Source organism: Salmo salar, chromosome 01 (assembly GCF_965601325.2).
Source record: "Salmo salar chromosome 01, fSalSal1, whole genome shotgun sequence".
Classification (NCBI taxonomy): domain Eukaryota; kingdom Metazoa; phylum Chordata; class Actinopteri; order Salmoniformes; family Salmonidae; genus Salmo; species Salmo salar.
Window position 1 is genome coordinate 15,507,359 of NC_138291.1, and position 72,089 is coordinate 15,579,447.

A 72,089-nucleotide genomic window follows, 5' to 3' on the forward strand; every position below is an offset into this window, starting at 1 on the left:
GGGAGCAACAAAATGGAGTTGTGGTCAGATTTTCCGAAAGGAGGGCGGGGGAGGGCTTTGTATGCGTCCCGGAAGTTAGAATACCAATGATCCAGGGTTTTGCCAGCCCGGGTCACGCATTCGATATGCTGATAAAATTTAGGGAGGACTTGAGTTCCTGTATGTTGTTATGATCACAGCACATCTCGAAACTAAAACAGGAAGCGCCCGTGCTCAGGTCTGTTCAACGCTGGTCCGACCAATCGGATTCCACGCTTCAAGATTGCTTCGATCACGTGGACTGGGATATGTTCCGCATAGCGTCGGACAATAACATTGATGAATATGCTGATTCGGTGAGCGAGTTTATTAGCAAGTGCATCGGTGATGTTGTGCCCACAGCGTCTATTAAAACCTTCTCCCACCAGAAACCGTGGATTGACAGCAGCATTCGTGCAAAACTGAAAGCGCGAACCACTGCTTTTAATCAGGGCAAGGTGACCGGAAACATGACCGAATACAAACAGTGTAGCTATTCCCTCCGCAAGGCAATCAAACAAGCTAAGCATCAGTATAGAGACAAAGTAGAGTCGAAATTCAACGGCTCAGACACGAGAAGTATGTGGCAGGGTCTACAGTCAATCACGGACTACAAAAGGAAAACCAGCCCCGTCGCGGACCATGATGTCTTGCTCCCAGACAAACTAAACAACTTCTTTGCTCACTTTGAGGACAATACAGTGCCACTGACACGGCCCGCTACCAAAACCTGCGGGCTCTCCTTCACTGCAGCTAACATGAGTAAAACATTTAAATGTGTTAACCCTCGCAAGGCTGTCGACCCAGACGGCATCCCCAGCCACGTCCTCAGAGCATGCGCAGACCAGCTGGCTGGTGTGTTTACAGACATATTCAATCAATCCTTATCCCAGTCTGCTGTTCCCACATGCTTCAAGAGGGCCACCATTGTTCCTGTTCCCAAGAAAGCTAAGGTAACTGAGCTAAATGACTATTGCCCCGTAGCACTCACTTCTGTCATCATGAAGTGCATTGAGAGACTAGTCAAGGACCATATAACCTCCACCTTACCTGACACCATTGACCCACTCCAATTTGCTTACCGCCCCAATAGGTCCACAGATGACACAATCGCAATCACACTGCACACTGCCCTAACCCATCTGGAAAAGAGGAATACCTATGTAAGAATGCTGTTCATTGACTACAGCTCAGCATTTAACACCATAGTACCCTCCAAAATCGACCCCGCCCTGTGCAACTGGGTCCTGGACTTCCTGACGGGCCGTCCCCAGGTGGTGAGGGTAGGAAAGAACATCCTCACCCCGCTTATCCTCAACACTGGGGCCCCACAAGGGTGTGTTCTCAGCCCTCTCCTGTACTCCCTGTTCACCCATAACTGCGTGGCCATGCACACGTCCAACTCAATCATCAAGTTTGCAGACGACACTACAGTGGTAGGCTTGATTACCAACAACGATGAGACGGCCTACAGGGAGGAGGTGAGGGCCCTCTGAGTGTGGTGTCAGGAAAATAACCTCACACTAAATGTTAACAAAGCAAAGGAGATGATCATGGACTTCAGGAAACAGCAGAGGGAGCAGCCCCCTATCCACATCGACGGGACAGTAGTGGAGAAGGTGGAAAGTTTTAAGTTCCTCGGCGTACACATCACGGACAAACTGAAATGGTCCACCTACACAGACAGCGTGGTGAAGAAGGCGCAGCAGGAGGCTGAAGAAATTCAGCTTGTCACCAAAAACACTCACAAACTTTTACAGATGCACAATCGAGAGCATCCTGTCGGGTTGTATCACCGCCTGGTATGGAAACTGCTCCGCCCACAACCGTAAGGCTCTCCAGAGGGTAGTGAGGTCTGCACAACGGATCACCGGGGGCAAACTACCTGCCCTCCATGACACCTACACCACCCGATGTCACAGGGAGGCCAAAAAGATAATCAAGGCCAACAACCACCCGAGCCACTGCCTGTTCACCCTGCTATTATCCAGAAGGCGAGGTCAGTTCAGGTGCATCAAAGCGGGGACAGAGAGACTGAAAAACAGCTTCTATCTCAAGGTCATCAGACTGTTAAACAGCCATCACTAACATTGAGTGGCTGCTGCCAACATACTGACTCATCTCTAGCCAAAATGTATGTAATAAATGTATCACTAGCCACTTTATACAATGCCACTTTATATAATGTTTACATACCCTACATTACTCATCTCATATGTATATACTGTACTCTATACCATCTACTGCATCTTGCCTATGCCGTTCAGCCATCGCTCATTCATATATCTTCATGTACATATTCTTATTCATTCCTTTACACTTGTGTGTATAAGTTAGTTGTTGTGAAATTGTTAGATTGTCTGTTAGATATTACTGCATGGTCGGAACTAGAAGGACTGTCACGTCCTGGCCAGTATATAAGGTTAATTGTTTTGTAGTTTGGTCAGGGCGTGGCAGGGGGTATTTGTTTTATGTGGTTCGGGGTGGTGTGTTTTGTGTAAAGGGTGTTTGATTTAGTAATTCCGGGTTTTGGTTTATGTTTAGTATTCTATGGTTAGTCTAGGTTGTGTGTTTCTATGTTTGGTTGATTGGGGTTGGGACTCTCAGTTGAAGGCAGGTGTTGTCTATCTGCCTTTGATTGAGAGTTCCATATATTAGGGTGTGTTTGTATGTGTGATTTGTGGGTGATTATTCTGTGTATAGCCTTGTGCCTTACCAGACTGTTTTTTGTTGATCGTTCGTGTTTTTGTTATTTTGTATGTTCGTTTTGAAAGATAATTAAATATCAAGATGAGCATTCACGTACCTGCTGCATATTGGTCCTCATTCACCGACAACAACCTTGACAGAATCACCCACCACCAAAGGACCAAGCAGCAGAGGAAGGAGCAGACGGAGTTCGAGTTGGACTGGCGGGAGAAGTGGACTTGGGAGGAAGTTCTGGACGGGGCCGGACCCTGGCATCAGGCTGGGGATTATCGACGCCCGCAGGGGGAAATTGAGGCAGCCAAGGCAGAGAGGCGGTGGTACGAGGCCAAGTACGCGCTGAAGGAGAAGCACGAGAGGCACCCCCAAGAAAATTTTGGGGGGGGGCACACGGGTAGTTTGGCTAGGCGTAAGAAGAGCCGGAAGCCAGCTACTCGTGGTTATATGGAGGAGCGTATGGGGTGGAGAGCGCTATGTTTCGCTGAGGAGCGCACTCTCTCACCCATACGCACGCACAGTCCGGTGCGCGTTATTCCAGCCCCTCGCAGGTGCCGTGCTAGAGCGGGCATCCAGCCTGGTAGGAGGATGCCTGCGCAGCGCATCTGGTCGCCGGTACGCCTCCGAGGACCAGGCTACCCAACTCCCGCTCTACGCACGGCTACCATCAGGCCCCTGCACAGCCCAGTCTGCCCTGTACGAGCACCCCGCTCGTACAGGGCTACTAGTTCCATCCAGCCAAGGCGGGTTGTGCAGGAGGTAAGATCTAGACCGGCTGTGCGCCTCCATAGCCCTGGGTTTCCAGCTCCTGTCTCTCGTGCGGACCCGGAAGTGCGTCAACCCAGTCCGACTCGTCCTGTTCCCGCTCCCCGCACTAGCCTGGAGGTGCGTGTACATAATCTGGTAATCCCAGTACCAGCACCACGCACCAGGCTACAAGTGCGTCAACCCTGCCTCGCCAGTCAACAGTCATCATCAGAGCTGCCCGCCAGTCAACAGTCATCATCAGAGCTGCCCGCCAGTCAACAGTCATCATCAGAGCTGCCCGCCAGTCAACAGTCATCGTCAGAGCTGCCCGCCAGTCAACAGTCATCGTCAGAGCTGCCCGCCAGTCAACAGTCATCGTCAGAGCTGCCCGCCAGTCAACAGTCATCGTCAGAGCTGCCCGCCAGTCAACAGTCATCGTCAGAGCTGCCCGCCAGTCAACAGTCATCGTCAGAGCTGCCCGCCAGTCAACAGTCATCGTCAGAGCTGCCCGCCAGTCAACAGTCGTCAGAGCTGCCCGCCAGTCAACAGTCGTCAGAGCTGCCCGCCAGTCAACAGTCGTCAGAGCTGCCCGCCAGTCAACAGTCGCCAGAGCTGCCCGCCAGTCAACAGTCGCCAGAGAGGTCAGACTGCGCTGAACTGCCGGAGTGGCCAGACTGCGCTGAACTGCCGGAGTGGCCAGACTGCGCTGAACTGCCGGAGTGGCCAGACTGCGCTGAACTGCCGGAGTGGCCAGACTGCGCTGAACTGCCGGAGTGGCCAGACTGCGCTGAACTGCCGGAGTGGCCAGACTGCGCTGAACTGCCGGAGTGGCCAGACTGCGCTGAACTGCCGGAGTGGCCAGACTGCCCTGAACTGCCGGAGTGGCCAGACTGCCCTGAACTGCCGGAGTGGCCAGACTGCCCTGAACTGCCGGAGTGGCCAGACTGCCCTGAACTGCCGGAGTGGCCAGACTGCCCTGAACTGCCGGAGTGGCCAGACTGCCCTGAACTGCCGGAGTGGCCAGACTGCCCTGAACTGCCGGAGTGGCCAGACTGCCCTGAACTGCCGGAGTGGCCAGACTGCCCTGAACTGCCGGAGTGGCCAGACTGCCCTGAACTGCCGGAGTGGCCAGACTGCCCTGAACTGCCGGAGTGGCCAGACTGCCCTGAACTGCCGGAGTGGCCAGACTGCCCTGAACTGCCGGAGTGGCCAGACTGCCCTGAACTGCCGGAGTGGCCAGACTGCCCTGAACTGCCGGAGTGGCCAGACTGCCCTGAACTGCCGGAGTGGCCAGACTGCCCTGAACTGCCGGAGTGGCCAGACTGCCCAGACTGTCCCGAATTGCCAGACTGCCCAGACTGTCCCGAATTGCCAGACTGCCCAGACTGTCCCGAATTGCCAGACTGCCCAGACTGTCCCGAATTGCCAGACTGCCCAGACTGTCCCGAATTGCCAGACTGCCCAGACTCTCCCGAATTGCCAGACTGCCCCGACTGCCCCCCGGCGATGCCAGAGTGGCCCGACAGCCTGGAACGGCCGGAGCCAGAGCCACCTCCAGAAATAGGTGGGTTGGGGAGGGGGGGTGTAGCACAGTGCCGTCGTTGACGGCAGCCACCCTCCCTTCCCTCCCTTTAGAAAAGGGGACTTTTTGTTGGTGTTGCTTGGGATTATTTTTTGTTAAGGTGCTTCTGGGGTAGCACCTTTAAGGGGGGGGTACTGTCACGTCCTGGCCAGTATATAAGGTTAATTGTTTTGTAGTTTGGTCAGGGCGTGGCAGGGGGTATTTGTTTTATGTGGTTCGGGGTGGTGTGTTTTGTGTAAAGGGTGTTTGATTTAGTAATTCCGGGTTTTGGTTTATGTTTAGTATTCTATGGTTAGTCTAGGTTGTGTGTTTCTATGTTTGGTTGATTGGGGTTGGGACTCTCAGTTGAAGGCAGGTGTTGTCTATCTGCCTTTGATTGAGAGTTCCATATATTAGGGTGTGTTTGTATGTGTGATTTGTGGGTGATTATTCTGTGTATAGCCTTGTGCCTTACCAGACTGTTTTTTGTTGATCGTTCGTGTTTTTGTTATTTTGTATGTTCGTTTTGAAAGATAATTAAATATCAAGATGAGCATTCACGTACCTGCTGCATATTGGTCCTCATTCACCGACAACAACCTTGACAAGGACAAGCATTTCGCTACACTCGCATTAACATCTGCTAACCATGTGTATGTGATTTTTTAATTTGATTTGATTACCTATATATTGCACTTCCATCCTCTTAGGCCAGGGGAAAAATGTGTGAATTTATATTTGAATTAGAATCACCTAAAATAATTTAGTAAAACCACAAGTCCAAATCCCTATCTCCATCCATGGCTAATCTAGGATAGGGTCAATTTTAACTAGCTAGCTAGTCACCGGAGAGTATTGACACAACGAAATGTAACAATTTAAATTTTCTGTCAATTATGCTTGCTTTTGATGTGATGCGAATAGCGTGAAGCCAAATCCAAACTGGTTTGACACATTTTTTTTGGTGCTCCAGGACCATTCACAGTTGAGGTTACTCAGTTTAGCTCAACGCTGACTGACTATTATATTATACTTTTTTTATCAAGGGAGGCCAAATGCTCACTGGCTTCCCTTGCATTCAATGCTATGGCATACTCTATTTGACCAGACAGCATCAGATAGATGGGCTACACTTACTGAGCAGATGGGTGCTGTTTCACTCGCTCAGATGGTTTCTCCAGTGAGATACATTCAGACTCTTGTGAATTGAAGGAAAATTATGAAACACAGAGAGACGAAAGATACATTATTTTATGTTTTTAAATGTTTTATTGGTCAATGTTTTGGGGAAGCCTGGCTTCCCTTGGCATCCATGAATACACGCCACTGATCGGGACTATAGGAAAATAGCCTTAAGTCTATATAAGATTACTAGATGAGTCAATAAATAGGCTACATTATTGCTTGTTAAATGTTTCTTATCAGTGGTAGATGAGCAAACTAATAAATGAGCTACCATTCCCACTTGTCCAGCCAATTAACCAAATATACAGACAGATTCAATGAAACAAAATCGCATTGATTGTTTATCATACAAGTCACAGGCTTTTGGTCGGGAGTAGGACAGGCTGAAGAGCACAATCCAGCTGTATAACATGGAAGCAAAATGTTCTGATCAGCTAATATACGAGCATACTAGAATAAAGATGATCATTAGCACTCACCTCAATTTAGCTAATATTTCCCCAGCCTAATTGTTACCAAATATTCAAATGGAGATTCAGTAAAAACAAAAATCTGACATTGATTGATTTATCTAGACATATACCCCGTGTTTGTCTCAAAGCAGCGTGATGGTGCTGTCACAATCAAAACGGTGCAGAAATTATAATCTAGGTGACCACACACAACTATTGCTTTAATTAGTATAAAGGTTGGATATGACTTTGGGAGATTCAGTATAAGCAAGAATTTGATACCTGTTTTCAATTGCATTATTCTACTTTATTCTAATATTTTCATCATTCAGTTGATCATATCATTTGTTGAAAATTGAGATACTTTTTGGAAACAAAACCTGTTTTATAAGGAGAATGGGATCCAACCAAATCATTTGGGTTCCTGGATCCTTTCACAGCATTAGAAGGCTGTGTTGAGACAATGGCTTATCAATGACCCAAGGCCAGCTCAGTTAATCCCTACCATTGTGTCATTGAGTCATCATAATGCTTTAGCAAATATACATTATACCAGGGGCATTAGTAGACGCAATGTACAGTTGGAGTCGGAAATTTACATACACTTAGGTTGGAGTCATTAAAACTCGTTTTTCAACCACTCCAAACAAACTATAGTTTTGGCAAGTCGGATAGGACATCTACTTTGTGCATGATAGTCATTTTTACAACAATTGTTTACAGACAGATTATTTAGCTAATAATTCACTGTATCACAATTCCAGTGTGTCAGAAGTTAACGTACACTAAGTTGACTGTGCCTTTAAACAACTTGTAAAATGTAAAAAAATTAGGTCATGGCTTTAGAAGCTTCTGATACGCTAATTGACATAATTTGAGTCAATTCGAGGTGTACCTGTGGATGTATTTCAAGGCCTACCTTCAAACTCAGTGCCTCTTTGCTTGACATCATGGGATAATCAAAAGAAATCAGCCAAGACCTCAGAAAAAAATTGTAGACCTCCACAAGTCTGGTTCATCCTTGGGAGCAATTTCCAAATGCCTGAAGGTATCACGTTCACAATAGTACGCAACTTTAAACACCATGGGACCACGCATCCGTCATATGCTCAGGAAGGAGACCCGTTCTGTCTCCTAGAAATGAACGTACATTGGTGCAAAAAGTGCAAATCAATCCCAGAACAACAGCAAAGGACCTTCTGAAGATCCTTTGAGGAAATGGGTACAAAAATATCTATATCCACAGAAAAACGAGTCATATATCGACATAACCTGAAAGGCCGCTCAGCAAGGAAGAAGCCACTGCTCCAAAACTGCCATAAAAAGCCAGACTACGGTTTGCAACTGCACATGGGGACAAAGATTGTACTTTTTGGAGAAATGTCCTCTGGTCTGATGAAACAGACTCTCTCCGCACTGCTAAAGCTAACTCTCTCTCCTCTGCTCTCATCCTTCTAGACCTATCTGCTGCCTTTGATACTGTGAACCATCAGATCCTCCTCTCCACCCTCTCCGAGTTGGGCATCTCCGGCGCGGCCCACGCTTGGATTGCATCCTACCTGACAGGTCGCTCCTACCAGGTGGCGTGGCGAGAATCTGTCTCCGCACCATGCGCTCTCACCACTGGTGTCCCCCAGGGCTCTGTTCTAGGCCCTCTCCTATTCTCGCTATACACCAAGTCACTTGGCTCTGTCATATCCTCACATGGTCTCTCCTATCATTGCTATGCAGACGACACACAATTAATCTTCTCCTTTCCCCCTTCTGATAACCAGGCGGCGAATCGCATCTCTGCATGTCTGTCAGACATATCAGTGTGGATGACGGATCACCAGCTCAAGCTGAACCTCGGCAAGACGGAGCTGCTCTTCCTCCCGGGGAAGGACTGCCCCTTCCATGATCTCGCCATCACGGTTGACAACTCCCTTGTGTCCTCCTCCCAGAGTGCTAAGAACCTTGGCGTGATCCTGGACAACACCCTGTCGTTCTCCACTAACATCAAGGCGGTGACCCGATCCTGTAGGTTCATGCTCTACAACATTCGCAGAGTACGACCCTGCCTCACACAGGAAGCGGCGCAGGTCCTAATCCAGGCACTTGTCATCTCCCGTCTGGATTACTGCAACTCGCTGTTGGCTGGGCTCCCTGCCTGTGCCATTAAACCCCTACAACTCATCCAGAACGCCGCAGCCCGTCTGGTGTTCAACCTTCCCAAGTTCTCTCACGTCACCCCGCTCCTCCGCTCTCTCCACTGGCTTCCAGTTGAAGCTCGCATCCGCTACAAGACCATGGTGATTGCCTACGGAGCTGTGAAGGGAACGGCACCTCCATACCTTCAGGCTCTGATCAGGCCCTACACCCAAACAAGGGCACTGCGTTCATCCACCACTGGCCTGCTGGCCCCCCTACCTCTGAGGAAGCACAGTTCCCGCTCAGCCCAGTCAAAACTGTTCGCTGCTCTGGCACCCCAATGGTGGAACAAGCTCCCTCACGACGCCAGGACAGCGGAGTCAATCACCACCTTCCGGAGACACCTGAAACCCCACCTCTTTAAGGAATACCTAGGATAGGATAAAGTAATCCTTCTAACCCCCCCCCCCCCCCCCCCCCCTTAAAAGATTTAGATGCACTATTGTAAAGTGGTTGTTCCACTGGATATCATAAGGTGAATGCACCATTTTTTAAGTCGCTCTGGATAAGAGCGTCTGCTAAATGACTTAAATGTAAATGTAAATGTAAACAAAAATAGAACTGTTTGGCCATAATGACCATTGTTATGTTTGGAGGAAAAAGGGGGAGGCTTGCAAGCCGAAGAACACCATCCCAACCATGAAGCATGGGGGTGGCAGCATCATGTTGTGGGTGTGCTTTGCTGCAGGAGGGACTGGTGCACTTCACAAAATAGATCGCATCATGAGGACGGACAATTATGTGGATATATTGAAGCAACATCTCAAGACATCAGTCAGGAAGTTATAACTTGGTCGCAAATGGGTCTTCCAAATGGACAATGACTCCAAACATACTTCCAAAGTTGTGGCAAAATGGCTTAAGGATAACAAAGTTAAGGTATTGGAGTGGCCATCACAAAGCCCTGACCTCAATCCTATAGAACATTTGTGGGCAGAACTGAAAAAACCCCAGAAAAACTGAAAAAGCGTGTAAGGAGGCCACAAACCTGAGTCAGTTACACCAGCTCTGTCAGGAGGAATGTGCCAAAATTCACCCAACTTATTGTGGGAAGCTTGTGGAAGGCTACCCCAAATGTTTGACCCAAGTTAAACAATGTATAGGCAATGCTACCAAATACTAATTAATTGTATGTAAACTTCTGACCCACTGGGAATTTGATGAAAGGAATTCAAGCTGAAATAAATCATTCTCTCTACTATTATTCTGACATTTCACATTCTTAACATAGAGTGGTGATCCTAACTGACCTAAGACAGGGAATTTTTACTAGAATGAAATGTCAGGAATTGTGAAAAACTGAGTATAAATATATTTGGCTAAGGTATATGTAAACTTCTGACTTTAAACTGTAAGTGACCTAATTTATGTCCCTCTAACTGCCCTGAATGCCTCTGCTGATCCTACAGCTATTGTGTGCTGCAATCATGTGCCTATGAACCAGATTTATGCTGTTAGCACTGAGGCGGTGTGCCCTAGTAGGAAGTCCACTGTGTGCAGCCCACCCTGCACTAACACAAATAACATGAGAATATCAACTTCTGCTAAGCTTCCCAGTAATGCAATGAAAACAAGCAAGCATCCCAGAAAGTGCTCAAAATAGCCCTTGTTAAGATGTGGCGCTTAAGAAACAAGGTTCAAGAAATGTATAAATTGCTAGTAACAGAGGACCTTCATATTCTCTGAAACTCACTCAGACAATACCTTTGATAATACGGTGGTAGCAATACAAGGTTCTAACATTACCAGAATAGACAGAAATGCAAGTGGTGGAGGTGTAGCTGTTTATATTCAGAACCATATTCCTGTAAAGATTAGAGATAATCTAATGTTTAATAATGTTGAAGTAATACGGCTACAGGTTCTTCTGCATCACCTAAAGACCATTCTTGTGGGAAGCTGCTGTAGACCACCAAGTGTTAACAGTCAGTATCTGGATAACATGAGTGAAATGCTTGATAATGTATGCAGTGGTGGAAAACGTACCCAATTTTCATACTTGAGTAAAAGTTAAGATACATTAATAGAAAATGACTCAAGTTAAAGTGAAAGCCACCAAGTAAAATATTACTTAGTAAAAGTCTAAAAGTACAGTGAGGGAAAAAAGTATTTGATCCCCTGCTGATTTTGAACGTTTGCCCACTGACAAAGAAATGATCAGTCTATAATTTTAATGGTAGGTTTATTTGAACAGTGAGAAACAGAATAACCAAATAATCCAGAAAAAACGCATGTCAAAAATGTTATATAATGATTTGCATTTTAATGAGGGAAATAAGTATTTGACCCCTCTGCAAAACATGACTTAGTACTTGGTGGCAAAACCCTTGTTGGCAATCAGAGGTCAGACGTTTCTTGTAGTTGGCCACCAGGTTTGCACACATCTCAGGAGGGATTTTGTACCACTCCTCTTTAAAGATCTTCTCCAAGTCATTAAGGTTTCAAGGCTGACGTTTGGCAACTCGAACCTTCAGCTCCCTCCACAGATTTTCTATGGGATTAAGGTCTGGAGACTGGCTAGGCCACTCCAGGACCTTAATGTGCTTCTTCTTGAGCCACTCCTTTGTTGCCTTGGCCGTGTGTTTTCGGTCATTGTCATGCTGGAATACCCATCCACGACCGATTTTCAATGCCCTGGCTGAGGGAAGGAGGTTCTCACCCAAGATTTGACGGTACATGGCCCCGTCCATCGTCCCTTTAATGCGGTGAAGTTGTCCTGTCCCCTTAGCAGAAAAACACCCCCGAAGCGGGGATGGTGTTCTTGGGGTCATAGGCAGCATTCCTCCTCCTCCAAACAGGGCGAGTTGAGTTGATGCCAAAGAGCTCCATTTTGGTCTCATCTGACCACAACACTTTCACCCAGTTGTCCTCTGAATCATTCAGATGTTCATTGGCAAACTTCAGACAGGCATGTATATGTGCTTTCTTGAGCAGGGGGAACTTGCGGGCGCTGCAGGATTTCAGTCCTTCACGGCATAGTGTGTTACCAATTGTTTTCTTGGTGACTTTGGTCCCAGCTGCCTTGATCATTGACAAGATCCTCCCGTGTAGTTCTGGGCTGATTCCTCACCATTCTCATGATCATTGCAACTCCACAAGGTGAGATCTTGCATGGAGCCCCAGGCCGAGGGAGATTGATAGTTCTTTTATGTTTCTTCCATTTGCGAATAATCGCACCAAATGTTGTCTCATTCTCACCAAGCTGCTTGACAATGGTCTTGTAGCCCATTCCAGCCTTGTGTAGGTCTACAATCTTGTCCCTGACATCCTTGGAGAGATTTTTAGTCTTGTCCATGGTGGAGAGTTTGGAATCTGATTGATTGATTGCTTCTGTGGACAGGTGTCTTTTATACAGGTAACAACCTGAGATTAGGAGCACTCCCTTTAAGAGTGTGCTCCTAATCTCAGCTCGTTACCTGTATAAAAGCCCCCTAGGGAGCCAGAAATCTTTCTGATTGAGAGGGGGTCAAATACTTATTTCCCTCATTAAAATGCAAATCAATTTATAACATTTTTGACATGCGTTTTTCTGGATATTTTTGTTGTTATTCCGTCTCTCACTGTTCAAATAAACCTACCATTAAAATTATAGACTGATCATTACTTTGTCAGTGGGCAAACATACAAAATCAGCAGGGGATGAAATACTTTTTTCCCTCACTGTATTTGGTTTTAAATATACTCTGATTTTAAATCTAGATCTGGTTTTGGTATTTTTCATTTAAATGTATGCAGCCTGTTATCAAAAGTTGATGGGGTTAGGATTTGGGCTAAATCAACTGATGCTGATGTAATTGTGTTTTCTGAAACCTGGCTCAGCAAGTCTGTTTTTGATAAGGATATTTGTATAAGTGGTTACAATGTTTATCGCACTGATCGAGTTAAGAAAGGTGGGGGTGTGGCTATATATGTAAAACCTAAATTCCCTGTAAGTGTTGCAAAGTCTGAAACTATTTGTAAACAGTTGGAATGTCTTGCTTTGAATATTGAGGTTTCAAAGGGTCTATCTATAACTGTGATTGGCTGTTATAGACCCCCTTCTGCTCTGGGTGATGCATTTTCTTCTCTGACGCACGTTATGTCTAAATGTCTTTACAGTGAAATGATCTTGATTGGTGATCTCAGCTGGTGTTGTTTAAAGCCGGTGTCTGATGATTTAAAAATGTTTTGTAATTCTATGAATCTTACCCAGTTTATTAACTCACCCACTCGCCCAAATCTCAAATGCCCAGATAAATCTACCCTGATTGATTTGATATTGACAAATGTTCCACATAAATATTCTACGGTTGGTGTTTTTTGTAATGATTTAAGTGACCATTGTGCTGTTGTTGCTATTAGAAATACTAAGGTTCCTAAGACAAACCCACGTTTTATTCGTAAGAGAAATTTGAAGTGTTTTAATGAGCAGGCTTTCCTTCATGATTTGTTTTATTTTGACTGGAGCAAGATTGAGTTTATCCCTGATGTGGAAACTGCCTGGAAATTCTTTCATGACTGCTTTTTCCAAATAGTTAACAAACATGCCCCATTCCGCATGTTAGGTTTAAAGGGCGGGATAATCCATGGTTTTCTTCTGAGCTGTCTTGTATTATTCACAAACGTAATCTAGACAGGTCTAAAGCAAGGAAATCATGTTCTGATGCTGATTGGCTTCTTTTTAGGCAGTTACGAAACAAGTGTTATTTTCTTCTCAGGAAGGCCAAGTCTGAATATTTTATGTCTGTTACCACTGATAATCTGAATGACCCTAGAATGGTTTGGAAGGCTATTACGTCTATGTCTGGAAACAGTGATGTTAATGAATTACCATCACGTGTATTGAAGGACTTTGTTGCTGTATATGACAAACTGAAATGCTGAATTGTTTCAATGAGCACTTTGTATCATCTGGTAGGCTGTTTGATTCAGTGTCCTCTGTCTTTGTACAACCCTGTGTGGTTGAACCAGTGAGAGCTGGTCAAACGTTTAGCTTTTTGCCATTCTCAGTGCAGGTGGTACATAAAGCCCTGAAATCCTTAGATCAGAGAAAGCCTGCAGGTCCTGATCTTCTGGATCCCTGCTTTTTAAATCTGGCAGCTGATTTCATAGCTGAACCACTTACATATCTGTTCAATCTAACCCTGGAATGTAATGAAATTCCAAAGATCTGGAAATCAGCATTTGTCCTACCACTTTTAAAAAAGGGGAGATCCAACTATTTTAAATAATTATAGGCCAATCTCAAAGCTGTCACCCCTGGTGAAAATACTTGAAACCCTCGTGAGTGAACAGCTAAAATATTTTTTTATTTACTGACTATATTTTATCAATGTACCAATCGGGCTTCAGAAAGAAGCATAGCACAATTACAGCAGCCATGAAGGTTTTAAATGATATCACTGAAGCCCTTGACAAAAAATAGCACTGTGTCTCACTTTTTATTGATCTCTCTAAGGCTTTTGATACAGTTGATCATGCTATTCTAAGGCAGAGATTGTCGAGTGTAGGTCTTTCGGAGCATGCAGTTGCATGGTTTGCTAACTATCTTTCTGATAGAACTCAGTGCACTCAATTTGATGGGCTCATGTCTGTTAAATTGTCTGTCTGTAATGGTGTGCCCCAAGGCTCTGTACTTGGTCCTCTCTTATTCACTATTTATATACATCATTTAGACAAAAATGTCCAAAATGCACAACTTAATTTTTATGCTGATGATACTGTTATTTACTGTTGTGCCTCGTCTCTTACAAAAGCTTTCCAGAACTTGCAAACTGCTTTTTATACTGTTCAACATACCTTCTGTCAATTGAAGCTTATCCTCAATACTGACAAAACTAAACTAATGGTGTTTTCTAAAGCAAGAAATAGACCTCTGAACTTTTCACCTATTATTACCTGTCAGGGCAGTGAGATTGAGATTGTAACCTCATATAAATATCTTGGAATTTTAATTGATCAAGGCCTCTCTTTTAAATTGCATATTCAACAACTTACAAAAAAATTGATGCTGAAATTGGGATTTTATTTTAGGAATAAGGCCTGTTTTTCTTTTGAAGCCAGAAGGAGGCTATTATCAGCTACATTTATGCCTTTACCAGACTATGGGGATATTTTATATATGAATGCTTCCGCTCAGTGTTTGAGATCAATTGACACCCTTTACCATGGCACTTTGAGACTTATTTTAAACTGCAAAACCCTTATGCACCACTGCACTTTGTATACCAGGGTTTGCTGGCCTTCTCTAGTCACTGGAGGCTCAGTCACTAGTATACTTTTATTTACAAAGCCATTTTGGGTTTACTACCTTTTTATTTGGGCATTTTTATTGTTCAGATATGTGGTGGGTGCTCTCTTCGTTCGCTGGACTTTATCCTGCTAACTGTTCCAAATGTCCGAACTGAATTTGGTAAAAGGCTTTTATGTACTCCGCACCATCGTCTTGGAACACCTTACAAAATACTTTTAAACTGGAAGGACTTGTCCCGATTGGTATTTTTAAATCACTGATGAATGATCTTGAGACTGATTCCCTGACCTGCCAATTTTTTTAATTTGCTGTTTTTGATTTTGTTATACTCTTGTGAATTCTATGGTTTTTACTAGATTACTTGTAGTTTTTCATGTGGTTTGTCTGTAATATTTGTAGTGACTTGGTGCTGCCTATCTTGGCCAGGACACTGTTGAAAAAGAGATTTTAAATCTCAATGAGCCCTTCCTGGTTAAAAAAAGGTTAAATAAAAATAAATAAAAAACGTAAGTGTCAAAAGTCAGTCAAAGTATAAATGATTTCAAATTCCTTAAATTAAGCAAATCAAATAGCACAATTTTCTTGTTCTTTTAATTTACGGATAGCCAGGGGCACACTTCAACACTCAGATATAATTTACAAACAAAGCATTCATATTTAGTAAGTCCGCCAGATAAAAGGCATTAGGGAAGACCAGGGACATTCTCTTGATAAGTGTGTGAATTTGACAATTTTCCTGCCCTGCTAAGCATTCAAAATGTAGCAAGTCCTTTTGGGTGTCAGGGAAAATGTATGTAGTAAAAAGTACATTATTTTCTTTAGTAATGTAGTGAACGAAAAGTAAAATTTGTCAAGAATATAAATAGTAAAGTAAAGTACAGATACCCCAAAAAACTACTTATTTTAAGTATTAAAGTATTTTAAGTACTTTACACCACTGACTGTATGTGATATCAACAGAGAGGTATATCTTCCCGGATTATCTCCTCGTGGACCGAGTTCCGACTTCTCCTCTGATGGCGACACTTGTTGTTACCGGGTGTAACTCTCTAATTGTCCACATGATGTCAGTGTTCTTTCTCTTAGTGGTCTGTTTCCTCACCCTTGTTCTGAAAGAGGGGTCTTCTGAGGACAGGTAATCAGCTATATAGGTGGTTCCAGCGTGGGAATGTAAGCAGTGTAGACACACAATTCTTTGGAGAGAATAACCAGGTGGTCCTACTTGAATTCACCCACTTAGACACAACTACTCATCCGTAGCATAGATTGTTAAAAGGTTCCTTTGTCTTCCTCAACCTCGTGTTGCATTTTGGGGTTGCTGACTACTCAGACCTTGGCTGCATCGCTTGGTCAGCTAGTCATAATGTTAATTCTAACTCACATGTTTTATACCCTCAGGTCAGAAATGGGTGTTTCACCTTTAGGGCAAGTTCTCTGGGCGTAATTAGTCGCAAGGCAAGGTCTGGATTTTTACAAAAACATTCTCTTTGATCTGGACATTTTCCACACAATGTACATTATGCAAACATCAGGTACATATTGTGATAACTCTTCAAGTTCCAATTTTTTCGTTATAATGTTGCCATTAACTTTTAATAACATAACAAAAATCACATTCATTTTCATATTCAATCTATCGTCATTACTACCATTTTAGCTGACGAAACATATTCTCCCAAAGTCCACGGTAACCTGACCCGAATAGACCAGTCATGACAAAGTGGTGGCCTTCATTTTACAGATGATTAACTGCAGGTGGAGGATGCGGCTTCTGTAAAGTTGCTGAAGGGAGGGGAATTCTGGGTTGGGGGCTCAGGAGGTGGAGTGCAGGCCATCTTAGAGGCCATGATGTTTGTCCTGATGGTTTCAATATTTGATGGTTTCAATAAGTGATTGCACTGCTTAGACGAGACTGCAGGACTAGGGGTGGATCAGCTTAATATTGCTTCCATCAATGTAATTGTCTGCATCATTCCAATCCCCCACATATTTTTGGGGTAAATATATATATCCATACACACATTTTATTTTTACCTTTATTTAACAAGGCAAGTCAGTTGAGAACAAATTCTTATTTTCGATGACGGCCTAGGAACAGTGGGTTAACGGCCTTGTTCAGGGTCAGAATGACAGATTTGTACCTTGTCAGTTCAGGGATTTGAAATTGCAACCTTTCGGTTACTAGTCCAACGCTGTAACCACCAGGCTACGCTGCCGACCCGATATACACATATATAAATACACATACCTATATAGACATACATACTTTTTTAAAGAATATACCTTTATTATTATTCCCCATAAACCCTACCACCGATCCCCCAATTGGAGTAAACTAATAAACACTTTGGCTTATACCTTCAATTTATTCATCTTATATACATTTTACAGACAGTCTATTACAATAGTTATTTTTTGTTTGTTTTTAGTCCTTCCTCTATTTCTGATGTCCATCCAGTTTGATTTCTATTAGTAACTGTGGTATTTCACAAAAGTTCTGAACCTATATACATTTTACAGACCCCGTATGTTTTAAAACGAGCTACATATGGACAATACCAAAATAAATGGTCTAATGACTCTGCCTCCGCACAGCAGAATCTGCAGAGCTGGGAAGATTGTATCCCCCATATATATAACATTCTATTAGTTGCAAGAATTTTGTATAGTAATTTAAATAGAAAAATTTGAAGTTTCGAATCCGGCGTTGTTTTGCGTATCAATTCATAAACCATGTGCCATGGAATGGGTACATCGAAAATCTCTTCCCAACTATTTTGCAATTTATATGGCACAGCTGTCAGTTTTTTGGTCCTTAAATGAAATTGGTATATGTTTTTATTTATCACACTTTTCTTTAACCATTTATGTTCTGAAATACAGGGCCGACATACAAGTTCCTTACTTTTTTTCCCTTCTACTTGCCTCTTCCATTTTTGTGGTAAAGCTGCAATTAATTGGTTGTAAGTTTGGGTAGAGCAGACATTTCCATATGTCTGTGTTAGCTGCATGTGTGACATCACTCTACCAGTCCTATTTATAATATCATTCACTAACATTATACCTTTTTTTTTTATTTCTTCGAAAAATACAGTTTTTTTATCAATTACTATATTTGACTTTAACCACAATATTTGTTGTATTATTTGTTCTGTCTTTTCAGGTGGATTAAACTGAAATTGCAACCAACTTTCTAAGGCTTGTATAAAAAAGAAAGATATTTTGGAGATTATTTCCTTTTCAAACAACCGACAGTGGGCAGGTGTAATCTGAATAAAGGGAAACAGGCCCTTCTTGAACATAGGATGAGACATTCGTACCAATTTACTAGAAAACCAGTTTGGATTTAAGTATAACTTTGGTATGACTGATGCCTTTAGTGAGAGGTCTAATGCTTTAATATGTAATAATTTCTGCCCTCCGAATTCCTATTCGGTATATAAATAGGCCCTTTTAATTTTATCTGGCTTGCCATTCCAAATAAAACTGAATATTAGTTGTTCATATAATTTAAAAAGCAGGTCACTAGGTGTAGGCAAAACCATAAGCAAATAGGTAAACTGTGATATGACTAAAGAGTTAATCAGGGTGATTTTTCCACAAATAGACAGGTATTTTCCTTTCCATGGTAGCAAGATCTTATCTATTTTTGCTAACTTTCTATAAAAATGTATTGGAGTGAGATAATTTCTTTCTTTTGGGATTTGTATACCGAGTATGTCCACATGTCCGTCAGACCATTTAACTACATGGTAATGTAAAATGTGAATTTTTTTGTGATCCAATACGTAATATAGTACACTTATCATAATTTGGTTTTAATCCAGAGAGGATAGCAAATGTATCTAGATCCTCTATGAGGCCGTGGAGAGACTCTAATTGTGGTTTTAAAAGAAAACATGAATCATCGGCGTGCAATGACACCTTAGTTTTTAAGCCACGGATTTCTAATCCCTTAATATTATTGTTTGATCTAATCTTAACAGCTAACATTTCGATGACAATAATAAATAAATATGCCGATAGTGGACGACCTTGTTTTACTCCTCTAGATAGTTTAAAACTTTCAGAGATGTAGCCATTTTTTACTATTTTACACCTAGGGTTACTGTACCAAACTTTAACCCATTTTATAAGAGATTCCCCACAATTGAAATATTCTAGGCATTTATATATGAACTCTAGTCGTACTTTATCAAAAGCCTTTTCAAAATCAGCTATGAAAACCAGGCCTGGTGTCCCCGATCTCCCTGAAAAGGCTGTTTGTTGATGGTAGAAAACAGGGTTCTGTGGTAACCTTTGTTATTGTAAATTGTGGCAGAGTAGAAGACTGATTGTGCTGCTTTTAAGGCAGCAGAGTAGTTTGCCTGCTGGTCGGCCATCTTAGAGACCAGTAAGTGGCCAGTGAGCCCATCCTTCCTCCAATGTCTCTCAAGCTTACGGCCATGAGTTTTCATTCTGGGCAGTTCATAAGTGAACCAGGAGATGAGCGTTGGAATTTTTTCTTCACGTCAGCTGAATGTGTTCCTAAAAGAGGGATGGGTTAAGTTTCCTGAGGTTGTGAAATTTAATGGTCCTCTTTTGGCAGCGGAGAGAAGTTGGAGCGGTCAGAGACAGTGTCACAGACTTGTGGTCCGAGATGCCTAGCTCGATGACATCCAAGTCAGACGCAGGGACATCGCTAGTGATAATGAGTCCAGCAAGTTAAGGAACTCAGCAGCCACAGAGCATTTGGATGAGTCAGCATGGATGTTAATTAAAGTCTCCAAAAATTACAATGTTGGAGAGGGTGGGGCATACTGAGGTTATTAGTTCAGAAAACTCAGAGATAGAAGAGGTGCTTGTCTTGTGGGGGGGGGGGGGGGGGGTTGGTCCACTGCGCACTGTATGGACTCTATTGGCTTGGAGTGGGTGACATCAAATGCCTGAGGGTCAGGCAAGTGATCTTTATTGTCCAACTCCGATGTGCATGTTGTACTGCTCACATGGCGAGTGCACACAATATACTTTAATTTGCTGATCAGTTTCCTACTGCCTTGTCGTTCTCGCCGTTGCATGTTTTCCGGAGGATCCCGTATTGCGTAAGTCTGCTCTTGAGCTCCTTGCACAGGGTTGTTTTAATCTGTTCAAAACTTCAGAGGAATCATTGAAATGGAGGCAAGTTGCTGCCATTTCTTAGTATTTAGTCCAGCCAGTCCAGGAAATGAGATGAGATGAAATGAGAAGAGTTTAAAAGATGAGGTAAAGGTGAGATAAAGATGAGAAAAGATGAGAAGAGATGAGCTAAAGATGAGAAGAGATGATAAGAGATGCGATAAAGATGAGAAGAGAGGAGAAGAGTTGAAAAGAGATGAGATAAAGATGAGACGAGTTGAAAAGAGATGAGATGAAGATGAGAAGAGATGAAAAGAGATGAGATAAAGATGAGATGAAAAGAGATGAGATAAAGATGAGACGAGTTGAAAAGAGATGAGATAAAGATGTGAATAGATGAGATGAGTTGAAAAGAGATGAGATGAAGATGAGAAGAGATGAAAAGAGATGAGATAAAGATGAGAAGAGATGAGATGAAAAGAGATGAGATGAAAAGAGATGAGATAAAGATGAGACGAGTTGAAAAGAGATGAGATGAAGATGAGAAGAGATGAAAAGAGATGAGATAAAGATGAGAAGAGATGAGATGAAAAGAGATGAGATAAAGATGAGACGAGTTGAAAAGAGATGAGATAAAGATGTGAATAGATGAGATGAGTTGAAAAGAGATGAGATGAAGATGAGAAGAGATGAAAAGAGATGAGATAAAGATGAGAAGAGATGAGATGAAAAGAGATGAGATGAAAAGAGATGAGATGAAAAGAGATGAGATAAAGATGAGACGAGTTGAAAAGAGATGAGATGAAGATGAGAAGAGATGAAAAGAGATGAGATAAAGATGAGAAGAGATGAGATGAAAAGAGATGAGATAAAGATGAGACGAGTTGAAAAGAGATGAGATAAAGATGTGAATAGATGAGATGAGTTGAAAAGAGATGAGATGAAGAGATGAAAAGAGATGAGATAAAGATGAAAAGAGATGAGATAAGATGAGAAGAGATGAGACGAGACGAGATGAGATGAGAGGAAGATGTGTACCATCACCTCATTTGAATATTTTACATTGATAATACATAGTGTTTGGCTCTTTCAAAATCAGCCTGGCAGACAGGAATTCATATTGTTTATTTACATGTTAGTGTAGCACATGGGAATGTGTGAAACGTACTCCTCAGCCTGAAGTGTCCCGCTTGTGTCGCGTCATGAGCTAGCTTTTGAAGTTGTGCGATCGGCTAAGACGCTTGAGGAGGGCGGTCAATTGTTTTTGTGAGGCAGAGGTCCTGATTTCGCCCCAGGTATGGACCGAGTCGGAGGGAGGTTGTGCTCGCAAGCAGTGTGATGTCCTTAACATTAGCATGTTTTTCCAACTCTATTTTAATTCATGTGGATGTATGCTTAACTGTGTGTATGTTTGTGTGTGTGTGTGTGTCCGTGCACAGTGCTGTACTGGGGGCTATAAACAGGTATATGTCATATACCTACTTTTATTTCAGTGGGAAATGCGTATACTCACTTCTTAATCCCCACTGATGCGTATCAAAGTAGTGTAGTGGAGGAATACACCATATTAATTATGTAAAACAATAGAGAAATCATGCACAAAGTAGCCTACACAAAGGCAAAGCACGTGAAATATATTAATGCGAGATGCACATGTAGCCTAGTTTCTGCTAAATATAATTTGTCAGGCAGCAACAGCTTGCAGTTCTCAACTGGTTGTTGCATGGAGCAGCTCCAGGTGAATGACATTGGTAGCTGGTAGGGTAGGAAAGACATTTCAACTTGATATCTAGCCTTTAATTGCTAACTACAGCACCAATGCGTATGCAAACCAGGTATTGGAAAAGTTTGGTTCTTGGTTGAATCTTTCCACAATAAAGGCTTCAGGCACAATCTGAATGAACATTTTGAAAGGCTTTCCCAAAAAACCTTAACAATTACGTGTTGAATGCAGACTAGACCTACCTGTCATAATGATACATTATCATGGTGATTTGTACTGTATCAATCGGGAGGGTATTTGTTTAGCAAATTCTGCCATCACGTATACTGTTGGCATACATTGTTGTACAGTACAGAAACACTGCTAGCCAAACAGTCTCTTGCTATGTTCACAACTGAATTGAAGGGCAACTACACCCTGCCCAATACACCCTCTCCTGACCAATACACTGTCACTACCGATAAATCCACAATAATTGAGAATTTCAATAAGCATTTTTCTACGGCTGGCCATGCTTTCCACCTGGCTACCCCTACCCCGGTCAACAGCCCTACGCTCCCCACAGCAACTCGCCCAGACCTCCCCTACTTCTCCTTCACCCAAATCCAGATAGCTGATGTTCTGAAAGAGCTGCAAAATCTGGACCCCTACAAATCAGCCGGCCTAGACAATCTGGACCCTCTTTTTCAAAAATTATCTGCTGAAATTATTGCAACCCCTATTACTAGCTTGTTCAACCTCTCTTTCGTATCGTCTGAGATTCCCATAGATTGGAAAGCTGCCGTGGTCATCCCCCTCTTCAAAGAAGGAGACACTCTATACCCTAACTGCAACAGACCTATATCTATTATACCCTGCCTTTCTAAGGTCTTTGAAAGCCAAGTTAACCTGTTATGGATAGGGGGCAGTATTTTCACAGCCGGATAAAAAACGTACCCGATTTAATCTGTTTATTACTCCTGCCCAGAAACTAGAATATGCATATAATTGTTTGATTTGGATAGAAAACACCCTAAAGTTTCTAAAACTGTTTGAATGGTGTCTGTGAGTATAACAGAACTCATATGGCAGGCCAAAACCTGAGAAGATTCCAAATAGGAAGTGCCCTCTCTGACCATTTCTTGGACTTCTTTATTCTCTTTATTGAAAACAGAGGATCTCTGCTGTAACGTGACACTTTCTAAGGCTCCCATAGGCTCTCAGAAGGCGCCAGAACGTTGAATGATGACTTTGAAGTCCATGGCTGAAAAACAGTAGCGCATTTGGATAGTGGTCGATCTGAGAACAATGAGACGGGTGCACGCGTGCACGTGAAGAGTCCATTTTAGATTATCAGTCTTTGAATGAAAACAACGACTCCCGGTCGGAATATTATCGCTATTTTACGCGAAAAATCGCATAAAAATTGATTTTAAACAGCGTTTGACATGCTTCGAAGTACAGTAATGGAATATTGTGAAATTTTTTGTCACGATACGCGTCCGCACGTCACCCTTCGTTACCCTTCAGATAGTGTCTTGAAGGCACGAACAAAACGCCGCTATTTGGATAAAATGGTTATATTCAAATAGCTCCGTTTTGGTCGTGTGTTGAGGTCACTATGCGAAGGGTGACGCGCGAGTGCATTTCGTGACAAAAAAATTCTAAATATTCCATTACCGTACTTCGAAGCATGTCAAATGCTGTTTAAAATCTATTTTTATGCGATTTTTCTCGTAAAATAGCGATAATATTCCAACCGGGCGACGTTGTATTAATTCAAAGGCTGAAAGAAAAAAATGGAGTAGTCTCGTGGATGCGCACTCCAGTGACACTGTTCCCAGCCTGACTAACAAATACTCCTGCTGTTCTTCGCCCAGACTGCAGACACCCCATTACACGTTCTGGCGCCTTCTGAGAGCCAATGGAAGCCTTAGAAAATGTCACGTTACAGCACAGATGCTGTATTTTTGATAGAGATGCTACAGAAGGACAATAAATTGTCAGACAGGGCACTTCCTGTATGGAATCTTCTCAGGTTTTGGCCTGCCATATGAGTTCTGTTATACTCACAGACACCATTCAAACAGTTTTAGAATCTTTAGAGTGTTTTCTATCCAAATCTACTAATTATATGCATATTCTAGTTTCTGGGCAGGAGTAGTAACCAGATTAAATCGGGTACAATTTTTATCCGGCCGTGAAAATACTGCCCCCTATCCCAAACAGGTTAACTAACCTCCAGATGAGCTTCAATGCCATACAACTCTCCTTCCGTGGCCTTCAACTGCTCTTAAATGCAAGTAAAACTAAATGCATGCTCTTCAACCGATCGCTGCCCACACCTGCCCGCCCGTCCAGCATCACTACTCTGGACGGTTCTGACTTAGAATATGTGGACAACTACAAATACCTAGGTGTCTGGTTAGACTGTAAACTCTCCTTCCAGACTCACATTAAACATCTCCAATCCAAAATTAAATATAGAATCTGCTTCCTATTTTGCAACAAAGCATCCTTCACTCATGCTGCCAAACATACCCTCGTAAAACTGACCATCCTACCGATCCTCGACTTAGGCGATGTCATTTACAAAATAGCCTCCAACACTCTACTCAACAAATTGGATGCAGTCTATCACAGTGCCATCCGTTTTGTCACCAAAGCCCCATATACTACCCACCACTGCGACCTGTATTCTCTCGTTGGCTGGCCCTCGCTTCATACTCATCGCCAAACCCACTGGCTCCAGATCATCTACAAGTCTCTGCTAGGTAAAGCCCTGCCTTATCTCAGCTCGCTGGTCACCATAGCAGCACCCACCCGTAGCACGCGCTCCAGCAGGTATATCTCACTGGTCACCCCCAAAGCCAATTCCTCCTTTGGCCGCCTCTCCTTCCAGTTCTCTGCTGTCTATGACTGGAACAAACTGCAAAAATCTCTGAAGCTGGAGTCTCTTTCCTCCCTCACTAGCTTTAAGCACCAGCTGTCAGAGCAGCTCACAGATCACTGCACCTGTACATAGCTCATCTGTAAATAGCCCATCCAATCTACCTCACCCCCATGCTGTATTTATTTATTTATCTTGCTCCTTTTCACCCCAGTATCTCAACTTGCACATTCATCTTCTGCACATCCTACCATTCCAGTGTTTAATTGCTATATTGTAATTAATTTGCCACCATAGCCTATTTATTGCCTTACCTCTCTTATCCTACCTCATTTGCACATGCTGTACATAGATTTTTCTACTGTATTATTGATTGTATGTTTGTTTATTCCATGTGTAACTCTGTGTTGTTGTATGTGTCGAACTGCTTTGCTTTATCTCGGCCAGGTCGCAGTTGCAAATGAGAACTTGTTCTCAACTAGCCTACCTGGTTAAATAAAGGTGAAAAAATATATAGTTTAAGCATTTTTGTGGACTTAAAACATAAAATAATTTTTGTTCTGTCTGTAAAAAAGTGTGATTATGAGAGTGAAAACCTGAACAAATAATTAGGAAAATTTTGCATTTTTCACAGGGCGCCTTTCCTTCGTTAGGCAGGCCATTTGGGATTTTCTGTTGCTGTCAAATTAGAGTATACCCACTTATCCAGGCACCACTGTGTGTGTGTGTGTGTGTGTGTGTGTGCCTGGCTCCCAATCACATGGATTGAGATTACCCATAGAGTATTTCTTACCCCAGTCCTTCAGACTGTGTAATGTCCTGCCTCACCTCTCTCCCTCTCCTCTGGGCCCAGCCTTGCTTGAGTATAGGGGGAGCAGGGGCAGCTCCTCGCTGGGACAGTTAGCAGATGGGAGGCAGGGACTACCCCCACAGGGCCAGAGGGGACCCGGGTGAAAGGGGAGGGGAGAGAGGTGGGTGCAGGGCGGGTGGATGGATGGATATAGGGGGATGGGGGAATGGCAAAGGGCCCGGTTCGTGGAAGTCATGGAAATGACCAGGGTCTGTAGCCCCTGTGGAGCTCCTCCTTCTTCCTCTTGGTCTCCGAGCACGGGACTGTTGGAGCAAGGCTTGATGCAGACTACAGGAGGATCTGGATCTTTCCTCCAATCAATACTGTAGCTGCAGCACTCAGGCATGAATGAAGCAACTCACAGCAGCTCCCCCTGCCTTGCACATTCCTAAGATGCTTCATAAGATGCATATGCGCTTACAGTTGAAGTCGGAAGTTTACATGCACCTTAGTCAAATATATTAAAACTCAGTTTTTCTCATTTCCTGGTTTAATTCTAGTAAAAATTCCCTGTCTTAGGTCAATTAGGATTAACACTTTATTTTAACCTTTCTGGGAAGGGGTTCCGCTAGCGGAACACCTGGCCTACAGCCAGTGAAATTGCAGTGCGCCAAATTCAAACAACAGAAATCTCATAATTACAATTCCTCAAACATACAAGTATTATACACCATTTTAAAGATAAACTTCTCGTTGATCCAACCACAGTGTCCAATTTCAAAAAAGGCTTCACGGTGAAAGCACACCATGTGATTATGTTAGGTCAGCGCCTAGCCACAAAAAACCATACAGCCATTTTCCAATGAAGGAGACGTGTCACAAAAGTCAGAAATTGCGTTAAAATTAATCACTAACCTTTGATGATCTTCATCTGGTGGCACTCCCAGGACTCCATGTTAGACAATACATCTTCGTTTTGTTCGATAAAGTTAATCTTTATGTCCAAATACCTCCTTTTCGTTCGCGCATTTAGTTCACTATTCCAAATGCACAAGGCGCGGGCACTAAGTCCAGATGAAAAGTCCAAAAAGTTCCATTACAGTTTATAGAAACATGTCAAACGATGTATAGAATCAATCTTTAGGATGTTTTTATCATAAATCCTCAATAATATTCCAACCGGACAATTCCTTAGTCTTTAAAAATGAAAGGGAACGGAGCTCGTGCTCACGGCCGCTCGCGTAACTAAACTAAAGGTTTTCAGCCAGACCACTGGTTCAAACAGCTCTTATTTGCTCCCCTTTCACAATAGAAGCCTGAAAGAACTTCTAACGACTGTTGACATCTAGTGGAATCCTTAGGAAGTGCAATCTGGCCTCACAGACACTGGATATTCGATAGGCATTCACTTGAAAACTACAAACCTCAGAATTTCAACTTCCTGGTTGGATTTTTGTCAGGTTTCTGCCTGTCATGTGAGTTCTGTTATACTCACATACATTATTTTAGAGTGTTTTCTATCCAAATCTACTAATTATATACATATTCTAGCTTCTGGATCTGAGTAACAGGCAGTTTACTCTGGGCACGCTTTTCATCCAAACTTCCCAATGCTGCCCCCTATCCCTAAAGAGTTTAAGAATGTGAATAGTGAGAATAATAGTAGAGAGAATCATTTATTTCAGCTTTAATTTCTTTCATCACATTCCCAGTGGCTCAGAAGTTTCCATACACTCAATTAGTATTTGGTAACATTGACTTTAAATTGTTTAACCTGTTGGGTCTAGGGGGCAGCATTTGCACGTCTGGATAAAAAAAATGTACCCGATTTAATCTGGTTACTAATCCTACCCAGTAACTAGAATATGCATATACTTATTATATATGGATAGAAAACACTCTAAAGTTTCCAAAACTGTTTGAATGGTGTCTGTGAGTATAACAGAACTCATTTGGCAGGCAAAACCCTGAGACATTTTCTGACAGGAAGTGGATACCTGATGTGTTGTATTGACTTTAAACCTATCCCATTGAAAAACACAGGGGCTTAGGAATATTTTGGCACTTCCTATTGCTTCCACTAGATGTCACCAGCCTTTACAAAGTGTTTTGAGTCTTCTGGAGGGAGATCTGACCGAACAAGAGCCATGGAACGATGATGTCCCATTAGACACCTGGCGCGCGAGTTCATGTTGGGTACCCTCGTTCCAATACGTTATAAAAGAGTATGCATTCGTCCACCTTGAATATTATTGATGTTCTGGTTAAAAAAGGCCCTAATGATTTATGCTATACAACGTTTGACATGTTTGAACGAACGGAAATATATTTTTTCCCCTCGTTCATGACGAGAAGTCCGGCTGGCTTACATCATGTGCTAACGAGACGGAGATTTTTGGACATAAATGATGAGCTTTTTTGAACAAAACTACATTCGTTATGGACCTGTGATACCTGGAAGTGACATCTGATGAAGAGAATCAAAGGTAATGGATTATTTACATAGTATTTTCGATTTTAGATCTCCCCAACATGACGTCTAGTCTGTATCGCAACGCGTATTTTTCTGGGCGCAGTGCTCAGATTATTGCAAAGTGTGATTTCCCAGTAAGGTTATTTTTAAATCTGGCAAGTTGATTGCGTTCAAGAGATGTAAATCTATAATTCTTTAAATGACAATATAATATTTTACCAATGTTTTCTAATTTTAATTATTTAATTTTGTTACGCTGACTTGACTGCCGGTTATTGGAGGGAAACGATTTCCTCAACATCAATGCCATAGTAAAACGCTGTTTTTGGATATAAATATGAACTTGATAGAACTAAAAATGCATGCATTGTCTAACATAATGTCCTAGGAGTGTCATCTGATGGAGATTGTAAAAGGTTAGTGCATCATTTTAGCTGGTTTTATGGTTTTGGTGACCCTGTCTTTGACTTGACAAAACATTACACACAACTCTTGTAAATGTACTGTCCTAACATACTCTAAATTTATGCTTTCGCCGTAAAACCTTTTTGAAATCGTAAAACGTGGTTAGATTAAGGAGATGTTTATCTTTCAAATGGTGTAAAATAGTTGTATTTTTGAAAAATTTGAATTTTGACATTTATTTGGATTCAAATTTGCCGCTCTTGAAATGCACCTGCTGTTGATGGAGTGCACCACGGGTGGCACGCTAGCGTCCCACCTAGCCCCAATTAACCTGGGTCAAACGTTTCGGGTAGCCTTCCACAAGCTTCCCACAAAAGGTTGGGTGAATTTTGGCCCATTCCTCCTGACAAAGCTGGTGTAACTGAGTCAGGTTTGTAGGCCTCCTTGCTCGCACACGATTTTTCAGTTTTGCCCACAAATTTTCTATGGGATTGAGGTCAGGGCTTTGTGATGGCCACTCCAATACCTTGAATTTGTTATCCTTAAGCCATTTTGCGACCAAGCTTAAACTTCCTGACTGATGTCTTGAGATGTTGCTTCAATAAATGCATATAATGTTCCTCCCTCATGATTCCATCTATTTTGTGAAGTGCACCAGCCCCTGCTGCAGCAAAGCACCCCCACAACATGATGCTGCCACCCCTGGGCTTCAAGGTTGGGATGGTGCTCTTCGGCTTGCAAGCATCCCCCTTTTTCCTTCAAACATAACAATGGTCATTATGGCCAAACAGTTCTATTTTTGTTTCATCAGACCAAAAGACATTTCTCAAAAAAGTACGATTTTTGTCCCCATGTGCAGTTGCAAACTGTAGTCTGGCTTTTTTCTGGCAGTTTTGGAGCAGTGGCTTCTTCCTTGCTGAGTGGCCTTTCAGGTTATGTCGATATAGGACTCGTTTTACTGTGGATATAGATACTTTTGTACCTGTTTCCTCCAGCATCAATACAAGGTCCTTCGCTTTTGTTCTGGGATTGATTTGCACTTTTTGCACCAAAGTACGTTCATCTCTAGGAGACAGAACGCATCTTATTCCTGAGCGGTATGACGGCTGCGTGGTCCCATGGTGTTTATACTTGCGTACTCTTGTTTGTACAGATGAACATGGTACCTTCAGGCATTTGGAAATTGCTCCCAAGGATGAACCAGACTTGTGGAGGTCTACAATTTTTTTCTGAGGTCTTGCCTGATTTCTTTAGATTTTCCCATGATGTCAAGCAAAGAGGCACTGAGTTTGAAAGTAGGCCTTGAAATACATCCACAGGTACACCTCCAATTGACTCAAATTATGTCAATTAGCCTACCAGAAGCTTCTAAAGCCATGACATAATTTTCTGGAATTTTCCAAGCTGTTTAAAGGCACAGTCAACTTAGTGTATGTTAACTTCTGACCCACTGGAATTGTGATACAGTGAATTTTAAGTGAAATAATCTGTCTGTTAACAATTGTTGGAAAAATGACTTGTGTCATGCACAAAGTAGATGACCTAACCGACTTGCCAACACTATAGTTTGTTAAACCATCTTTGGGCTATGGGGCAGTATTTTGACGTCTGGATGACAAACGTGCCATAAGTAAACTGCCCGTTACTCAGGCCCAGAAGCTAGGATATGCATATAATTGGTAGATTTGGATTTAAACACTCTAAAGTTTCTAAAACTGTTAAAATAATGTCTGTGAGTATAACAGAACTGATATGCCAGGCGAAAACCCGAGGACAAACCATCCAGAAAAATAACATTTCAGCACACCACTGATTCCTATGACTGTCAATTTTAAAATGAAGGGAAAACCTCCCAGATTGCAGTTCCTAGGGCTTCCACTAGATGTCAACAGTATTTAGAAAGAGTTTCAGGCTTGTTTTTGGAAAAATTAACTAGAATTTGTAGTTTTTCTAAGTGGCTCCCATTTTGGCTGTAGTGTTTGTTACGCGTACTGACGAATGCGCGTACTTTGTTGTTTATCTCCGGTAATGACAATAACTATTCTCCGTCTTAATTTTTATCGTTTATTTGCGTATTAGGGTACCTGAGGTTTGATTGTAAATGTTGTTTATTGGTAACGTTTGGAATTGATTTTGTACGCATTTTGAAGGAGGGAAACCGGTGGATTACTGAATGAAGCGCGCCAGATAAACAGAGTTTTTTGGGATATAAAGAAGGTCTTTATCGAAAAAAACAACCATTTGTGATGTAGCTGGGACCTTTTGGAGTGCCAACAGCAGAAGATCTTCAAAGGTAAGTGATTTATTTTATCGCTATTTCTGACTTTCGTGGCTCATCTGCCTGGTTGGAAAATGTTTTTCATGCTTTTGTGTGTTGGGCGCTGTCCTCAGATAATCTCATTGTGTGCTTTCGCCGTAAAGCCTTTTTGAAATCTGACACAGTGGCTGGATTAACAAGAAGTTAAGCTTTTAACTGATGTATGACACTTGTATTTTCATGAATGTTAAATATGACTATTTCTGTCATTTGAATTTTGCGCTCTGCAATTTCACCGTAAGTTGTCGAGATGGGACGCTAGCGTCCCACTGATCCGCAAGATTAAGCATACAAAGCTGTCTCTAATTATTTAAAAAAATGTAATAAAAAATTATAATAATGTGTGAGAGAAAATATTTGGAACACTCAAACATAAACAGGAATAGTCTTTATCAACAGACAAAGTATCCTGGTTATGGTCAGACTTCTGCTGAATATCTGTCTGTATCCTTCTCTTGAATGTGGATGGTAGCTGGCTCCTCTCCCATAGGGAAATCACTAGCCTACTCTCTCTGTCTATCTCTGTCTCAGTGTCAGTCTCTATCTCTATCTGTCTCCCTCTCCCTGTCTCCGTCTCTCTCTCTATCTCTCTCTCTCTGTCTCTCTCGGTGTCTCTGTCTCTGGGAAAATTATCCCAGCCTGCCCTCATCAGGTGGAAAATGGTTCAGAGAGCCTGAGCTCTGTGTCTCTCTGTATCTCTCTGTATGTGTTTTTTGTCTGTGAAGGTTAGATGACTGGAAGAAAAAAGGAATGTAATTAAAATGCATAAAATAAAAAGTAAATGCTGATACCATATATCTCCCAAAAATATGTCAATTCAGAAGACCTCCTCCACAAATGGATTGTGCACCCTGGCAATTATAATATGGAGATGAGCAACGGCCTTCTCTTAATGTACATACAATACATACCCAGCCAGTCAGCCATTCAGCCAGTCAGCCATTCAGCCAGTCAGTCAGCCAGCAAGTCAGCCAGCAAGTCAGTCAGTCAGCAAGTCAGTCAGATATTTCCACTCACAATTTCATTATTTTTCTCTCCATTCGTGGAGATGAGGCCCAAGACGGAGCCTCCTCAGAACTGTTTCTCGGGGCGGTGATGTCAGGGTGTCGCGTTAATCTCCTTCCTCCCAGACAGAATATTCATAGCACCGTTACTTCCAATAACTCCGCTCAATTGCCCACCACTACCTCCCTTTCAATCGCCACATGGTTTTTATTTTGTATATTAATCTGCGGGGCCCTGTGCCAAATAATTAGCCTGGCGTAGTTATTTATTTCCCGGCTGATATTTCTGCACCTGTGTAAGGGGGATAGGGAGGGATAATGCCATTGAAATGTCCTAGCCTGGCGTCAAGCATGAGACGGGGGGAGATTTGCGCCATACCGCACCCTGGGCTGAGGGGCGCAGGGGATGATGTTTAGGGGGCATTACAAATGCACCAGTAGTAACCTTTTCAGCAAATGAAAAAAAAGTTGCTAATAAAACAAAATAATCCAGGGAGGGACTCTTATGAGCTGTGTGCCGCTAGGGTCGAACGCATTTTGCATGGACACAAACACAGACACACACACGCACACACACACGCGCACACACACGCACGCGCACACGCACACACACACACACACAAAAGCCTCACCCTCCACACACGTGAGATTATAGCCAGGGGAAGCCTAATGTGTTATGGTGTGGTGCCCATTTCCCATACACATGGTCAGACTGACTGTCTGTTGCTCTAGGTGCAGGCTGTCAACCGTAAGGTGAGTGTTTATTGGGGACACCTCATATCACCTCTCCTCTGTCCCTTTCCTATGACTAAGCAAGTCATATGTTGTAGTCAGTGCTGGATGTCTGGTAAGTGTTAGTCTGGGAAAGATACAGCAACTCACAGGGTGAGGAAATACAATGATTAATAATTGCTTTTGTCCTTTGGCTAGAGGTTCTATCTGTGCCCTGTAGCTAAATCGGCAGCTTACATGTACTCTTTCTCTGTTTCTATGCCATAGATAGACCAATGACCCATAGAGTATGAACTTGTTTAGTTTTCCAACACTGATAAACAAGCCAACAGTGACATCGGCTACGAATTGATTTCTTAATAGAAAAACATAGATTAAGAGTCAGAGAAAATACACGTCTCATTTGTTTTACTTGTTGAAGGGCATGCAATGTGTATGGCGCACTGCAAAATTGTCTTGCCAAGACGATCCTATAAAAACAATTACTGTAATGTGGTTGGTCTTGAGTCGGGTGCTGTTCTCAGGAGCAGACAGAAGGGACATAGTCAGGAAGAACAGGGCAGTTGTCAGAGAGGGTCGACAATGAGTGTCAATTATCTTTCACGCATGCCCCGTTGACCAGATATACACCACTTGTGATCTATTTATCTGGTCCAATGCAAGAGGATGGATTGCATGCACGCATCACAATCTCTGGGATAGCAGATAAGATGTACCTCCCATAATTCATAGCAAAAGCTGGAGTGCCGTGTGCCAACTCGTTGCATCTTCCTCCTCCTTCACCTCCATCAGTTGTCTTTGGAGTTTCGATGTCCTGTTCCTAGGCTACATATCAGAGTACTGTATACACAGGACAATATCATGACTCAAAATGGCAGTCAAAACAGACAGAAACAACATTATAAAGAGCAATTATAAAGGAAAATATACAGTCATGTTGGGTAACCCCCACCCTGTCCTGTACGCTAAACATTTTTACGAATCATTAAGGAAATCTTCCACAACTTCCTAGATACTTTTTCATGCTGAGATGTATTGCTCTATTGCTCTATTTGGCAATTTCAGGAGTTGTTGTTAGTATCTCAGTGACCTTTTGTGCAGGACCAGTGGTTACTGAAACAGAAAATTATTCTGAACTGCCGATGCAAGATGATGCGGATCATTTAGAACTGGCTCATAGCATCATATCTTAGACAGAATAAGTAGTCAGTGTCGGTGAGCTCACATGGAATCTTGGTGAGGCATTTTAAGGTGAACATGCTGTTATAGTAGGTATATTTACTTGGCTGGTGGGGAAATGGTTTGAGTATGAAAAATCACCTTTGCTGAATGTGAATCAACTTATTCATAGGGAATTATATTCAAATGATGCCTGGATGGTTGAATTCACTGTGTTGGAGTTTTTCTCCATGAATACATTATTCTATATATGCCTCCATATTTTCCCTCAGTATTCTGAAGTGTCTTTTCAAACAAGCTGTTATGACCGTTATCAGGTCATTGTACTCCTCAGGCTCTCCTGCCCACCCTCTCCATGTCTAACGGTTCTGGTAACAGATCCAGTTCAGATCAAGAGCTTAGGAAACAGTGACAGGCCATAGAAACTTATGAGGCTCTAGTTCCATAAGGTCTTGTACGGTTGGAAACATGTTTAAGCACTTAACCTCTACAGGAAGCAGCTGTGGGGCCCAGAGAGACATTCAGTGCATTCAGCAGGAGAGAGAGAGAGAGAGAGAGAGAGAGACTGTTTGCCTTAATTAACAGGGCTGGCTGTGCCTGATGATACAATAGCATCTTTTGACTAAACCTTTCTAGTATGGAGACCATTCGAGGCCACTGGAGAGAGGGAGGGAGGCAGCGGGGGAGGTGGGAAGCAGGGGGTAAGAGGGTCCATTATGGCCTATATTCACTCTCTCTTAATCCTGATGAATGACAAGTTGGTCATGTGAGGGTGCAAAATGTTCAACTGAATGAGGCAACCACCAATAACTTCTACTTTCAGTTAAACACTATGTATACCGTATTGTGCTTGTCATCCATAGCTAAAAAAGGATAAAAGGTTCTTCATTTAGTTTTCAATAGACATTGTACTGGAATGGTAATAAGTGTATTACACTGATTTAGGGGATTTTAAGTAGTTGAGTTTAGGTCAGCCTTTAAAAGTTCACAGGTAGAGTTCTTCTCATTACGAATCGATCTCCCATGTCTCCCGTGTCAGACTTTTGTGGGTCTGATTGAAGTGTGTTTACACCAGAGCTCAACGCTACCGTAAAAACCCATCTCTCCATTCCTTATTGATTTGAAATGTCAAAGTGGAAACCATACCAAAAGGAGAATGCGCTCCGAGATGCCTCAACACTGGCTTAATAGCATCTCTCCTTTGAACTAAAGCTGTTAAAAAGTTTTACCAGATATTTCACGCAATGACTTAACCCCTTCGTCTCACTCATCGGAATGGATTTTTGGAGGAAGTGGGACTTCAAGCGTATCATCCTGATTGAGAACAAAACTGTCAGTTAGAATAGCATCAGGTCTGGTTCGTTAGGGATTAATAGGTTTTGGGAATATTTTGAGTTAATCCAGAGCATTCACAGACCAGACATCACACCGAAGCCTCGTCTCAGATTAACAACAGCTGTGCTTGATGTATTGTGCTTTAACTGACACAGGAACCAAAATAATCCACCTGGTCTGTCAGACACTAACCAAAAACAAAAAACAATATTAGAATTTCAAAAGAAAACACCTGCCGCTTCAATCAATCAGAAACCTGGGACTGTTATGGGCTGTAGCAGCCATTATGGCTGCTTTTTGGGATGTGTGCAACATTTCAGTGCTCAGTCAGTCATTTGTAAGGTCTGAGATGGAGCAAACCATGAGTCATGTCTCCTCAGGTTAAGACTGGGAACGGTGGAGGCGGTAGACCTGCTGAGACTACCTGCTGCGTTGCTGCCTCATCTCCCCTCTGCTCCGCACCCCTCCTCTCCTCCTCCTTCAATCCTCCATCTCTCCATCTTCATGAAGCAGTGGAAGCAGTGGAAGCAGTGGAGCACAGCAAACGCTCCCTCAGGTACTTGACTAGCTACCTTATATAGCATCTCCTCTGCATGGAGCCACAGGACAAGTCAAGGACTCTGCAGTCAGCTGCAGACATATCATCAAGGGGGAAAAAAACACTAAGTTACAGATTTAACTACAACAGGGTCATTCCATGAAGTGGTTTCCTTTTGCATCCCTTTGATATTTCAAGTATAGGAGAAATTGAGCTCCAAAAAGCCTGTTATATTAAATGAAGTGCCCTTTAACCTTTTACTGCTGTGGGCTAAATCAGGGTCACACAGAGTGATTCTTGATAGTCTTAAAAAAATCTACTTTGAAACAAAAGTATACACCTCATACACATGGTTATGGGTTTAAAAAAAGAAGACACCTGTACCATGTCAGATATAGAGTTGAAATGTATTACATTTGAGTTTGCATCCCAATATAACGTTTTATATACATCACAGGAGACTGAAATATAAGAACACTGTTTGACATAGAAACACCAGATTTTAATAGTTAAAAAAAATATATCTTTAAATTATGAAAAATATTAATTAACATTCCACCCATGAGGCCAAACCCTCTTTGGCCTCATGGGTGGAATGTTATTCATATTTTTGGTCACTGACTGCAGGACAGTGCTACTATAGACAACATGGAGAATTCAATAAATCTGATTTGTAATATGAATAAAGACTTGCTAAGTGACAAAATTCAGCATTTTGACATTTCCCTCCGTCAACCGTGTGTCACCTCTAGGAAGATTTGAACCGACTTTACCCCAGAAATGATCCAAGTTTCACCATCTTTAAAACCTCTTCAGCGTCTCGTCCCGTCAGCGGGATCATACTTCTATTCCCCCTATTCAAATGGGGATTTCTGGCTGATTTCAAACCTGTTGTGGTCAAAGCTGGTGGAGTTGTGTTGTCACAGCCAGAGTCTACCCACCACAGCACTTAGAGACTGAAGCCTCTCATAACACCAACATCATCACTCAAACAGAGGGGGTTGTCTGGGAGAGATGAGGGATGCGTAGTGCATGTTTTACCATCATCACGTCTGGACACCCTCAATATATAATAGCAGAGCCTACAGTATGTTGTGTGCGCATGCAATGTGGCAATACATGTTCGAATTAGGAAATAGATCACTTTTGAAAGGTGAGGGATGACAAACTATCTGTCCTCCCACGCACTTAGATGGAAGAGACTGTCATAGATTGAGCAATTGATTACATTTCCACACATCGCAGAGATCCCACTCAGTCAACCCTTGCTGGTTGTCTGGCCGTACACTCAATCACATTCCACATGATTGGTTTTCATATACAGCATATGGAAGTATTCTCATGATAAATACTTGCACTTAATATCAAACTTACAGTATATCACTTCTTTTGTGCATATTCATAATGTTTATTTTCCACCGCAGTCTAGCGCACTGTCACTGCCTAGACAGTTTCTATTTCCACTAAAACACACTCCAGAAATTCATTGTAGATACACATTTGAGTTCAGTCCCATTGTGTCAAGTCAGGACATCCTTTTCAACATTCCAGACGTCTGTTGCTCAGCGTCACACAATCCCTTTCACTCTGACAATAGATGAAAGCAGAAGAAAACTCTCTCTGTCTCTCTCATAGCATCATATCTATATATCTCGCCTCAGACTCCTTTTATTACAGACTTCATAGAGCACTCTATGAGGCTCATAACAGGGGCTAAAATGAACGTATCTTCAAAAACATTTTCTAGGCAGACTGAAGCAGCAAATAAGTGGAGAAGCACGTTGAAATGCAGAGCGAGTCAGTCAATATGTAGCTGACTCCTAGGATGCATCGAGGCCAGATGATAATGTTGGCCACGCAGTGAGCCAATGTTATGCTCAGACCCTCTTTTTGTGCACTGAGGTAGAACGAAGAATGTTGATCCTTGAGAGCCTCCTTGCTGGAGAACACCATGTCTCTCTCTCTCTCTGTGGGTCTTGTTTTATTTCCCCCAAGTAGCATTCAACACCTCCCCATCACCTTTTAACCAGACAACCTCTTATTACCATTCAAATGTAATCTCGCCTTTCATTCATTGTAAAGGGGCACCCAGAAACATGTTATTATTTTCTCTCTTCCCTCCCCGAGATCAAAGCCAAACACGAGTGATTACAGAGAGTTAGGTTGCTTTGAAGATGCCTCGGCACTTCTCCGTTTGGTTATTGTATAAACAGAGCTGGGACACTTGAGTGCACTAACCTCTCTATGGCAGGCAGGGAGAGAGGCAGGCAGGGAGACAGAGGTAGGGAGAGAGAGGCAGGGACCGAGAGGCAGGCAGGGAGAGAGAGACAGGGAGAGAGAGGCAGGGTGAGAGAGGCAGGCAGGCAAGGAAAGAGGCAGGCAGGGAAAGACAGGTAGGAAGAGAGAGGAAGGGAGAGAGGCAGGCAGGGAGAAAGAGGCAGGTAGGGAAAGACAGGTAGGGAGAGAGGCGGGCAGGGAGAAAGAGGCAGGCAGGGAGAGGCAGGGAGAGGCAGGCAGGCAGGGAGAGGCAGGCAGGCAGGGAGAGAGAAGCAGGCAGGGAGAGAGAAGCAGGCAGGGAGAGAGAAGCAGGGAGAGAGAGAGAGAGAGGCAAGCAGGGAGAGAGAGGCAATCAGGGAGAGGTAGGCAGACAGGGAGAGAGACAGGGAGAGAGTTGCAGGCAGGGTGAAAGAGGCAGGCAGGGAGGGAGAGAGGTAGACAGGGAGAGAGAGGCAGGCAGGGAGGGAGAGGCAGGCAGGGAGGGAGAGGCAGGGAGGGAGAGAGGTAGACAGCAGGAAGGGAGAAAGGTAGGCAGGGAGAGAGAAGCAGGCAGGGAGAGAGGTAGGCAGGGAGAGAGAAGCAGGCAGGGAGAGAGGCAGGCAGGGAGAGAGGTAGGCAGGGAGAGAGGTAGGCAGGGAGAGAGGCAGGCAGGGAGAAAGAGGCAGGCAGGCAGGGAGAGAGAAGCAGGCAGGCAGGGAGAGAAGCAGGCAGGGAGAGAAGCAGGCAGGCAGGGAGAGAGAAGCAGGCAGGGAGAGAGAAGCAGGCAGGGAGAGAAGCAGGCAGGCAGGGAGAGAGAAGCAGGCAGGGAGAGAGAAGCAGGCAGGGAGAGAGAAGCAGGCAGGGAGAGAGAAGCAGGCAGGGAGCGAGAAGCAGGGAGAGGTAGGCAATCAGGGAGAGGTAGGCAGACAGGGAGAGAGTCAGGGAGAGAGTTGCAGGCAGGGTGAGAGAGGCTGGAAGGGAGAGGTAGGCAGGGAGAGAGAGGCAGGCAGGGAGGGAGAGAGGTAGACAGGGAGAGAGAGAGGTAGACAGGGAGAGAGAGAGGTAGACAGGGAGAGAGAGAGGTAGACAGGGAGAGAGAGAGGTAGACAGGGAGAGAGAGAGGTAGGCAGGGAGAGAAGCAGGCAGGGAGAGAGGTAGGCAGGGAGAGAGAAGCAGGCAGGGAGAAAGAGGCAGGCAGGGAGAAAGAGGCAGGGAGAGAGAGAGGCAGGGAGAGGTAGGCAGACAGGGAGAGGTAGGCAGACAGGGAGAGGTAGGCAGACAGGGAGAGGTAGGCAGACAGGGAGAGGTAGGCAGACAGGGAGGCAGACAGGGAGAGGTAGGCAGGCAGGCAGGGAGAGAGAGGCTGGAAGGGAGAGGTAGGCAGGGAGAGAGAGGCAGGCAGGGAGAGAGAGAGGTAGACAGGGAGAGAGAGGCAGGCAGGGAGGGAGAGAGGTAGACAGGGAGAGAGAGGCAGGCAGGGAGGGAGAGAGGTAGACAGGGAGAGAGGCAGGCAGGGAGAGAGGGAGGTAGGCAGGGAGAGAGAAGCAGGCAGGGAGAGAGGTAGGCAGGGAGGGAGGCAGGCAGGGAGAAAGAGGCAGGCAGGCAGGGAAAGACGGGAAGGGAGAGAGGCAGGCAGGGAGAAAGAGGCAGGGAGAGAGAAGCAGGCAGGGAGAGAGAGGCAGGGAGAGAGAGAGGCAAGCAGGGAGAGAGAGGCAGACAGGGAGATGTAGGCAGACAGGGAGGCAGACAGGGAGAGGTAGGCAGGCAGGGAGAGAGTTGCAGGCAGGAAGGGAGAGAAAGGCAGGCAGGGAGAGAAAGGCAGGCAGGGAGAGAGAGAGAGAGAGAGAGGCAGGGAGGGAGAGAGGTAGGCTGGGAGAGAGTCAGGCAGGGAAAGACAGGTAGGGAGAGAGAGACAGGCAGGGAGAGAGGTAGGCAGGGAGAGAGAAGCAGGGAGGGAGGGAGAGAGGTAGGCAGGGAGCGAGGCGGGCAGGGAGAAAGAGGCAGGCAGCGAGAGAGGAAGGCAGGCAGGGAGAGGCAGGCAGACAGGGAGAGAGGAGAAGGGAGAAAGACAGGCAGGGAGAAAGAGGCAGGGAGAGAGAAGCAGGCAGGGAGAGAGAGAGGCGGGGAGAGAGAGAGACAAGCAGTGAGAGAGTTGGCAGGGAGAGAGAGGCAGGCAGAGAGAGAGGCAGGCAAGTAGAGAAAAGCAGGCAGGGCGAGAGGTAGGCAGAGAGAGAGATGCAGGCAGAGAGAGGTTGGGAAAGAGAGGCAGGGAGAGAGAGGCAGGAAGGGAGAGAGAGGCAGGAAGGGAGAGAAGGAGGCAGGAGAGAGGTAGGCAGAGAGAGAGGCAGGGAGAGAGAGCCAGGGAGGGAGAGAGAGGCAGGGAGAGAGAGGCAGGCAGGGAGAGAGAGGCAGGCAGGGAGAGAGAGGCAGGCAGTGAGAGAGAGGCAGGCAGGGAGAGAGAGGCAGGCAGGGAGAGGTAGGGAGAGAGAGGCATGGAGAGGCAGGAAGGCGGGAGAGAGGTAGTCAGGGAGAGAGATTAAGTCAGGGAGAGAGACAGGCATGGGTGAAATAGGCAGGGAGAGAGAGGCAGGCAGGGAGAGAGAGGCAGGGAGAGATAGAGAGGCTGGCAGGGAGAGGGAGGCAGGCAGCAAGAGAGGCAGGCAGAGAGAGGCAGGCAGGGAGAGAGAAGCAGAGAGAGAGGCAGGAAGAGGGAGGAAGGGAGAGAGAGGTAGGCAGGGAGTGAGAGAGGCAGGCAGGGAGAGATAGGCAGGGAGAGAGAGGCAGGGAGAGAGAGGCAGTCAAGGAGATAGAGGCAGGCACGGAGAGAGAGTAAGTCAGGTAGAGAGGCAGGCAGGTAGCAATTGGCAGAGAGAGAGGTAGTTAGGGAGAGAAAGGCGGGAAGGGAGGGAGAGGAAGGGAGAGAGAGGAAGGGAGAGAGAGAGTCAGGCAGGGAGAGAGAGTCAGGCAAGGAGAGAGGCAGCGAGAGAGAGGAGGCAGGTAGAGAGACAGGCAGGGAGAGAGAGTCAGGCAGGGAGAGAGAGGAAGGAAGGGAGAGAGAGCAAGGAAGGGAGAGAGAGCAAGGAAGGAGAGAGAGAGACAGGCAGGGAGAGAGAGAGACAGGCAGGGAGAGAGAGAGACAGGCAGGGAGAGAGAGTGACAGGCAGGGAGAGAGAGTGACAGGCAGGGAGAGAGAGTGACAGGCAGGGAGAGAGAGGCAGGGAGAGAGAGGCAGGGAGAGAGAGAGAGATACAGGGAGAGAGAGAGAGGCAGGCAGGGAGAGAGACAGGCCAGGAGAAGCAGGCAAGGACTGCCAGGCAGACAGGGAGAGAGGCAGGCAGGGATAGACAGGTAGGAGAGAGAGACTGGCAGGGAGGAAGAGGCAGGCAGCGTGAGAGAGGTAGTGAAAGAGAGGCAGGGAGAGAGGTAGGCAGGGAGAGAAAGGCAGACAGGGAGAGAGAGGCAGTGAAAGAGAGGCAGGGAGAGAGGTAGGCAGGGAGAGAGAGGCAGGCTGGGAGAGAGAGGAATGGAGAGATGCAGGCAGGGGGAGAGGTAGGCAGGGAGAGAGGTAGGCAGGGAGAGAGAGGCAGGCTGGGAGAGAGAGGAAGGGAGAGAGAGGCAGGCTGGGACAGAGGCAGGAAGCGAGAGGGAGAGAGATTCAGGGGTTAGTGAGGCAGGAGGGGAGAGAGGCAGGCAGGCACTTGCAGAGCAGTTCTGTTGACAGAGAAGGGCTGCTACCAAGAATGCACTTCAACCTCCACTCCTAGGCTTCTGGTAGTTACAGTAGCTCTCTTCTATGGTTCTACTTTCAGTCCCTCATCATATGAAAGAACAAGGAGTCTCTCTTTCACCTCTGCTGTTCTACGTTCTAAGATCTCAATTGTAACCGTTTTCTGTTTGTTGTTGGTGAGGTCATACATGCAGAACAAGGGACCTGGAAAAGGGGGGAGAGGACAGACAGATGCATTGTGTAGCTGAGAGGGGCATATTGGAAAATGTCCTTTTAATTTGGGAATACAACCATGGCCCTTAGCCTGACATATCGTGTTTCCCAGCTGTATGCAGTATTTACAGTTAAAGATTGGTTGAATTACCGTGCGAGGAAAATAATCAAATCTCATTCTCTGTTATTTTTACAAAACAGCAAACAGAATTCGCAACTGTAATTGAGCACCATCGTGCGTAGCTATGCCAAGTTTCCCTTAAGATCTTCCAGCTGTGTTGGCTCTGACATTATAAAGGTAAGAAGATAGTAGTGCACATGAGTTCAGGGTAATGTTGCAGCATTAACCCATGAACTGCAACTTTTTCATTCCATTGTATGTGAATGAGAGCCTGGCTTGATACAATTTTAATGCCTTACAAAGTGAACGGGGAATGTGGGGTTAGCCTATGCTAATAGCCTATACTAATAGCCTATACTAATAGCCTATACTAGCCTATCCTCCTGTGACCCAGCAGTTCATTTTTGTCCTCTCTAGTGGAAATCAGATCTTGGTCCGTGTTTCTGAGGCTATACAAGCCACTGTATTAAAGCCCATGTTGCAAGTTCAATTTTCCAAAATAAATAAAAATATACAACAACCCTTTAAGATGGCAATACAAAAAAAAAATATGTTTTTGTTTTGTTTTGGGCTGCTAAAGGAAAACATTTGTGAAGCTCTTCCTTAGTAAGCAACGCCCCCTCAAGTTCATGACGCAGCCTGTGATTTTGCCTGTGACGTTGGTTCAGGTGAAGACTCGGGAGCTGACTGGATACAACATCTGGTGAAGACACCAGTCCTACAAACAAGTACTGTAGCTATTACACCTCGGCCTGAAGTCCTACAATAAAACTAAAATGATCTGCTTAAAGGTAATTATCTATTTTGTACGTGTACATGGTTTTTGTTGTTGAAAGGCATGCACTTGGCATTGATAGCTGCCTCCTGACTTATTCACCCTATTTTACTAGCAGCTGGCAAGCTGTATCAGGCAGCTTAAAATGCGATGGAAAAACAAATAGCTATATTTGCTAAGCTATCCATCTGATTGTTATTAAAGTTGATAAAAATCCCCAGGAAAGCCAATCCAGAAAAGAAAGCCGTATTAGAACCTACAGTAGATTGGGAAAGTTTTCAGGTCGCTTTACTTTTTTTGTTACGTTAAAGCCTTATTCTAAAAAGATATATATATTTTTTATTGTATTATAAATAAAAAACTGAAATATTACATTTACATAAGTATTCAGACTCTTTACTCAGTACTTTGTTGAAGCATCTTTGGCAGCGATTACAGCCTCGAGTCTTCTTGGGTATGACGCTACAAGCTTGAAAAACTGGTATTTGGCGAGTTTCTCCCATTCTTCTCTGCAGATCCTCTCAAGCTCTGTCAGGTTGGATGGGGAGCGTCGCTGCACAGCTATTTTCAGGTCTCTCCAGAGATTTTCGATTGGGTTCAAGTCCGGACTCTGGCTGGGCAATCAAGGAGCATTCAGAAATGTGTCCTTAACCTGTTAGGGCTAGGGGGCAGTATTGACACGGCCGGATAAAAAACGTACCCGATTTAATCTGGTTACTACTCCTGCCCAGTAACTAGAATATGCATATAATTATTGGCTTTGGATAGAAAACACCCTAAAGTTTCTAAAACTGTTTGAATGGTGTCAACAGGTTAAGCCACTCCTGCATTGTCTTGGTTGTGTGCTTAGGGTCATTGTCCCATTTGGAAGGTGAACCTTCGCCCCAGTCTGAAGTCCAGAGAGCACAGCCAGAATCAAAATGTCACTGTCTTTTTACTGTTGTTTTTATTTCTTTACTTCTCTATTGTTCACCTAATACCTATATTTTATCTTAAAAATTGCACTCTGTTGGTTAGAGCCTGTCAGTAAGCATTTCACTGTAAACCTGTTGTATTCGGCGTGCGGGACAAATAAACTTTGATTTGATTTGAATATCACCGGGGAAGCCAATGCAGAAAAAAAGCCATATTACAACCTACGTGTTTTGATAACTGCATTATTTTCTCTATAATCTGTTTGTTCATATGCCTTGCCACAGTGATATATAGGCCTAAGGCCGAGATACTAAAAAGACACAGCGGGAGAATACATTCAACCAAACACATTTGTTTCAATACAAAACTGGAGAGCAACATCTTTTCCGGTGAAATCCACAAAACATATGTAACAAACAGCATTGTCAAACAAGGTAATGTTTTATTTTCAGACTACTCAACAACTATTGATTTAGAACCACAGAGAGTTACCACATGTCGCAAAGAAAACAGGAGCTGCCTCCCCTATTCCAGCACCATTTCAACATCTAATCAATTATGCTTAGGCTAATACAGTGACAACTAAAAGACAGCAAAAACGATTTAGTCCAATCAACATAAGCTAAATGTGATGTGGCTGTCCAGGGTACTGATTTGTGTGTGTGTGTGTGTGGTGTGTGTGTGTGTGTGTGTGTGCGTGCGTGCAAGTAGAAAAAATATGTTTACTCACCCTACTTGTAGAGAAACGCCAATGCCATCGTCCTCTTTCATGTTTCCTAAACTGTATATGACTCTGTCGTACAGTACACACTTTAGTTTTTGTTGTCCTAGGTTACATGGCTAAAATAATTGCTCAATAGTCTAATTTCCTTTCATGGGCAAGGATACGCCAGGCCAGCTAGTTAACATTAGCATACTACATCTAGCTACATGTTGAACTTCCATCCTCTCAGGCCAGGGGCACAATGTATGAATCCAAATCCCTATCTCCATCCATGGCTAATTTAGGGAAGGGACAATTTTAGCTAGCTAGCTAGCCACCGGAGGACAACAACACAACGAGATGCAACAATCACAACTGAGCTCACTCAGCTTAGCTCAACGCTGATTGGCGATTATTAATTTTTTTTATTAAGGGAGGTCAAATGCTCGCTGGCTTCCCTTGCATTCAATGCTACTATTCGGCAACAATGTCATACTCTTTCTGACCAGACAGAATCAGATAGATACGCTACACATACTGAGAAGAGGTGCGCTATTTCGTTCACTCGGATGCTTCCTCCGGTGAGATACATTCAGCCTCTCGCAAATTGAAGGAAATGTCCATTTTTGGGGAAGCCTGGCTTCCCTTGGCATCCATGAATACACACCACTGCTATTGTGAACACTTTATGTGAAATTACTGGTGACTGAAAAAGTTGGCAAGAAAAATGCCCCTCTTCATTTCACTGCAAACAGGCTGTTGTTTTTTTTAATAGTTTCACTGAATAGGCTTGTGCACATTTACATTAGTGTTTCATTAGTTAACTAAGTTACTGACTGACTAGGTTAATTCTTATTCATGTTTTTGGTGTTGTTGCATTTCAGATGAAGAGGGAGTTACATCTCAAGAAAGCGGCATGCAGACAGACCAGGGTTCGTATTCACAAAGCATCTCAGAGTAGGAGTACTGATTTTAGGATCAGTTTTGCCTTTTATTTCACAACGAATGATTACATTGACAATCGGTAGCTGGTCCTAGATCACTATTCCTACTCTGAAGACGCTTTGTGAATACGTGCCCAGGAAGAAAACTGTTGCCCAATACCTTGCACAGCAGTCTTTCACCACAGGACCCTAGAGGTATTACAGTCAATGCTTATGAAATTGAATATTTGTGTGAATTTCCATATCAATGACACTAACAAAATGGTTGAATTGCTCAGCAACATGTGCAGTGAACATTTGTCATCTCCCTATCGGGTCACTGAATGCTGTGATATGGGCTTGGATAGTGACACACTGCTTCAAGCTTCCTGACTGAAAACTAGGGTCTTCTTCAGTGGTTCAGGAAGCAAGGGCCTTACCTGAGAGTACAGCAACAATCTCTCTCAGTCTCACAGCCATTCTGTCAACATGTATAGTATATCACCACTCAAATTCATACAAACTGCTATGGACTCAAGCACCACCTTATGTCCAATTTGTCCCATTCTTTAATATTGTCTGGGATATATATTTTAGTTGAAACACCTGTATGACATACATTAATAAACATGTATTCACTCTGGACACGAGACCTGCATTTATTTTAGACTTTTTAAATCATACGCTCTAAGTGTATTTGTCTGGATGTTTAAGTTTATCTCAGAAGTTAGTAAAAATGTGAAGACCAAACATGACAAACATGCTATGAAAGGTATTGTTTTGTGATCTTATAATAAAAAAATGTAAATTTGTTGTTTATACTAAACTTTATTGCATTTGGTCATCCCAAAAAATTTGCCCATTGAATGTCTGTGGATAGCTGACAACAGGGTGGCAGGTTTGTTGATGTGCTAATCTAGAGTTCCATAGCCTAACAGACTCACCTACAGGAAAGGGGAACAGACACATGTTTGTTTTGATAAAAGTCTGGGAGACTTTTACAGGGATGAGGGCGCATGAGTGAGTACAGTAAATCCAATCCAACCATTGGCCCTGGATAATACACTAGCATCACACAAGCATAGTAAAGGAGGTTTACATAGTGCATCAACTATACTACTATGAGTGGAGCTTACTTCTCTGTGCTCTGGAGAGATCGTAGCTAGTTGGTCAGAAGGCTCTGAAGATCCTTGAAACAGTCTGTCTCTGTATCACCTGGAGAGATACAGATAGAGGTAGTGAGTGTGCTTGAAAGGGAGCCCTCACCCCTGACCTACCACTGGCCCAGGGCCTCCTGCCTAACACTCTAATCGCAGTCTCTCTGACAGGGAGTTACCCCAGGAGAAGACCGTTGTATGGTGCATAGGGCTTCTCCACTTCTCATATGAGTGGAGTATTAGCTCTTGAAATGGTATAATGTAAAGTAAAACATTATATCATGACTTACTGGCACAGAGTGCTCCATGTTTCTGCTGATAGCAAGCCTCAACCTGGAAGCATGATTCAGACTGTAAATGACAACAGAGCGGTCGTCACTAATTACCACATATTTCTACAATTTATCTTCTTCAAATCTGATTTTAAACCTAAGCCTAACCTAACCACACGGATAACCTTATACTGTACCTAACGTTAAATTAAGACCAAAAATAAAACATTAGGTTTCATGAATTTTTATGATTTAGCCAATTTTAACTTTGTGGCTGTGGTAACTAGAGGAAACCAAGAGACCCGATAAAAAAATATGCATGCCATTTTGTAACAATGGTTACGACAAATGACATGGCATCCATGTGAATCTATAGCTAAGCTATTATTTATTACATTTAAGTCATTTAGCAGACGCTCTTATCCAGAGCGACTTACAAATTGGTGCATTCACCTTATGATATCCAGTGGAACAACCACTTTACAATAGTGCATCTAAATCTTTTAAGGTGGGGGGGGGGGGGGGGGGGTTAGAAGGATTACTTTATCCTATCCTAGGTATTCCTTAAAGAGGTGGGGTTTCAGGTGTCTCCGGAAGGTGGTGATTGACTCCGCTGTCCTGGCGTCGTGAGGGAGCTTGTTCCACCATTGGGGTGCCAGAGCAGTGAACAGTTTTGACTGGGCTGAGCGGGAACTGTGCTTCCTCAGAGGTAGGGGGGCCAGCAGGCCAGAGGTGGATGAACGCAGTGCCCTTGTTTGGGTGTAGGGCCTGATCAGAGCCTGAAGGTATGGAGGTGCCGTTCCCTTCACAGCTCCGTAGGCAATCACCATGGTCTTGTAGCGGATGCGAGCTTCAACTGGAAGCCAGTGGAGAGAGCGGAGGAGCAGGGTGACGTGAGAGAACTTGGGAAGGTTGAACACCGGACGGGCTGCACATATGATTTCACTAACAATTGCAACCTTGACTTATTCCATCATGACATCAATGACAACATGTTCCATATTTGACTAGAGTTAGCTGTTAGCTTAGCCAGATGCAGCCTGTGAGGACGGGGACATTTTGCAGCCAAACTGCTTCAAATAGGGTTATTAGCCTAGCTAGCTAGCTAAATGACAACCCTATGAATTCAAGAACTATCGACTCTATTGCTAATTTCAGAAAGTAGGCTTAACCTGCGAGTTACATCTGTAGCTAGCCAACATGCATTGTTTCTCACATGCCACGATCCTGCTTACTTTTAAATCTGACAGAAATGTAGCTACTGTAGCTAGCTCGATAATAATGGTTTCTGATATTTGCAGTTAGTTCATTATCTAGCTAACTTGTTCATTATCAGAAATTTGCATCCTGTAGTTCTAACTCCAAAAAGTTTTGGGACACTGTAAAGTCCATGGACAACAAGAGCACCTCCTCCCAGCTACCCACTGCACTGAGGCTAGGTAACACGGTCACCACCGACAAATCCATGATAATCGAAAATTTCTAAGCATTTCTCAATGGCTGGCCATGCTTTCCTCCTGGCTACCCCGGCCAACAGCTATGCCCCCTCGCAGCTACTTGCCCGAGCCTCCCCAGCTTCTCCTTCACCCAAATCCAGATTGTAGATGTTCTGAAAGAGCTGCAATACCTGGACCCGTACAAATCAGCTGGGCTAGACAATCTGCACCCTCTCTTTCTAAAACTATCCGCCGCAATTGTTGCAACCCCTATTACCAGTCTGTTCAACCTCTCTTTCATATCGTCCCAGATCCCTAAAGATTGGAAAGCCCTCTTCAAAGAGGGTGACACTCTAGACCCAAACTGTTATAGACCTATATCCATCCTGCCTTGCCTCTCTAAAGTCTTCGAAAGCCAAGTTAATAAACAGATCACTGACCATTTTGAATCCCACCGTACCTTCGCCGCTGTGAAATCCAGTTTCCGAGCTGGACACGGTTCACCTCAGCCACGCTCAAGGTCCTAAACGATATCATAACTGCCATCGATAACAGACAGTACTGTGCAGCCATCTTCATCGACCTGGCCAAGGCTTTCGACTCTGTCAATCACCGTATTCTTATCGTCAGACTCAATAGCCTTGGTTTCTCAAATGACTGCCTCGCCTGGTTCACCAACTACTTCACAGACAGAGTTCAGTGTGTCAAATCGGAGAGCTTGTTGTCTGGACCTCTGGCAGTCTTTCTGGGGGTACCACAGGGTTCAATTCTCGGGTCGACTCTTTTCTCTGTATATATCAATGATGTCGCTCTTGCTGCGGGTGATTCCCTGATCCACCTCTACGCAGACGACACCATTGTGTATACATCTGGCCCTTCTTTGGACACTGTGTTAACTAACCTCCAAACGAGCTTCAATGCCATACAACACTCCTTCCGTGGCCTCCAACTGCTCTTAAACGCTAGTAAAACCAAATGCATGCTTTTCAACCGTTCGCTGCCTGCACCTGCCCGCCCGACTAGCATCACTACCCTGGAGGTCATCTATAAGTCTATGCTAGGTAAAGCTCCGCCTTATCTCAGCTCACTGGTCACGATAACGACACCAACCTGTAGCACGCGCTCCAGCAGCAGCAAAATAAAAATAAAAAAAATAATAATAATAATCGCTGAAGCTGGAGACTTATATTTCCCTCACTTGCTTAAAACATCAGCTATCTGAGCAGCTAACCGATCGCTGCAGCTGTACATAGTCCATCTGTAAATAACCCACCCACCCAATCTACCTACCTCATCCCCATATTGTTTTTATTTTACTTTTCTGCTCTTTTGCACACCAGTATCTCTACTTGCACATCATCATCTGCTCATTTATCACTCAGTGTTAATCTGCTAAATTGTAATTACTTCGCTACTATGGCCTATTTATTGCCTACCTCCTCACGCCATTTGCACACACTGTATATAAACTTTCTTTTTTTCTATTGTGTTATTGACTGTTCGCTTGTTTATTCCATGTGTAACTCTGTGTTGTTGTTTGTGTCGCACTGCTTTGCTTTATCTTGGCCAGGTCGCAGTTGTAAATGAGAACTAGCTTACCTGGTTAAATAAAGGGGAAATAATAACCAACTAGCTGTTATCAAAGACACTCACTTGGTAACTTACCAAACTTTTCAGACCAACTAGGCATTTCTTTAGCCAACCTCGGCCGAATCCTTCTTGCCTACTCCCGTCGGTCTTGTTCTAAGTTCAAAACAATATGGCTGTAGTCCGGTGCTTCGTTGTCAAAATAAACACAGTCAGACACTACAATATGATGCAGCAAGACAGTTAATGGCTCAGCGTTTCAAAAGTATTCACCTGAATCTACATCAAGCCAGGACAACATTATATTTTATATTTTTCTAGTGTGCATGCAGCCCAGAAGTAAATAATTGATTATATATCCAATTTACAATGTCGGATAAAACAAAAAAATTGCACCCCTGGAGTGGAATATAGTACAGGAGTAGAGAACATCCCCACTCCCAACCACAGTGCAGCAGCCTTGCATACAGTACTGCAGCAGACGAGACTGCTACTGTTTTGCCTAGCCCAGCCCGCCGGCACACAGCTGCGGCTAGTCAAGGCCCCCCCCCCCCCCTTACACCACCTCGCCTCGCACGAACCTACATCAGCTGGAACAAGAAAGCCTGTCACAGGAGGAGGGAGACGCTAAACATTAGCGAATTTACGTCATCCCAAGCGTCGGGGTCAGGGCGGTCAGACGGACCACCCAAACGCTCACCCATAAAGGACAAAGACACGGGCAAAGAAAGGCAGAAGAAGAGAGGGAGACGGAGAGAAGGAGGGAAAGGGGGAGGAAGGAACCCTGCTCCTCTTTCAGACAGCGGTTGAGATGTGCTGAGATGATACGAGCATTTACATACAGTGTGTGCGCTCAGATGAGAAGCTGTATGTCCTGGGAGCCAATGGGAAGGCATTGCTCATCATTTAGCAATGGGAGGAGGAGAAGAGGTGTTACCGGGGAGTGTCAGCTACTTTCCATGCACTGCCATGATAAAGGCCTTCCCTTATGTTATGTAATGCTGAATAATGTAAATATTCAAGGGAGCTTTTCAGGTTCATGCTTTGCGACGACCTAGCATTGGGGACCTATTAATTTTTGAGGGGGGTTGCCATGACACGGTAATTGGGTTGCTAAGATCACTCCCCTAATACCTTGATGACAGCCCCCATTTACTGTCTGAATGCTCTGGTCATCCTGCTTATAAATCTTTAATGGCCAAGATTAATTGTCTTAAAAGTGACCACACAAGGTAAATAAATAATGAACCAAGTGATGATTTCTGTTGTCCAGTCAACGGTTGATCTGCGGAGGTCAACTGTCAACATTTCTCGGTGGAAAAATATAATATTTATATAGTCAAATAGATTGGTGTTAACAGCTGCGATCTTTATGGGCACGGATATCATTGCTGGCTTGTGATCACAGTGATGCCATAACCTTTGGAAGGCATGTACTGTGTTTGTTTTTACTGCATTTTAACTCTATCTTTCCCACCAAAAAGGGAGGGAATGAGCAGTGTCACTCTTTATTAGTCTATCCAGGCATGTCTTTGACTTCGCTTGAGACTTTTGCTTCAGCGAAAAAAGCCTAGCTGAGTTACCTAGGTTACTGAGCATGCTTTTTCTATTCATTTCCATTCCAGCACAATTCATATCTATACACCATGGAATCACAGTAACAGTACACATTTCTGCAGACATACAGATTTTGGATCGTAATTTGAGAAAATAAATCCTGCAGCAACAGGAAATGTGAATTATTATGTGGATTATAATTAATGAACATTTGTGTAGGGGTTGATCCCAGGGATTGGAACCAGTTCAAGGAATAGAATGAAAAATCAGAAAAGAACAACATTTTTCAAGGAACAGAATAAGTGATTTATACGGTTCTGGAACAAAACCGTTATTTTAAAAGCATGGGAACCAGTTAATAATGTTATTTTATGTTCCGGGCATTATTTTCCAGTCCCACAAAAAAACTCAACAGGGCGCTTATCCCTCTGTCAATCAGAAACTTCTTCCAGTGTCTGCCTTCCAGATGAAAATCTTTGCCAGTGTGTGTGCGTGTAGGCTACCTGCCCCTCCCCTCTGAAGCATAGCTGTAGCCTACGGATGTTACAGGTGTGATTCGGAAGATAGGGAGATAGATTTTTTTATTAGGGAGGAATTGATAAAACATTTTAATGCTAGTTAGAGATACTATAGTTATCACATTGGATTTATCAACTACAAAAGGTAAGATGTTTTTTAAGTCTGGTGCCGCTCTGCACACACAAGCTTGTTAGTCAGCTAGCTTCTCTGGTCCAATGTTAAGCAAACTCTGAAGTTCAGAGTTCCTCCATAAAAGTCGCTCCTCCGTAGGTATAATTCTGTGGGCCTAATTCAGATATAGCATTTAATCACAAGATGCTCAGCGCTTCAAGCCAAGTCTCCTCTTCCACGCTCTCTTGCTCTCTCCCCATCTGCAAAAATTCTGTTGCAACTCACGCCCTACAATTGTCTTTTCATCTGCATGTAAACAACTCACTGAATTATAGCTTGCCCGCTCCATAGCAAGCTGCTTGATCCACACTGCATGATTGATGAAGTAATTTAATGTTGAGCTAAATGTAAAAAAAAAAAGATTTCAGAGGTTTAAAAAGGAACATAAAGGAACAATATAAACCCATACTTTTAGGGGGGTTCGAACCGGGTCAGAACTTTATTTTGCTGGTCGGAACAGTATAATGGAACTAAAAATATATGTTTCTGTTCAGAACGAAATGATTGGAAAATCATTTTGGTTCCAGCCCCCGGTTGATACATTTATCATAAGAGAAAATCTCATCTGAAATTTCAATGGGGAAATTACAAACTTCAGAAGCCTTTTAAAACACTACAACTTTTACATTTCCTGCATTGCAGGAAGGTTCTCCTGCAACAGGATGATCAAATTAAGATCCTACATCTGTATAGTAGCCGACATATTCCATTAATTCAGGTTCCTCATAGCACCACCATTTTCAAATATTATTAATTAAAAAAAGGTATGAATTTGGCTAAGAACCGAACCAGCTCGTGATCACCCTGTCACAGTCATGGGAGCCTTCACCTTGCAGTGGCGAATGGTTTTCATCTGCCCATCCATTACAGATGTAGGATCTTCATTTGATCACGCTTTTGTTGCTGAGGATTTGCAAACTTGTAGTGCATTTTGAGTTTTAATTTACAGTTTGAAATTTCAGTCTTGATTTGCCGTAACGAAAAATGTACCAACACGTACAAAAATGTGGCTAGCAAACCAACTGGCACAGCCCACAGTGTCTCCTCAGGTATTACGGCCCAATATGAGGTAACTGTTTGAATGCTCACCTCTAATAAAATGTGACAAGGATTTATCACCTGTTCACAACTCTCGGTGCTGCCACTCTGTCAGGCGGCTGGGATTCAAGCTCACAGCAGTCATATTCACAGGTTACTAATGCATTTGCAATGGAACAGCCTGAAGGAATAAGGCAATAAGGCCTATCTGATTAAGTGAATTGATTAAAATGGAGTCGGTCTGGTTTTTTGAGCAGCAGAGCTGCTGATGCCTAGGGTGTAAGGATTCTGCTCCATTGGTGTCTAGCATGATGCAGATCCTACTGTGTCATTTTAGTATTTCATTTATAAATTGTAGTGTTTTATATTAAAAGATAACCCTAGAGTGGGCTGTGTTTACACAAAGAAGTCATGCACATTATGTACATTTTCAACCGCAGTTGCAATTTAAATACCTGTGGTCCAACCATCTCAGAGAGGAATGACCAATCAACAGTCAGTCTGTCCTGAGGGCATTGTGCTAACCCAGGCACCCCTGGTGTAATGGAAGGGCAGGCCACTATCGTCCCCCATAGTAGTGTGGGGAGACTGGCTGGTGGGTTGAGGGGACTAGGGGTACCTTAGGTCTGGCCCTCTGCTGGAGGATTGTATGTAACTGTTTGGGAGGGGAGAGAGAGTGGAGGTGATAGATAGGGGGATATAGAGAGGGAAGGAGTGAGGGTAAGGGAAAGAGTTGAATAGGGGAGCGAGAGATGGATGGTTAGATTAGGGGGAAAAGAGAGAGACGAGAGAGAGAGAGAGAGAGAGAGAAAAGGAGAGAGAGGAAGGCTTTACAATGCTCTTAAAGGCACTCCCTCCCTTAGTTTTGCTTCACTGCCCGTCAGCTTTGGCCACACCATCTGGAGACATTCTCAAGTGCAGGCAACCCATTCCCCTTTCCAACAGGGACAATCTGATTATTTACCCCCCACTCCAATAAAACCCAAATTAAAATGAGATTATTGCAGTCATACTTGGACTCCAAGATTGATAATGAGAGGGGTTGTTATTATTTGTGTGATGGAGGTTGTGTGTGTGTGTGTGTGCGATACAGTAAAAAGCAAACTCAAGTCAAGTTTGCTTCATATCAAGAAGGACTTGGATCATTTTTTTCTGATTTCAGTTAAGATTGTCTAGAAATAGAGATAAATCTCTGATTGCAAGAAGCACACAGAGTCACTTCAACCCATTGGATTTAGGAAGTTAGGAAGGATAGCATCTTTGGTTTCATTACCCCATTACATAGCAAATGTAACCCTAACTTGATAACTTTTGTAGTGTAAATTAGCAGCAGGAATCCCCCAGCATAAATCCCTCCTAAATCAAGACATGCATTTTAAATTCCTTTTTGTCAAATATTACCTGTGCTTAAACGTATGGAGTCTGGCACAAAAAGATGATACGTCATAATAAATTAAAAGTAATTAGTAAAACGTTTTTGATGCATGTATTTCACCCTAGTCATAATTTCCTCTTGTGAACACATTTTGTAAGGATTGTTGCTATTCAATTAATATGTGTAAGAGTAATTCCAGCTCATTCCTCAAACACATTGTATTGATTTTTATGCGGAGAGAAATACGGAGGGCCACACATTTAAAATCCATACATCTTGTGCAAATGAACAAAACACAATTACAACTGTCATTTTCGCCTCTGTGTAATCGGAATGAGTGATTATTTTCACAGGAAGCATAAATTAAATTACATTACGGAACGTGGCCGTCTCATGATAAAGCTGTCGAGCCTCCACTGTAATTATCTTAAATGTTACTGTAATTATTTGAAAGTGTGCAAAACAGATTATTCCCTTTCCCTCAGCGCCCTCTCTCTGACTGCTCTGCTGCTGATCTGCTTTCAACCAGGGCCAAGGCCTGTCACATGCAATATGCCGCTGCGTCTTCATGCGGACTTTGACATTGCCACTCAATCAATAATCCCCGGCACTAGAAATGCATCTCGCCCTGATTAGAATGAAGATACCCGGTCATTTAAAATGCTAATGGACAATTTTGCCTAATAAGAGACATTGAAGACATTGGACCTCTTAGTTCATTAAAATGTAAAGGTGGAAAAGCATTTTCCGATAACCGGCTTCACCCTTTCACCCCCTTTCTCTAAGCACATGATATCATTTTAAGAAATGGCCCGCTTTCTGATTACTCTGAGAGTTATTTAAATCTTAAAGTGAGAGTTCATTGAGTAAAGATTCAGTAGAAAATTAGTTTCACGTGAACTCTGACCTCTTATTTGACATGTATGTCAAAGCACTTGTCATCCAGAGTGCTCTCATAATTGCAACCTTTTATTCTTCTTAATTATGGTCCATTTTAGTTTTTTTAAACTCTTTGCTGTTGAATATGCAGTCCCTCAAGGAACATTTACATCAATGAATGTCTAGAGACCACTCTTGCTCCCAGGCCAAATGAGCACTCTGGGAAACTGTTAAAACAACGTACAGGGGGTGGAGGAAATGGCTGTGCCCCATTGGCTGTGGAACATAATGCTAGATGTTGTCTACCCTCTTTGACATGTGTCATGTCCTAATGAACTTTAACCCCAAGAGGATTGAAATGGAGTTTCTTACTGGACTAATATAGGAAATGTAGTATAACTCCACTAAGAGACTTATTTGCAACAGCAATCCGTCACAGAGCACAGTTTCCTCTGCCAATATCAACAGGGTAGCTTCTCATTGGATCACATGGCATATGGTAGTATGTAGTCAGTCGCCCCGATCACAAATGAAAACGAACAGATCTTTGATCAGAACCTTGTGCTTTATCCAAGTGACTTGATTGCAGCCATACATATTCCTGCAGTACTGTACACTCTCATCAACCCAGATATGTTTTTTTCTACCTACTGTATGTCTGTCTGAGAACATCTATGTTACTGTTGGATGAAAAACATCAACCAATGTATAGCGAAATGTTTCCAACTACAATAAGAGCAAATCAGAAGAGATGCATGGCCCTTTACTAAGGAGAATCAGATACGGAGAGAAAGAGAGCAGGCATATGAATTCTGAATTGGAATAACTGGAGTCAGATGTACATTGCAGAACCATTTATTCTACCTTGGCATTGAAGATGAGGCCTTTGCTTATGTTCAACAAATCAGTAATGCAGAAAATATCGTTGTGGAATTTGGTTGGGGGAATTTCAGTTCACTACCATCCCCGTTGAGAGAAAGTTGTGGGTGAAATCTGAAGCTATCTTACGTAAAGTGAAGACATACAGAAAGGAAAAGGCTGTTTCTTCATCATTACTTATTTGTTCTGTATAAGATGTGTCTTGTAATGTCAATGAAGCCATAGCCAAAGGACTTGTCACAGTCCCTTTTGGTACACCCAAAATCTAATCTCAGTTTTCTTTTGATTTTTGAAAAGCAATAGCAACTTTACGGAGATGGGAGGATATCAAATCAAGTGGTGTGATGTGTTACTTCTAAGTGTGCGATCTGAGAGGGTTGCTATTATCATATTGAATCAAACAAAACAAAGCCTCAACCAAGGCTATAAACACAGCGAATTAAACCACCAAAAGTTCATTGTGCGGTCATCTTCGTCTAATTTAGCTTTGGTATAAAGCAGCACATCTCTTCAGTTTTACAACAACTTCTGCTTCGTATCAGAAGTCTGGGCTGCTTGTGCAATGTTGTAGTAGGCACAGTGGATCATTTACAAGTAGATTTGCAAAGGAGTAGCTACAAACGCAACCTAGAGAGAATGTTTTGATCTGAAAGTACATTTAGTGTAAAGGTTATTTTGAGGATAGCACCATGTGAAGTTAAGGACATTAGGGAGTGTATGGGCCTAAAAGCTGATATTGAAAGAATGATCAAACGAGTCATACTGAATCGATCGATTTAGGCAAAAAGTGCCAGACTACAATCCATTCCTGATGGTCTCTCACTCTTTCCTTTGTGGGGTTTTAGAAGGAGCTGTGGAATCGTGGATCTACCACTCTTTCTCTCGCAAGCCATTGTCAGCTCAGCCTCATGACACTCCAGTCCAAAATTGAAATGCCATGACTTTAACCGACCTCTGCTGTGACCTCCATAACCTTAGCACATGTTGTACATTTTTATCCGGTCCATTAGGGATTTTCAGGTGTCCTAACTTCTAGCCTCCTGCCACCTTGTAGACAGGGAAATCCTAGATCTGGACACTGTTCAGCAGTGACTTATGAAGCATGGCATTGGAAGCAACAGGAGGGAGAACCAGGGAAAATCAGTTTCAGTAAAGCAAGGTGCTCCGCTTTAAAACCCCTCACTGTGATCCAGACTCAGTCAGCTGGAGAGGAGCTCATCTCCATCTTGGAAATAGATTAAATCAGTCATGCAATGGCAGCACGCATGCCGTATGAATATAAAAGAGAATCGTTATAAAATGGGGGATCTATTGAAGTTGACAACTGTTAGGTTGTGATCACTCATTTTGGAATTTTGTTATGTTATTCACTTTGACTAACAAGTGGCTAGTGCAAACACTTTTTAAATATGTTCAGATTTGGGAAGTACCAGTAAACATGGTAGCAGGAAACATTGGAGTCTGAGAAAGCATTGATACTGTAAACTACTATTTTAACAAAAACTAACCTCCCAGTTATAACATAACCTCCCAGCCCAGTTATAAAATAACCTCCCAGTTAAAACATAACCTCTCAGTTATAACCTCCCAGTTAAAACATAACCTCTCAGTTATAACCTCCCAGTTAAAACATAACCTCTCAGTTATAACCTCCCAGTTAAAACATAACCTCTCAGTTATAACCTCCCAGTTAAAACATAACCTCTCAGTTATAACCTCCCAGTTAAAACATAACCTCTCAGTTATAACCTCCCAGTTAAAACATAACCTCTCAGTTATAACCTCCCAGTTATAACATAACCTCCCAGTTATAAACTCCTAGTTAAAACATAACCTCTCAGTTAAAACATAACCTCTCAGTTAAAACATAACCTCTCAGTTAAAACATAACCTCCCTGTTATAACATAACCTCCCAGTTATAAACTCCCAGTTAAAACCTTCCAGTTATAACATAACATTGTTCCTGTACCCAAGAAATCAAAAGTAACTGAACTAAACGTCTATCGCCCAATAGCACTCACTTCGGTCATCATGAAGTGCTTTGAGAGGCTAGTTAAGGATCATATCACCTCTACCTTACCTGAAACCCTGGACCCACTTCAATTTGCTTCCAGCCCCAATAGATCACAGATGATGCAATCACCATCGCACTGCACACTGCCCTAACCCATCTGGACAAAAGAAATACCTATGTCAGAATGCTGTTCATTGACTATAGCTCAGCCTTCAACACCATAGTACCCTCCAAGCTCATCATTAAGCTCGGGGCCCTGGGTCTGAACCCCGCCCTGTGCAACTGGGTTCTGGACTTCCTGACGGGCTGCCCCCAGGTGGTGAAGGCACAGGGGCCCCACAAGGGTACGTGTTCAGCCCGCTCCTGTACTCCCTGTTCACCCACGACTGCGTGGCCACGCACGCCTCCAACTCAATCATCAAGTTTGCAGATGACACAGTAGTAGGCCTGATTACCAACAATGATGAGACAGCCTATAGGGAGGAGGTGAGGGCCCTGTCGGAGTTGTGCCTGGAAAATATCCTCTCCCTCAACGTCAACAAAATGATGGAGCTGATCGTGGACTTCAGGAAAAAAGCAGAGGGAGCACACGTCGACGGCACAGCAGTGGAGAAGGTGGAAAACTTCAAATTCCTCGGCATACACATTATCACTGACAATCTTCAATGGTCCATCCACACAGACAGTGTGGTGAAGAAGGCGCAACAGCACCTCTTCAACCTCAGGAAGCTGAAGAAATTTGGCTTTGCCCCATAGACCCTCAGAAACTTTCAATGATGCACAATTGAGAGCTTCCGGTTGGGCTGTATCACCACCTGATTTGGCAACTGCACCACTCGCAACTGCAGGGCTCTCCAGGGGGTGGTGCGGTTTATCCAACACGACATCAACCACCAAGCCACGGCCTGTTCACCGCACTATCATCCAGAATGCGAGGTCAGTACAGGTGCATCAAAGCTGGGACCGAGAGACTGAAAAACAGCTTCTATCTCAAGGCCACGACGTCGCCCCAGACTGTTAAATAGCCATCAGACTGTTAAACAGCCATCAGACTGTTAAATAGCCATCACCAGACAGCTACAACCTGATTACTCAACCCTGCACCTTAAAGGCTGCCTCCCTATAGACATAGACATGGAATCACTGGCCACTTTAATAATGGAACACGAGTCACTTTAATAACGTTTACATACTGCTTCACTCATATGTATATACTGTATTCTATTATACTGTATTTTAGTCAATGCCACTCCGACATTGCTCATCCTAATATTTCTATATTTCTTAAATCCAATATTTTACTTTTTTATTTGTGTATTGTTGTGAATTTTTAGATACTACTGCAATGTTGGAGTTATGAACACAAGCATTTCGCTATACCCGCAATAACATCTGCTAAAAATGTGTATGTGAACAATAAAATGTGATTTGATTTGATAACCTCCCAGTTATGACATAACCTCCCAGTTATAAACTCCCAGTTATAACATCCCAGTTTTAACTTCCCAGTTATAACCTCCCAGGTATAATCTCCCAGGTATAACCTCCCAGTTATAACTTCCCAGTTATAATCTCCCAGGTATAACCTCCCAGGTATAACCTCCCAGGTATAACCTCCCAGGTACAATCTCCCATTTATAATATAACCTTGCAGTTATAACCTCCCAGTTATAACCTTCCAGTCACAACATAACCTCACAGTTATAACCTCACAGTTATACCATAAACTCCCAGTTATAACCTCCCTTTTATAGCCTCCCAGTTATGCCATAACCTCCCAGTTATAACATCCCAGTTTTAACTTCCCGTTATAACCTCCCAGGTATACTCCCAGGTATAACCTCCCAGTTATAATCTCCCAGGTATAACCTCCCAGGTATAACCTCCCAGGTATAACCTCCCAGGTATAACCTCCCAGGTATAACCTCCCAGGTACAATCTCCCATTTATAATATAACCTTGCAGTTATAACCTCCCAGTTATAACCTTCCAGTCACAACATAACCTCACAGTTATAACCTCACAGTTATACCATAAACTCCCAGTTATAACCTCCCTTTTATAGCCTCCCAGTTATGCCATAACCTCCCAGTTATAACATCCCAGTTATAACCTCCCAGTTATGCCATAATCTCCCAGTTACAACCTCCCAGTTATACCATAACCTCCCAGTTTTAACATCCCAGTTATAACCTCCCAGTTATAACATCCCAGTTATAACCTCCCAGTTATAACCATGCTATTACTAATACATGATAGAGTCCTCCAAGAGACTCATTGACATGCATCAGGAGATGAGAAAAGGAACTTTTGGCCCACTCAATCATTACCTGAGGATGTTGTCACATGGGTTGAGCAGCTCCTTGCCAACTGACTGGACTTGATTTGGGCTTGCTTTGAATGTGATTTCTAACAGAGGGATAGCACGGTGCTCTCCACCTCTTCGCAAAGGAATACATGGCTGAACTGCTAGTGAACCTCCCATTACCTCATCACCACAGCTAATAGGCCAAATGAGTTAAATATTGCTTGCGTACAGTGTCTGTCATTGATTTAATCTCCATGATAACAAAAAAAAATGATGTTTTGGGGGAGTGTGTGTGTGTGTGTGTGTGTGTGTGTGTGTGTTGGGGTGGGGGGGTGAGCGTTCCTGGCTTGGCCCAAACCAATGCAGCATAGAGGAACGGGAGGGGGGAGCCCCTGCTGCAACCCAATGTGAGAAAGCCTGCACTGTCTGAGTGGAGCTGAATAGCATGGTGCAGAGGCGGTTTGTGACCCAGTGACCCTGTCCACAGACATGCCTGGGTGGAATTAAATCAGAGTTGGACCGGGGCCAATGCTTTAGCCTAACACGCTGGCCAGAGATAACATACTTTTTAATTACAGGGGGCTACACCTCTGTCCAATCTCTCCACTGAACCTTCTCCAGGGGTGTCACTGCTAAACTTGACATAATACATCATCAAACAGGCCTTCATGTGATTACACACTGGACCAGCTGCAAGAAAGCCAAGGCTGAGGGGGAGAAGTTGCCAACATACTTTTGCCTCTGACTGTATAGTTTGTGCATTGAATAGAGAGCTCTTTATCCCTTGCCAGCATTCTTCTTGAAAATGAAGCGAGTCGGGGAAAGTGCTGTGTTGTTTTATGCAACCTTTCCAGGTTATCACTCTGTGTGTGCGTGTGTTCATAAAAATTCTAAGTTGCGCATGGTCCCTCTTAATCCGTTTTAAATCTTCATAATTACAATTATTTAACTGCTTTATAACACACTCTCAGTTGTGTCTAAACAAGGCAGTATGAGTAATAACAACTTAAGTAAACAGACATTTAAGCAGACGGATACCATTGAGGGAAAGAGTTGATGGACTATGGGAGAGTAGCTAATGCTACGCTACATCCTAGCGCTCCAGATGAATTTTCGTCATTACCAGCGCTACTGTTCTCTCCATCGCCATTCATATTTTGGGGGGGAATAAACAGTTGTGTTATATGTTAGCATAAGCACAGGGTAGATTAATTATCCCAAAGGCGATGGTGATTTGTTTTTGTCGCACGTCCATTCCTGCACTCTGTCTTCCTGTCACAGCACTACATGAAAAGTAATCCCGTCCATCAGGTTGCTGGTTGTTCAAGGTAACCTCACAGGTCTATGTCATATGGTCCGTGCGCTAGCACGGCGCTGGCTCAGATGCTCTCTGGAGGCCAAAGGTGTAATGGTAAGTCCATCATCACAGGGAGAAAAATGAGGCAAAGCTCCAATTCAGCAGGTTTGCAGTCTGGCCAAATGACTTGGACGCTGGGGACTGGAGAGGCTCGATATCGGATTCCTTTTGTTTTGCTCTGTGTTGTGCTGTTGTGACCTTCACAGGATTTTGACCCGTAAGGCCAAGTAAAATTGCATGGGACATTTGCTCTGATCTCCGATTTTGGGACTGTCTACAATATGATAAACTTATAAATATCAGAAGGTGTAATTACTGTATGTAGATAAAGCAGAACCGGAGTAAGTTCCATTTAAGGCAATTGCTGTTTCCTCATTGAAATGCATTGGCTGTTCCTAAATTCCCCCCCTCAGTTCTAAAGCCCCCAATGCAATTTAGCTGAATTTTGATCACATAGATAAAGGGTGTGTTGGACATGCATACAGATACAGTCTCAGAGTTGATATTTATGCCATACCTGTGCATCCTTTACTAATGAGGCCATTATTTAGACGGCAGGCCTGAGGTTCTATTGGAGTATTGATGCGATGGATTAATATGGTTAGCTAGAGTTCGGAGAGATAGCAGACAGGGAGGATTTCACATTACCTAGTGAGGAAGCCTTTTACATTTTATGGAAAAGAATTAATTCTAAACCAAATTCACCAGGAATAGAAATGAGCCCAAAAACAGTCACGGAATTCATTTTAAACACAGACTTCCGAAACCCAGCTATAGAAAGCACCAGTCCTCATCCTTGCTGATAGGCTGGGGATTTGGTTATATTATCATACCTGATCAATGAGTCAGACGTGAATCAATTGTTTTACGTCCATATAACCTTTGTTAACAGATAATGATTTAAAAACATGTTTGGGGACTTCAAATCTGAGGTCCAACAGTGATATCAAAGCCTGCCCTGACCAGTCTCACTGATCAATTGTCCTCATGTATGGCGGCTGTAAGATTAACTTCATGAAGGTGATTAGAGGTTGTAGTGTGGTGTGGCCAACTGCATGCACACACACACACACACACACGCACACACACGCACACACACGCACACACACACGCACACACGCACGCACGCACGCACGCACGCACACACACACCCTGCCTTCATGTACATAGCTACCTCATATACCTCATACCTCTGCACATTGATCTGGTTCTACTCTCTGTATATAGCTGACATTGATCTGGTTCTACTCTCTGTATATAGCTCCACATTGATCTGGTTCTACCCTCTGTATATAGCTCCACCTTGATCTGCTTCTACTCTCTGTATATAGCTGACGTTGATCTGGTTCTACTCTCTGTATATAGCTCCACCTTGATCTGGTTCTACTCTCTGTATATAGTGTGGCAAACCTCTTCAAAGTTAGGAGCGTTTGTCACAAATTAAGTGGGAAACTGTCACCAAAGTCAGCCCAGAATGAAAGTTATTTCAAACATGACAGTACCTGTGTGTTTGTTTCGCTGTCCTGGTCCACCCAGGCCGCAGGTAAGGTCAAGGATAGCAGGGTTCGGTACACAAATCTGGTTCTCGGTAGGTCCAGGTCTAAACGCCAACAGGTAAGTCCAAAACAGTCCAGCTCGTACACGGTAAATCCAGCCAATGTAGATTGTCATAGATCCTTCCCGCCCTCTCTCTCTTCCTGGTTTTTCTTGACCTTTTATCTGTGGGTCGGCTCCACCTTCTGAGGGTTCCCCTTGCTTCTGGGAATTGTAGTTTTGGCAGTCGGCCATTTTGTGATCTGTAGTTCTGATCGGGGTGGCCATTTTAGTGATCGGGCAGAGCCCGTTTATTAGTTCTGCCCTCACATATCTGCCATTTATCACTCGACCCCCTTCTTTGCCACACATCTCCCCCCCTAGATCCGACCCCCTAGGTCGGGCTATCGCAGAAAAATATGCGTGCATGCGGGATAACCCATCCACATTTCCCATTTCCTTTCCTGCTCTGTGTTTCAAGTCAAAGTGAAACGGTTGGAGACTCAAAAACCACCGCATCACCTGAGCGTTCTTCTCTTTAGCCCTATGCATCCAGGTGAGTGGTGCATGGTCACTGATGAGGGTGAAGTGGCGCCCCAGCAGGTAGTATTTCAGGCTTTCCAGAGCCCACTTTACTGCCAGCGCCTCTTTCTCAACAACTGAGTAGTTGGTTTCCCGTGGTTCCAGCTTCCTGCTTAAAAACAGGATGGGGTGTTCCACCCCTTCTACCTCTTGGGACAGCACTGCTCCCAAGCCGACCTCTGAAGCATCCGTCTGAACCACAAACTCTCTCTCAAAGTCTGGTACCACCAGCACTGGATGACAGCAGAGGGCCTCCTGTAATGTCTTAAATGCTTTGGTGGCCCTTTCATCCCACTTGACCATGTTTGGCCCTCTGGCTCTAGTCATGTCGGTGGGTGGGTGGGGCGGCCACTGTGGCATAACTTGGGATGAACTTCCGGTAGTACCCGGTCAGCCCTAGGAAGGCTCGAACCTGCTTCTTATTTACTGGTTTCGGCCATTCTCTAATTGCCTCCACCTTCTTACGTTGGGGTTTGATTAATCCTCTTCCCACTGTGTATCCCAGATACTCAGTTTCCTCTAACCCCACATAACACTTGGCAGGGTTCGCTGTGAACCCTGCCTTTCTAAGGGCGTCTAACACTGCCTGTACCCGGGGTAAGTGGGATTCCCAATCTGGGCTGTAGATCCCCACGTCATCTAAATAAGCTGCGGCGTATGCTTGGTGCGGTTTTAGGACCTTGTCCATGAGCCGTTGAAAGGTGGCTGGGGCCCCGTGTAGGCCGAATGGCATGACGGTGTATTGAAACAAACCATCAGGGGTTGCAAAGGCTGTCTTTTCTTTGGCCCTGGGGGTCAGAGGAATTTGCCAGTACCCTTTTGTCAGGTCCAGGGTCGTAATGTACCGAGCTTTACCAATTTTCTCCAGTAGTTCGTCTACTCTGGGCATGGGGTAGGCATCAAACTTGGAGATTTCATTTACCTTCCGAAAGTCGTTACAGAACCGCAAAGACCCATCGGGCTTGGAGACCATCACAATTGGGCTAGACCACTCACTATGTGACTCTTCGATCACTCCAGCTGTCAACATTTTCTCCGTCTCTGCTCTAATCGCTGCCTGTCGAGCCTCGGGTACCCGATATGGCCTCATGCTCACTTTTCTCCCTGGTAGGGAAACGATATCATGAGCTGTAACCTCAGTTCGGCCGGGTACCTCTGAAAACACATCTCTGTTTTTCTGGATCAGGGTCTTTACTTCCTGTACTTGTGCTGGGGACAAAGTAGGTGAAATATTTACTTCGGCTGTCTCCTGAGTGTGTGTGGGGTACGTGACCATTAGTGTTTCTCTCTCTCTCCATGCTTTTAACAGGTTTATGTGATATATCTGTTCCTGGGGCCGTCGACCTGGCTGTCGGATCCGATAATTAACTTCTCCTATTCTCTCCAGTACTTCATATGGTCCTTTCCATGTGGCTAGTAGTTTGCACTCTACCGTGGGGATCAGCACTAACACCTTATCTCCCGGTTGAAATTCCCTCAGGGTAGCCTGCCGGTTATAAGTGTGCCGCTGGTGCTCTTGTGCTTGTCTCATGTGCTCTCTGACGATGGGCATGACTGTGGCTATCCTGTTTTGCATTGCCGTGACGTGCTCTATGACACTAGTATACGGGGTGGATTGGTGTTCCCAGGTTTCCCGGGCGATGTCTAAGATTCCCCGGGGGTGCCTCCCATATACCAGCTCGAAGGGAGAAAACCCCAGCGAGGCTTGAGGAACCTCTCTAATGGCAAACATCAGATATGGCAACATGCAATCCCAGTTTTTCCCATCCTTGTCGATTACCTTCCTGAGCATTGACTTCAGGGTCCGGTTGAATCTCTCAACCAGCCCGTCCGTCTGTTGATGGTAAACCGATGTCCTCAACTGTTTCACCTGCCACAATTTACAAAGGTCTGCCATAAGGCGGGACATAAAGGGGGTCCCCTGGTCAGTAAGGATCTCCTTTGGGACCCCGACCCTGGTGAACAATAGCACTAGTTCCTTGGCGATATTTTTGGAAGCCATTGTCCGAAGGGGAATGGCTTCTGGGTAGCGAGTGGCATAATCTAGAATGACCAAAATGTATTGGTGCCCTCTGGCAGATTTGGGTAGTGGGCCCACTATATCCATCACTATCCTCTCAAATGGCGTTTCGATTATGGGGAGTGGCACTAACGGGCTTCTAAACGCTGGTCGGGGAGCTGTTACCTGGCACTCCGGGCACTCTCCACAATGCCGAGCCACTTCAGCCTGAATTCCTGGCCAGTAAAACCTCCTTACAATCCGGTCTCGGGTTTTATCGATACCAAGGTGTCCACCCAGAATGTGCCCATGAGCTAGATCCAGTACTGTCTTCCTGTACCGGGTGGGGACCAACAACTGTTCCACCACATCAACCCCTATTTTTGTGACTCTGTACACCAAACCATTTTTCATGATGAAGTGGGGAAAACTATTAGGCATCATCCTATCATTTATGGGAGTACCATCTATGACCTGCACGTCTGCTCTGGCTTGCTGCAGGGTTGGATCCTGGTGTTGGGCCGTCCCGAAATTAGTCATGGACCCTGCCAGATCTGCTGGTTCTAGATAGTCATCCTCTGGATTCAGATCGACCCCAGCCCCACTAGTACTGGGCTGTTCATTATCAACGAGGTTTGCCACTTCATCCTCATCCTCCCCTACTAGTACCTGTGAGGTTGGCCCCTGGGAGACCTCTTTTCTTGGCCTTGGTTGAAGGCCCCATGCTTCTTCTTGCTTGGTCAGGGTTGTTGGCTTCTCAAATATGCCATTCTTTTGGCCTAACTTCACAAAGTTAGGAAAGTATCTACCCAATATTACATCATATGGCATCTTTGGGACCACGCCGACCTCATAATCCAGCAGACCGTCCTATGTTTGTATGCTCACTAAGGCTGTGGGGTACAGACGGGTATCCCCATGAATGCACGTAACACTGATATCCTGACTTGTATCCAGTTTATGCGTCGGCACTAGGTTTGCAACGACCAGGGTTAGCATACTGCCGGAATCCAGTAGTGCTTCAACCTCTTTCCCTTCAACCTTCACCCTGCACATATGTTTGTTTCTTGATCTTTCAAGTACAGTGGTTACCACGGGACATGCATACCATATCTCATCTTTTTCACCGAGGTTACATTGCATTGGCTCTTCTTTAATAGGGCAGTAGGCTGCAATATGTCCCGGTCGATTACAATTGTAACAGATAATAGGGTTTCGGGGGGGAGACCTTCTCGACCCCCAGTCCCGGTTTCCGTTTTTTCCCTTAGTGTCTCGGCCCGATTCTGATTCTTTCCTCATGGCCCCACGCTGCTCTCCTCCCCCTCCACCTGTTGGGACAGTCTTACCCTGTCCGCTGGTTCGCCCAGGCCTGGGGAATGGGAATCTTTCCTCCTGCGCCTGCTCAGCTGTTCCTGCCGTACAATACCGTTCAACCAGGCCCACGAGATGGTCAGCGGAAAGTACATCATTCTGGCCAACCCATCGTCGCACTTCTTGGGGTAGACCTCGCTGAAACTGGTTGAGTACGATGGTCTCGACGACCTCGGTGGACGAACGGGTCTCCGGTCGCAACCATTTCCGTGCCAGGTGAATCAAGTCGAACATCTGTGTTCGTGGGGGTTGTCCCGGTCTGTAGGACCACTGGTGGAAGCAGTGTGCCCTCACGGTATCGGTCACTCCCAGTCTAGTCAGAATCTCTCCCTTTAGTTTATCGTAATCCTGTGCATCCTTCAACTCCAGGTCGAAATATGCTTTTTGAGCGTCCCCTGCCAGGTATGGTGCCAGAAGCCCTGCCCATTCTTCTTTCGGCCACTTCTCCCTCTCTGCCGTCCTTTCGAAGGTGGTAAGATATGCTTCCACATCATCCTGCGCTGTCATTTTTTGAAGAAAATGATTGGCCCACCTTTGGGTATTTACAGCTGGTAACTGAGCCCCAATTTGGTCCGCTAGCACCTTTAGGCCTTCTCTTAACTCCCGGGTGTTTCTCTCTTGCTCTTCTCTGAGCAGCTGGTTGGTGCGGTGCTGGACCTGTAACGTGTCCTGATACATTCGCATTGCATCCTGATGAGCTATTTGTTGAGCTCTAGTTGCCTCTTGTTGGGCGGCCGCCGCTTGTAACAGGGCCTGTATGGCTCCCTCCATACTCATTTTCCTGAAAAAACTGTCCTAACCAAACAAAGCCACAAAAAAAAAAAAACTGACTCCCCTTTGGAGTGCTAACTAAACTTTTTTTTTTTTCCTACCTAACCAGCGGTATGGTTAATCTACTGCCCACATTCTCCACCACGTGTGGCAAACCTCTTCAAAGTTAGGAGCGTTTGTCACAAATTTAAGTGGGAAACTGTCACCAAAGTCAGCCCAGAATGAAAGTTATTTCGAACATGACAGTACCTGTGTGTTTGTTTCGCTGTCCTGGTCCACCCAGGCCGCAGGTAAGGTCAAGGATAGCAGGGTTCGGTACACAAATCTGGTTCTCGGTAGGTCCAGGTCTAAACGCCAACAGGTAAGTCCAAAACAGTCCAGCTCGTACACGGTAAATCCAGCCAATGTAGATTGTCATAGATCCTTCCCGCCCTCTCTCTCTTCCTGGTTTTTCTTGACCTTTTATCTGTGGGTCGGCTCCACCTTCTGAGGGTTCCTCTTGCTTCTGGGAATTGTAGTTTTGGCAGTCGGGCATTTTGTGATCTGTAGTTCTGATCGGGGTGGCCATTTTAGTGATCGGGCAGAGCCCGTTTATTAGTTCTGCCCTCACATATCTGCCATTTATCACTCGACCCCCTTCTTTGCCACAATAGCTCTACCTTGATCTGGTTCTACTCTCTGTATATAGCTCCACATTGATCTGCTTCTACTCTCTGTATATAGCTCCACCTTGATCTGGTTCTACTCTCTGTTTATAGCTCAACATTGATCTGCTTCTACTCTCTGTATATAGCTCCACATTGATCTGGTTCTACTCTCTGTATAAAGCTCCACATTGATCTGCTTCTACTCTCTGTATATAGCTCCACATTGATCTGGTTCTACTCTCTGTATATAGCTCCACATTGATCTGGTTCTTCTCTCTGTATAAAGCTCCACATTGATCTGCTTCTACTCTCTGTATATAGCTTCACCTTGATCTGGTTCTACTCTCTGTATATAGCTCCACCTTGATCTGGTTCTACTCTCTGTATATAGCTCCACATTAATCTGGATCTACTCTCTGTATATAGCGCCACATTAATCTGGATCTACTCTCTGTATATAGCTCCACATTGATCTGGATCTACTCTCTGTATATAGCTCTAATCTTGTATTTTATTTGTCATGTTTTACTATAAGTTTTTTAACTGCATTGTTGTGAAAGGGTGCTTAAGCAAGCATTTATGGTATGTCTACACTCCGTTGTATTCGGTGCATAGTGACAAATAAAAAAAATGTGATTTGATTTTGCGCATACCCAGGGCGCCATGTTGGTGGAGTAGCAGCAATCACAGCTGAATCAAACACCTGAGGGGTTAAAACTTCTTGGGGCTATGTGGGACGCTAGCGTGCCACCCGTGGTGCACCCTATCAACAGCAGGTGCATTTCAAGAGCGGCAAATTTGAAACCAAATAAATGTCAAAATTCACATTTTTCAAACATACAACTATCTTACACCCTTTGAAAGATAAACATCTCCTTAACCTGTTGGGTCTAGGGGGCAGCATTTGCACGTCTGGATAAAAAAAATGTACCCGATTTAATCTGGTTACTAATCCTACCCAGTAACTAGAATATGCATATACTTATTATATATGGATAGAAAACACTCTTAAGTTTCCAAAACTGTTTGAATGGTGTCTGTGAGTATAACAGAACTCATTTGGCAGGCAAAACCCTGAGACATTTTCTAACAGGAAGTGGATACCTGATGTGTTGTATTGACTTTAAACCTATCCCATTGAAAAACACAGGGGTTTAGGAATATTTTGGCACTTCCTATTGCTTCCACTAGATGTCACCAGCCTTTACAAAGTGTTTTGAGTCTTCTGGAGGGAGATCTGACCGAACAAGAGCCATGGAACGATGATGGCCCATTAGACACCTTGCGCGCGAGTTCATGTTGGGTACCCTCGTTCCAATACGTTATAAAAGAGTATGCATTCGTCCACCTTGAATATTATTCATGTTCTGGTTAAAAAAGGCCCTAATGATTTATGCTATACAACGTTTGACATGTTTGAACGAACGGAAATATATTTTTTCCCTTCGTTCATGACGAGAAGTCCGGCTGGCTTACATCATGTGCTAACGAGACGGAGATTTTTGGACATAAATGATGAGCTTTTTTGAACAAAACTACATTCGTTATGGACCTGTGATACCTGGAAGTGACATCTGATGAAGAGAATCAAAGGTAATGGATTATTTACATAGTATTTTCGATTTTAGATCTCCCCAACATGACGTCTAGTCTGTATCGCAACGCGTATTTTTCTGGGCGCAGTGCTCAGATTATTGCAAAGTGTGATTTCCCAGTAAGGTTATTTTTAAATCTGGCAAGTTGATTGCGTTCAAGAGATGTAAATCTATAATTCTTTAAATGACAATATAATATTTTACCAATGTTTTCTAATTTTAATTATTTAATTTTGTTACGCTGACTTGACTGCCGGTTATTGGAGGGAAACGATTTCCTCAACATCAATGCCATAGTAAAACGCTGTTTTTGGATATAAATATGAACTTGATAGAACTAAAAATGCATGCATTGTCTAACATAATGTCCTAGGAGTGTCATCTGATGGAGATTGTAAAAGGTGAGTGCATCATTTTAGCTGGTTTTATGGTCGTGGTGACCCTGTCTTTGACTTGACAAAACATTACACACAACTCTTGTAAATGTACTGTCCTAACTCTAAATTTATGCTTTCGCCGTAAAACCTTTTTGAAATCGTAAAACGTGGTTAGATTAAGGAGATGTTTATCTTTCAAATGGTGTAACATAGTTGTATTTTTGAAAAATTTGAATTTTGACATTTATTTGGATTCAAATTTGCCGCTCTTGAAATGCACCTGCTGTTGATGGAGTGCACCACGGGTGGCACGCTAGCGTCCCACCTAGCCCCAAGAGGTTAATCTAACCACGTTGTCCGATTTCAAAAAGGTTTTACGGCGAAAGCATAAAGTTAGATTATGTTAGGAGAGTACATTGACAATAGCTGTGTGTAATGTTTTGTCAATTCAAAGCCAGGCGTCACCAAAACCATAAAACCAGCTAAAATGATGCACTAACCTTTTACAATCTCCATCAGATGACACTCCTAGGACATTATGTTAGACAATGCATGCATTTTTAGTTCTATCAAGTTCATATTTATATCCAAAAACAGCGTTTGACTATGGCATTGATGTTGAGGAAATCGTTTCCCTCCAATAACCGGCAGTCAAGTCAGCACCACAAATTAAATAATTAAAATTAGAAAACATTGGTAAAATATTATATTGTCATTTAAAGAATTATAGATTTACATCTCTTGAACGCAATCAACTTGCCAGATTTAAAAATAACCTTACTGGGAAATCACACTTTGCAATAATCTGAGCACTGCGCCCAGAAAAATATGCTTTGCTATACAGACAAACGGCCATGTTGGAGAGATCTAAAATTGAAAATACTATGTAAATAATCCATTACCTTTGATTCTCTTCATCAGATGTCACTTCCAGGAATCCCAGGTCCATAACGAATGTAGTTTTGTTCAAAAAAGCTCATCATTTATATCCAAAAAGCTCTGTGTTGTTAGCACATGATCTAAGCCAGCTGGACTTCTCGTCATGAACGAGGGGAAAAAATATATTTACGTTCGTTCAAACATGTCAAACGTTGTATAGCATAAATCATTAGTGCCTTTTTTAACCAGAACATGAATAATATTCAAGGTGGACGAATGCATTCTCTTTTATAACGTATTGGAACGAGGGTACCCAACATGAACTCGCGCGCCAGAGTCTAATCGGCCATCACCGTTCCATGGCTCTTGTTCGGTCAGATCTCACAGTAAAAGACTCAAAACACTTTGTAAAGGCTGGTGACATCTAGTGGAAGCAATAGGAAGTGCCAAAACATTAATCAACCCCTGTGTGTTTCAATGGCATAGGCTTAAAGGTAATTCAACACATCAGGTATCCACTTCCTGTCAGAAAATGTCTCAGGGTTTTGCCTGCCAAATGAGTTCTGTTATACTCACAGACACCATTCAAACAGTTTTAGAAACTT